General features: G+C 46.2%; 3 protein-coding genes across 6 annotated transcripts in view; 2 read left to right on the plus strand and 1 right to left on the minus strand.

The window, feature by feature from the left end:
• The window catches only part of srpra (SRP receptor subunit alpha), a 23603-nt gene extending 23518 nt beyond the window's left edge, over positions 1-85 (minus strand). Inside the window, exon 1 of one of the 2 annotated variants that reach the window (XM_033049963.1) lies at positions 1-85. This exon is cut by the window's left edge and continues 199 nt beyond it. The gene's annotated coding sequence lies outside the window, so the exon portion shown is untranslated. The other variant, XM_033049962.1, reaches the window with a different exon arrangement.
• Positions 86-6429: 6344 nt separating this feature from the next.
• Positions 6430-30850, plus strand: foxred1 (FAD dependent oxidoreductase domain containing 1). The gene is made up of 11 exons (XM_033049965.1): positions 6430-6632; positions 9478-9698; positions 11901-12011; positions 13743-13861; positions 16365-16459; positions 17583-17684; positions 22420-22496; positions 25632-25792; positions 26912-27041; positions 29057-29161; positions 30493-30850. Exons 1-11 carry the CDS (start codon positions 6494-6496, stop codon positions 30745-30747), a joined length of 1515 nt encoding a protein of 504 aa, XP_032905856.1. The 5' UTR covers positions 6430-6493; the 3' UTR covers positions 30748-30850.
• A 10870-nt stretch (positions 30851-41720) lies between these two features.
• LOC116991227 (TIR domain containing adaptor protein) lies at positions 41721-52931 on the plus strand. 3 transcript variants are annotated; one of them, XM_033049670.1, is made up of 4 exons: positions 41721-41747; positions 45161-45305; positions 49913-50503; positions 52481-52931. In XM_033049670.1, exons 2-4 carry the CDS (start codon positions 45299-45301, stop codon positions 52585-52587), a joined length of 705 nt encoding a protein of 234 aa, XP_032905561.1. In that variant the 5' UTR covers positions 41721-41747; positions 45161-45298; the 3' UTR covers positions 52588-52931. The 3 variants fall into 3 exon arrangements, with proteins under 3 accessions (XP_032905561.1, XP_032905560.1, XP_032905563.1); XM_033049669.1 differs by lacking the exon at positions 41721-41747 and adding an exon at positions 42212-42417; XM_033049672.1 differs by lacking the exon at positions 41721-41747 and adding an exon at positions 42542-42560.
• The last annotated feature ends 18701 nt before the right edge of the window (positions 52932-71632 follow it).

A 71632-nucleotide genomic window follows, 5' to 3' on the forward strand; every position in this document is an offset into this window, starting at 1 on the left:
CTTCCGGGCCCGGCCCGCCGCGCCCCGCCCCGCTCGCTGCCACTTCCGGGACGCTCCAGCCCCGCCCACCGACACTTCCGGGAACAGCCCAGCCCAGCCCCGCCCCGCCCAGCTGATCTTTGGTCAACAGTCAAGTGTAAGATGGAACTGCAGGTGCTGGTTTAAGCACACATTGGTGTGCTAGGAAATGAAAAAGTGGATAAATTAGCAAAAGAGGCCGTTAAAAAAGAGAACATAGAGGTAAACCTACAATTATCCAAATCTGAAGGAAAACACATTGTGTGGAAGAAAATAAATCAGGAATGGCAACAATACTGGGAACAGGAGACAAAGGGGAGACACCTCTATTCGCTACAAAATAGAGTGGGCATTACAGCAAGAAGAGGGGGGAACAGGAGAGAACAGGTAGTATTAGCAAGATTGAGGATAGGACACACTCACCTGAACAGCACATTAAAAATGTTGGGAAAACACCCTACTGGGCTGTGTGAGGAATGCCATCAGCCGGAAACAGTTCAGCATGCTCTAGTTGCATGTAGAAGATATGAAACAGAAAGAAGAGTTTTGATCAGTGAAATGAAGAAAATTGGAATGACATATATCATAAAAGAACATTCTAGAGTATGGAGGGGAAGGAAAAGGAGTAAAGGTGTTGTTTAATTTCTTGAGGGCCTCTGGACTTATAAAAATGATATAATGTAAAGACATGAGGACTGTGGAGTGAAGCCAGAAGGTGGCAGCAATGCAACATTGTGGATGCCGGCTGCCGTAAAACTCCAAAGAAGAAGAAGAAGAAGAAGGTGCTGGTTTAAACCGCAGACAGACACACAATGCTGGAGTAAGCACAGCCATTCAGACAGTAGACCAGACATTTTGATTGAAATACAACAAACACTATTCAGAATTCAAATGATGGGGCTTGCAGTCATATTTTTATGGGTACCAGCACACATTGGCATTAGAGGAAACAAAATGGCAGATAAGGTAGCAAAAGAGGTAACAAAAAGAAGTAAGATTGATTTAAGTATTAACATAGGTAAAACTGAAATCAAAGACATTATTAAGCAAAGACTGAAGGAAAGATGGCAAAAGCAATGGGAGGAAGAGCGGAAAGGACGGTGGTTCTACAGAGTCCAGAGGAAAGTGGGAGAAATGAGATGTGCAGGAAAAAACAGAAAAGAGGAGACAGTAATTTCAAGAATTAGATTTGGACACACTGGTCTGAACAGTACACTTTTTATAATAGGCAAGCATTATACAGGTAGATGTGAATACTGTGGGCAAGAAGAGACAATAGAGCATGTCATTATACATTGTGAGAGGTATGAGGAAGAAAGAAGACAAATGAGTGAACGATTCAGAAAAGAAAAAGTACAATTTGATTTAATAGATATTTTACAAAAGAATTCATATAAGTGCTATCAAATCCTATTGCTTTTTCTCAGGGTAACCAATTTGTTCGGAAAGATATAGGTTATTAGTATATAAGTTATAATGTTATTTGATCCACATTCCATACCAGTTGGTGGCGGTAATGCACTAAAAAGTTGTTTGCCAACCGCCAAAAAAAAACTACATAGAAGAAGAAGAAATGCTGGAGTAACTCAGTGGGACAGGCAGCATCTTTGGAGAGAAGGAATGGGTGACGTTTCGGGTCGAGGCTCTTCTTCAGACTAGTAAGGGATAAGGGAAACGAGAGATATAGATGGTGAATGGTGATATATAGATATGGTGAATATAGATATGGTGAAATAAAGAACAATGTGTGAAAGATATGCAAACAGTAAACAATGATAAACAGGCTATTTGCAGGGTGAAAACGAGAAGCTAGTGCGACTATTATTATTAGTGCACTACTATTTGTTTTTTGAGTATATATATTTGTGTACTTGTGAGTATGTGTGTGTGTATATATATATACACACTGAACTTTTATTCTTTCGTTCAACATATTGTTTACCTTGTACTATGTTTGCATATTCTGTTGTGCTGCAGCAAGTAAGAATTACATTATTCTATCTGGGACATCTATCTATATTATACTAAAACTCTTAACTTGTTTATGTGTATGTATATGATGTGTGTGTCATCTGGGCACAATCTAATTAATTCCTATTATCTACCAAATGCTATGCAACAGCCTTCCCATGTTCACACATTCTACTCACATTTTTCCAGTCAAGGCAATAAATATATTTCCGTCGCATTCCCACCTATATTTCCGAACTTTTTAATTGTTTAAAGTTTTTAAAACAGCCCGCAAACTCATTTTGGAAAGAAACCCTGAGTGACGTCACAATGGACTCGCAAGGCAAGACAGGACACTCCGGGAGGGAGGGCCACTCCAGCCACCTAACACCTGGTGGCGAGGGTGGTCCCGCGGGCCCTGGCTGGAGTGGGAGCCGAGCCCAGGGCTTGGGATGGGGCCGTGACCGGGACCGAGATAGATGCCGCCGCATTATTAAGGTGAGTAAATGCTTTTGTTAGGCTTACAGGGCAGTAAGACCGCCACAGTAAATATTATTCCCCAAGTCCGTGAAACTGTGTTTGAATACACGCACTCTCTCTCCATCTCTCCCCCACCCAAGTTGCACCAGGTTCCCGTTCTCACCCATAATTCAGTGGGTCAGGCAACATCTCTGGAGAGAAGGACTAGGTCTGAAGAAGAGTCTGGACCTGAAACGCAACCTATTCCTTTTCTCCAGTGAAGCTGTCTGACCTGCTGAGTTACTCCAGCTTTTTGTGTCTATATAGCACTGTTAAATATATTATGTTTAAGAAAGAACTGCAGATGCTGGAAAAATCGAAGGTAGACAAAATTGCTGGAGAAACTCAGCGGGTGAGGCAGCATCTATGGAGCGAAGGAATAGGTGACGTTTCGGGTCGAGACCCTTCTTCAGACTGATGTAGGGGTGGGAAGAAGAAAGGAAGAGGCGAAGACAGAAGGCTGTGGGAGAGTTGGGAAGGGGAGGGGAAAAGAGGGAAAGAGAAGGCAAGGATTACTGAAATTGGAGAAGTCAATGTTCATACCCAAAGCAAAATATGAGGAGCTGCTCCACCAATTTGCGTTGGGACTCACTCTGGCCATGGAGGAGGCCCAGGTCAGAAAAGTCAGATTCGGAATGTGAGGGGGAGTTGAAGTGCTGAGCCACCGGGAGATCAGGTTGGTTAATGCGAACTGAGCGGAAGTGTTGGGCAAGCCTACGCTTGGTCTCACCGATGTAGAGCGGTTGACACCTAGAGCAGCAGATGCAATAGATGATGTTGGAGGAGGTGCAGGTGAACCTCTGCCTCACCTGGAAAGACTGCATGGGTCTTTGGATGGAGTCGAGGGGGGAGGTAAAGAGACAAGTGTAGCATTTTCTGCGGTTGCAAGGGAAAGTACCAGGAGAGGGGGTGGTTTGGGTGGGAAGGGACGAACTGACCAAGGAGAGGGAGTGGTCTCTGCGGAAACCCGAAAGGGGAGGGGATGGGAAGCTGTGGCCAGGGATGCTGTTGGAGGTGGCGAAAATGTCAGAAGAAGGGTTTCGGCCCGAAAAGTTGCCTATTTCCTTCGCTCCATAGATGCTGCTGCACCTGCTGAGTTTCACCAGCTTTTTTGTGTACCTTCAGAGGATTATCTGTTGTATATGACGGCTGGTAGCGTGGAAGGTGAGGGCAAGGGGGACTCTGTCCTTGTTACGGGAGGATGGGGAGTGAGAGCGGAGCTACGGGATATAGAGGAGACCCTATAGTCGAAGAGGGGAACCCCCGAATCCTAAAGAATGAGAACATCTCCGATACCCTGGTTTGGAACACCTCATCCTGGGTGCAGATGCGGCGTAGACAGAGGAATTGGGAGTAGGTGATAGTCCTTACAAGGGAAGCAGGGTGGGAAGAAGTGTAGTCCCGGAGCAAAGAGTTGTATAGGGCCCTAGTGAGACCACACCTGGGGAGTCAGTGGGTTTATAGTAAATGTTACCTGCGATGGAGATAGTGAGCTCTCATATCTTTTGGTTGAAGCAAAGATCATAGGTCTGAAGAAGGGTCTCGACCCGAAACGTTACCTATTCCTTCCCACTGAGTTTCTCCAGCATTTTTGTCTACGTTAAATATATGATGGTCAATTTTTGAAAATGTTGACTTTGACGTAATTTTCGATCACGCCATGATTCATTTCGAAGCACAGTTCTGTCGCAGAGCAGACAGTGTACATGAGACCCTATAGGGTGATTTCACGAAAGGTCACTGGAGCGTAGATCCGCACCCACGTGACCGAAAATTTTAACTGGGGGACAAGCGTCACTTCCGGTACATGTTAGTGAATGGGAAAACACGCACTTTCACACCCGTTAAAAACATCGAAACCGGCCCGTTTTTGAGCTGCAATTTACTGTACCAGTCGGGGTGACCGTGAGGAACAGCTACCTAAATTTACAGTCCAAAAAAAAGATAGAAACTAAGGTAAATTCAAGAGGGAGCTGAAGGTGTAAATACAGCGGAAGTGCTAGTGGACATTTGCCGTGGAGATTTAAAGATCCAAAATATCGGGAATTATCGCGTTTGCTCGCTGCATTTCATCAAAAGTAAGGCATTATTGACTTTTTATCTTTATTCATTTGTTAGATGAAAAGTATTATGTTAAAAATCCGTCAGTAAAATTGCAAAATCGCCCATGGTTCTCAGGTGGGTTTTAACATGCAAAATGAAAACGCTTCTGAAGCTCCATTTACCATTTAAATAATCGTAAACTATCAATGCGTTTTGAAATAAATTTTACTGAGATGCAAGCTGTCAGCTGTTAGTTGGACAAAAGCAGGACATTTTATTATTTGCCAAAATATATTTCTCAATGTTTCTTGTTTAAAGCCTGCACAATCACCCAAACTACTTATTTATTTATTTATCATCTAATAACAGACAAGCCTGCAGCATGGAATGATGTCAACAATCCTGATTGGGCACCCACTGTGAGCAGGATAGACAATGTGCACAAGAACGCCATCAACTTGCAGAGCTATAGGGTGATTTCACGAAAGGTCACTGGAGCGTAAATCCCCACTCACGTGACCGAAATTTTTAACTGGGGGACAAGCGTCACTTCCGGTACATGTTAGTGGATGGGAAAACACGCACTTTCACACCCGTTAAAAACATCGAAAACGGCCAGGTTTTGAGCTGTAATTTACGGAGCCAGTCGGGGTGACCGTGAGGCACAGCTACCTAAATTTACAGTCCAAAAAAAAGATAGAAACTAAGGTAAATACAAGAGGGAGCTGAAGGTGTAAACAAGGCGGAAGTGCTAGCGGACTTTTTTCTTGGAGATTTAAAGATCCAAAATATCGGGAATTATCGCGTTTGCTCGCTGCATTTCATCAAAAGTGGCATTATTGGCTTTGTTATCTTTATTCATTTGTTAGATGAAAAGTATTAAAAGTTAGAAACCCGTCAGTAAAATTGCAAAATCGCCCATGGTTCTCGGGTGGGTTTAACATGCAAAATGAAAACGCTTCTGAAGCTCCATTTACCATTTAAATAATCGTAAACTCTCAATGCGTTTGGAAATCAATTTTACTGAGATGCAAGCTTACGATTATTTAAATGGTAAATGGAGCTTCAGAAGCGTGTTCATTTTGCATGTTAAAACCCACCTGAGATCCATGGGCGATTTTGCAATTTTACTGACGGGTTTCTAACTTTTAATACTTTTCATATAACAAATGAATAAAGATAATAAGTCAATAATGCCACTGTTGATGAAATGCAGCGAGCAAACGCGACAATTCCCGATATTTTGGATCTTTAAATCTCCACGGCAAATGTCCACTAGCACTTCCGCTGTATTTACACCTTCAGCTCCCTCTTGAATTTACCTTAGTTTCTATCTTTTTTTTGGACTGTAAATTTAGGTAGCTGTGCCTCACGGTCACCCCGACTGGTACAGTAAATTGCAGCTCAAAAACGGCCCGGTTTCGATGTTTTTAACGGGTGTGAAAGTGCGTGTTTTCCCATTCACTAACATGTACCGGAAGTGACGCTTGTCCCCCAGTTAAAAATGTCGGTCACGTGGGTGCGGATCTACGCTCCAGTGACCTTTCGTGAAATCACCCTATAGTTACTCCAGCACTTTTTGTCTATCAAAGATCCAGTGTCTATCTTCTGTGTCAAACCGGCGTGCGCCTGACCTAATGTTGCAGCCCCGCCCCCGGGTGTGCGTCTGACGTCATGCGGCAGCTCCGCGCCCGTGGTGTGCGCGTGACGTCATGCGGCAGCTCCGCCCCGGGTGCGCGTCTGACGTCATGCCGCAGCTCCGCCCCATGTGCGCATCTGATGTCATACCGCAGCTCCGCCCCCGGGTGTGCGATGACGTCATGCCGCAGCTCCGCCCCCGGGTGTGCGATGACGTCATGCCGCAGCTCCACCCCCCCCGGGGGGTGCGCCAGACGTCAGCTGGATGCCCCGCCCCCTCCCCCCGGGTTAAGGCGCGCTGTGCCGCGGCGGGCCGCCCATTGCCATGTTGTCGTGGAGCCGCTGCCGGTTCGCTCTCTCCCGCCGGGGGGCCCGCGCTCTCCCCCGCCCCCTGCAGGCCCGATGCCTACCCGCCCACATACACTGCAGCGTCCCGGCGCGCAAGCACGACGACTTCTTCCGAGGTGAGTGGATGTGTGCATGCGGTCGGGCAGCGTCTGTGGGGACAGTTGCGGCTCATGGCAGCGGCACCTGTCAGCGGCACCTGTCAGCTCCCCGGCCCAGCCCGGCGGCCGCGCTGCCGCTCCTCGCTCACGTCTTCTCCTGCTTCTTCTTGCGAATGAAACATAACGGCTGCTTTCATTCATTGACACACCTCTAATTAGCTGACATATTCAAACAAGAAATTTAAACCCACTTTGTCCTCTATTTCACTCCCATCGATCTCACTTTGTCCTCTATTTCACTCCCCCCTCGATCTCACTTTGTCCTCTATTTCACGCTCCTCTGGGAGGTGCAGTGTGAGTCCTATCACTGTGATGAGAGGTGCATTGGGAACTAACATAGAAGTCTGTGAAGCCTTTTCCAAAGTGTGTATTTGTGGTTTCTCTCATCCGGATTTTCTTGATGTGAATTGTGATAATGTGTGTGGGTTGTGTGTTACTGGTTCCCCGGATCACTCACTGAAGCAGTTTGTGGTGATGGGGATAGACACAACACGACGGAGTAACTCAGCAGGCCAGGCAGCATCTCTGGAGAAAATCAATAGGTGACGTTTCGTGTGAAGACCTTTTTTCAGACTGAAGAGTCTGAGTCTGTAGAGAAAGACTCAAGAAGGGTCTAGACCCGAAAAAGTCACCTATTCCTTTTCTCCAAAGATGCTGCCCGACCCACTGACTTACTCCAGGTTTTTATGTCTATCTTCGGTTTAAACCAGCATCTCAGTTCCTTCCTACACACTTCTGGTGACTAGGGATCAGTGTTCTCCAGTGTCAGGAGCTTGTAGGCAATAGGTACAGGAGTAAGCAATTCGGCCCTTCGAGCCATTAATAAGCCATTCACTGTGATCATGGCTGATCACAGTACTCTGTTCCTGCCTCCTCCCCATATCCCTTGACTGCTATCTTTAAGAGCCCTATCAAGTTCTCTCTTGAAAGTATCCAGAGAACTGGCCGTCATCGCCCTCTGAGGCAGAGAATTCCACAGACTGACCACTCTGTGAGAAAAAGTGTTTCCTCGTCTCCGTTTTAAATGGCTTACTCCTTATTCTTGAACTGTGGCCCCTGGTTCTGGACTCTCCCAACATCAAAAATCTCTTCCCTGCACGGGAGACCCGACCTTTTCCCGGTCGGGTCTCCGTTGTCGTTGGGGCCTAGCACCGTGGAGCGACCTCCAGCTGGAACGACCTGGGGGCTCCAGTCGCGGAGCTGTGGGGCTGGCCGGCTTCGGAACGTGGGGAGCAGTGGTGGCTCGCTGCTGCGGCCCGACCACGTAGCTCGGAGGCTCCAGCTGCAGCCGCAGGTCCGGTGGACTGGGACATCGGGAGCTCGCGGGTCCGGGTGGAGACCGCTTTCTGGAGCTCCTGCAACGCGACTTCTCCAGCCCGTGTCGCGGGGTTGGAACGACCCGGAGCGGGGCCATACATCGCCCGGCGCGGCTTAATGGCCGCGGGACATTCCAGCGCCCGCCGGCGGTTCCAACTTTGTGACATTTAGACCAGGAGCGGGGCCGTACATCGCCCGGCACGGCCTAAAATGGCCGTGGAACTTATCTACGCCCGCCTGGGGCCTCAACATCGGGAGAAAAATGGTGCAGGGGAGAGAAAAGACTTTGCCTTCCATCACAGTGGGTTCACTGTGATGGATGTTTCTGTAAATTGAATTGTTAGCATATCTGTAGGAAATTGTCTTTGTTTGTATGGCTGTGGAACTGAGTTTCGTTTGAGCCTCACTGAGGTTCAAATGACATGTAATAAATATTGATTGATCGGGAACATGTTTCCTGCCTCTATTGTGTCCAAATCCTTAATAATCTTATATGTTGCAATAAGATCCACGCTCATCCTTCGAAATTCCAGAGTATACAAGCCCAGCCGCTCCATTCGCTCAGCATATGAAAGTCCTGCGATCCCAGGAATTAACCTTGAACCTACGCTGCACTCCCTCAATAACAAGAATGTCCTTCCTCAAATTAGGGGACCAAAACTGCACACAATACTCCAGGTGTGGTCTCACTAGGGCCCTATACAACTGCAGAAGGACCTCTTTGCTCCTATACTCAACTCCTCTTGTTATGAAGGCCAACATGCCATTCGCTTTATTCACTGCCTGCTGTACCTGCATGCTTACTTTCATTGACCGATGAACAGATCCTGTTGTAGTTCTCCTTTTCCCAACTTGACACCATTTAGATAATAATCTGCCTTCCTGTTTTTGCTACAAAAGTGGATAATCTCACATTTATCCACATTAAACTGCATCTGCCATGCATCTTCCCACTCACCCATCCTGTCCAAGTCACCCTGCATTCTCATAGCATCCTCCTCACAGTTCACACTGCCACCCAACTTTGTGTCATTGGAAAATGAAGACCAATGCCTCCACGAATTCTAGAGCCACTTCCTCAAGTACCCTGGGATGCAGACCATCAGGCCCTGGGGATTTATCAGCCTTCAGTCCCATCAGTCTACCCAACACCATTTCCTGCCTTCTTCTTAGCCCCCTTCGGTCGTGGCTGACCATGGGTGTCTCCACGGTGCTATTCACTGTTTCCCTGCCACAGTTGCTGCTGGGTCCAGCATGTTCTATTTTTATTTCAGATTTATAGCATCTGCAGTTCATTTTGATTTCATTTTGCAACGGGACCTCTCTATTCTAAGGTTCAGGACCATGAATGTTCTTGGATTTCTGATTGTTTTTCTTGGTATACTATGCATGTACAGCAAATTTGATTTAAAAGCATCTCGTGATGTACCAATATTTGCTCGTTTGTGGCATGTAAAACATCTTTAAAATCTTGATTATTTTCCAGATCTGGAAAATGAGTTTGCCAAATTCAAGCAGAAAGCAAAGGAAGCACTCCCTGGCAGTGACTGGAACCCCGTGCACCAGACTCCTGGCCTGCCCCCCGAGTGGGCTGATATTGTCATAATTGGCGGAGGAATAGTGGGCTGGTCCACTGCTTACTGGCTGAAGAAAAAAGAGGCAATTCGGGAAGGGGTCCGTGTGGTGGTTGTAGAGAGAGACCCAACTGTGAGTGGACAACCATCAGAAAAGCTATTCCTTTCCTGGATCAAACACTTAATGCACACATCATGATAATGAAACAGACCTTGATGTTGGTGAAACAATCTTGACATGTGTATCGGTTGAGTATCTTTAACATTGCTGGCAACTTAACATCAATCAAAGTCTGATATTGAGTCAAATTGGGAGACTAGGATGGAAGCAAAATGGTGGAGCAACACAGCAGGTCAAGCAGTATCTCTGCAATAAGTGCAGAGACTTGTCATGTCAGGACCCTTCAAATACCATAAGTCACCTATCCATTTTTTCCAGAGATACTGCCTGACCTGCTCAGTTACTCCAACATTTTGTGTCTATCTGGTATAAACCAGCATCTTCAGTTCCTTTTTATTATATTGAGAGTAGGATATATGACTAATGGAATTGCCAAGGACTTGTTTTAACGTGAGCTTTAGATGATGAGAGATAAGGAAACTTGTTTTAAGGAGGGAACCCCAGAGTTCAAGGCCTTGTGTGCTGAAGGTTTGGAGTATTTCAATCTGAAGATAATTAAGAGAGCACAATTACAGGCTGATGATAGACACAAAGCTGGAGTAACTCAGCGGGACAGGCAGCATCTCTGGAGAGAAGGAATGGGTGATGTTTCGGGTCGAGACCCTTCTTCAGACGTCTTGACCCAAAATGGCACCCATTCCTTCTCTCCAGAGATGCTGCCTGTTTCGCTGAGTTACTCCAGCTTTTTGTGTCCATCTTCGGTTTAAACCAGCATCTGCAGTTCCTTCCTACACCATTACAGGCTGTCCATGTTTTGAGCATGGAGAAACTGGAGGAAAAATTGAAACACTACTTAACTGGTAATGAACATTAGTCAACAATTAAGTGAATGTTATTCATTGGAATTTAGGATGTGGGTATCCAAAGTTTAGATTACTTTAAATTTTGATTAATCAGTCTGAAGAAAGGTTTCGGCCCGAAACGTTGCCTATTTCCTTTGCTCCATAGATGCTGCTGCACCCGCTGAGTTTCTCCAGCACTTTTATCTACTTTAGATTACTTTAATGGAGGGAGTTCAGCCATGAATAGGAGTTATCAAAACCAATAGTAACAAAGACAATAATGTGTTTTTTTAGCAACAGTCAGGAGTGGCATTGCCACTGAGGCAGAAATGGGCTGGTTTAGGCAAATATTTGGTTTGCAGATAATATATTACAGTTGGACTATGAAACCTGAGATGATTCAATTTCACACACTTCCCAATGTCGAGGTCAGATTTGGTGGCCAGGGAACAGAGGTTGGAGTAAGGGCCAAAGGCAGGATCATCTGTCTTCCCAACTGTAGGGAAACTTTCTGCTTAGCCATTGCTGAATACTGGACATAGCATCTGACAATAGGGATATCGGGGTCACGGAGGGGCGCTGATGAAGCAGAATGTGATGCCTTTTATTGGAATGTGTCCCTGAGACTTTGTTAAATAATTGTTCTCTTCCATTTTATCTTTAATTTTGCGCTATGTCTAATCTGTTGTAACCAATTTAATGCTTTTCTGACTTTGCTTGGATCATGACTTCTGAAATTCTCTCCTTAATCTCCTTTATCCCTCCGCATATCTTTGGTCTTTAAAGATGTTCCTTGGATAATGCTTTTTCTCTAAAACTGTCTGGAGCCCTGATTTGAATGAACAGTAGAAGTGCTAAAATAATGCAAATTTTTGGTGTTGCAGAACTATGCAGTGTTAGAGGCTACACAAAAATGCTGGAGAAGCTCAGCGGGTGCAGCAGCATCTATGGAGCGAAGGAAATAGGCAACGTTTCGGGCCGAAACGTTACCTATTTCCTTCGCTCCATAGATGCTGCTGCACCCACTGAGTTTCTCCAGCATTTTTGTGTACCTTCGCTTTTCCAGCATCTGCAGTTCCTTCTTAAACAAAGTGTTAGAGGCTGTCCAGCTTACAATGACACCTTGAGGTTTTTTCATTGAGTTACCCTCACCTGCTTTTTATCCATAGTCTTTCTATTGTTTTCCTTTTAAGTAAATATCCAATTCTTTTTTGTGTAAGTTACTACTGAATCTGCTTCCACTGTCCTTTCCTGTAATTTGGCGCAGGTCAGAGACTGAAGCTAAGATGTTGCCATTCTGAATGTCACAGTACATTTTATAAAGATTGTGTCTCGTGGAGTTTTATTGAATATCTCTTCTGTCTCCATGTAGTATTCCAGAGCCTCCACAGTCTTGTCAGTGGGAGGAATTCGCCACCAATTCTCTCTGCCAGAGAATATCCACCTATCAATGGAATCTGCTCACTTTCTTCGCAATATCCAGGTACTGACAGAATGAACCACTCTTATCCCATTAAGTCCAGTATTTTGTGATTTTCTGAAATGGATTTTAGCAGAACCTGTGTAGGTTTTTGAAGGAAGATTCAAATCTAGCTTCAGCAACCTATCAGTAGTTCATCCAAAACATAATTCTTCATAAGAGCAGAAGCAAGTGTTGGGAAAGCACAGATGGGTCTTGTGTGATCCATCCCAGGAGCAGGAGCCCTGATGGGTTTTGGCCTTTCTCCTCCCCTGCACACATCTCCCCACTTCTATATCTGGATAGAGGTTGTGTTGTACTGCCAACAGTGAGATCAGATAATTCTGGACCGTTTCAAGAACAAAGACAAAATATTCCTAATCTAAAATAAATATAAAATAGTCACCACAAGGGCGTTACTGACAAATCAGAGTATTTAAATTCATCTCTGTTGTAATATAGGAAACATAACAAACAAAATGGTCTGCTAACTCCCACAAACGTCAGTGAGGTGATGACATTGATGTTGATTGTGGGCTATCTACATCATTATTTACTGTGCATTGTCCTTGAGTTCTGAAAGTGCACATGTGCAAGGATCAGCCGGGTACAGCAGCTCAATGATTTGAGCTTGGAGTCGAGGACATTCTGGAGTAGAGGAGATGTAGGTCGCATTTGTCCTGTAGATTAATTCCACTACATCAGGAGGTTTGGTGGAGATTAGGTACAATATTATTGTACTAAGGAGTGAAATAAGTGTTGTTCAATCATATATTTGAGTATGATGAAATGTGGGATATTTCATAATTTACCCCCCCCTCCCTCCGCCAAAAGTATTCTGGAATCTTTGAGAAGTCTGTAAAATCCTCGCACAGTGGTTGATGCTGGTTCCTGCATTTCTTGTGGTTGTGCCTTGACAAGCTGCCAATGTCTTCTTTACCAGATCACCAGCAACTATTCTCACACTGACTTGTATTGGCAAAAATGCAATGAAGGCTCTCCTATTGGTTCCAGGGTGAGCAGGTTTATCATGCTAAGAGAAATAAGGCAATTGGGGCTTTTACTCAGAGCTGGGCACTCTCTCCATACAATGATTCTGATGCTTTATTTTATCTGATCTCCTTCAAACTCCCCCTTGCATCTCAAGAGAACTTTGGGCTACCTGAATACAACAGATGCATGCCATACCTCTGCATGTGATTCTCAATGGCAGCCATTGCAGGTGTTAAGCAGGCTGTGATGTATTGTCTGCAGCTATCCACATCCACTGCAAGCATGTATGAGCTGTACTATTTCAGTTGATCAGTGGAAATGTCTTCAGAATCGTTGTGGTCAGCTGAATTTGTGCAGCTTTTTCTTCCTTTGAAATACATAGAAAAAGAACAAGCCAAGTGCAGCAAGAGTACAAAGGTGGACTCTACTTTTAATCCTTTTATTTAGGCCCCCATTCACGGGTGTTCGTAGCGTTTAGTCTTGTGAAAGACATGTCTAAATGTAAATCATGCTTTTTTTTCTCTCCTTTTAATGTTGTTGCAAACAGTATTAAAGTCTATACTTTAAAACCTTAATTGGCTGACAAAAAATTACCAGTAATTGTACATAGTAACGTATTTATCTAACCTTTAAAGTTGCAGTCTCTGAACACTCAGTGGGACATTATTATGGGAAAACTATGTGGTAATTGAGTAATATTCTTGGCAGAGTTATCGAAAGCAACAAATTAATTGAGGCAAGCATTTTATGTCTGTCCAACAGGAACATCTAAATGTGGTGAATGAGGACCCTGTGGATGTTCAGTTCAATCCATCGGGATATCTACTCTTAGCTGGGAAGGAGCAGAGTGATATTATGGCAGAAAATTATCGTATTCAGAGGTGAGATATTTGAAAGCTAAATCCTGCCAGACCAGGATTTCACTAATGTTGAGATGAGCAGTAACTGTTACCTTGAAGGATTTTGCCTCTGGTTAATGTTTCGGGTTGATGGCCTTGCATTAGAACTGCGTTTTGCAGTCTTCTAATAGAAGGGAATTGACTCAAAACATGAATTTAGTTTTTTTTCCTCTCTCTACTGTCTGATTTTCTTCTCTCTATGCTGTCTGATTTGCTGAGCATCTCCCACACCTTTAACTTTAAGCCTAATTTGTATCCACACAAGGTAACACTCAAGTTGACTCTGTCCAGTTGGTTGGAAGGTGACCAGAATCTCCATCTTCTGGGAGACATGGATAGGTGACGTTTCGGGTTAGGACCCGAAATTCACATTGGGCAGGAAATGGTGTTGGGTAGACTGATGGGACTGAAGGCTAATAAATCCCCAGGACCTGATGGTCTGCATCCCAGGGTACTTAAGGAGGTGGCTCTAGAAATCGTGGACGCATTGGTGGCCAGTTTCCAATGGTTTATAGATTCAGGATCAGTTCCTGTGGATTCCTGTGGTAGCTAATGTTATCCCACTTTTTAAGAAAGGAGGGAATTATAGACCAGTTAGCCTGACATCGGTGGTGGGGATGATGCTGGAGTCAATTATAAAAGATGAAGTATTGGCACATTTGGATAGCAGTAACAGGATCGGTCCGAGTCAGCATGGATTTATGAAGGGGAAATCATGCTTGACTAATCTTCTGGAATTTCTTGAGGATGTAACCATTGATAAGGTCCCACATAGGGGATTAGTGGGCAAAATTAGAACACATGGTATAGGGGGTAGGGTACCGACATGGATATAAAATTGGTTGACAGACAGGAAACAAAGAGTAGGTATTAACAGGTCCCTTTCAGAATGGCGTGCAGTGACTAGTGGGGTACCGCAAGGCTCTGTGCTGGGACCACAGCTATTTGCAATATACATTAATGATTTAGATGAAGGGATTCAAAGTAACATTAGCAAATTTGCAGATGAAACAAAGCTGGGTGGCAGTGTGAACTGTGAGGAGCGTGCTACGAGGATGCAGGATGACTTGGACAGGTTGGGTGAGTGGGAAGATGCATGGCAGATGCAGTTTAATGTGGATAAATGTGAGGTTATCCACTTTGGTGGCAAGAACAGGAAGGATGATTATCTGAATGGTGTCTAGTTAGGAAAAGGGGAACTACAACGAGATCTGCATGTCCTTGTACATCAGTCAATGAAAGTAAGCAGGTACACAAAAATGCTGGAGAAACTCAGCGGGTGCAGCAGCATCTATGGAGCGAAGGAAATAGGTGACGTTTCGGGCCGAAACCCTTCTTCAGATGAAAGTAAGCATGCAGGTACAGCAGGCAGTGAAGAAAGCTAATGGCATGTTGACCTTCATAACAAGAGGAGTTCAATATGGGAGCAAAGAGGTCCTTCTGCAGTTGTACTGGGCCCTGGTAAGACCACACCTGGAGTATTGTGTGCAGTTTTGGTCTCCAGATTTGAGGAAGGACATTCTTGCTATTGAGGGAATGCTGCGTAGGTTCACAAGGTTAATTCCCGGGATGGCTGGACTGTCATATGTTGAAAGAATGGAGCGGCTGGGCTTCTATACACTGGAATTTAAAAGGATGAGAGGGGATCTTATTGAAACATAAGATTATTAAGGGGTTGGACATGCTAGAGGCAGGAAACATGTTCTTGATGTTGGGGAATGCAGAACCAGGGGCCACGGTTTAAGAATAAAGAGTAGCCATTTAGAACAGAGGTGAGGAAAAACATTTTCATCCAGAGAGTTGTGAATCTGTGAATCCCTGCCTCAGAAGGCAGTGGTGGCCGATTCTCTGGATGCTTTCAAGAGAGAGTTAGAGCTCTTAAAGATAGTGGAGTCAAGGGATATGTGGAGAAGGCAGGAATGGGGTACTGATTGTGGATGATCAGCCATGATCACAGTGAATGGTGGTGCTGGCTCGAAGGGCCGAATGGCCTACTCCTGCACCTATTGCCTATTGACCCTTCTTCAGACTACCACAGTTAATAATATTTATATGACCTCATTACGGTGAGTTTAGTTTAGAGATACAGCATGGTAACACGCCCTTGTGTTACCTGCCAAATCCACACCTATCATTGATTACCTGTTCACATTAGTTTTGTTCCATTTTCTCATCCACTCCCTACGCACTTGGGGCAATTTACAGAGGCCAATCAACCTACAAACCCGCAAGTCTGGGATGTGGGAGGAAATCGGGGCACCCAGAGGAAACCCACGTGGTCACAGAGAGAACGTGCAAACCTTACACAGAAACGAGGTCTCTGGCACCGTGAGGCAGCAACTTTACCAGTTGTGCCACTGTCGCCCAATGTAGATGTCGGCATTGCCTTCAAAGTTATGGGGGAATCTCCAATTTCAAAGTGAAAATGAATCAGCTGATGAGGTAAATATGAAGATAGGGCTGATGTAACGTTTACTACTTTCAGGGATGAGGGAGCAGCAGTCACCCTCTTAACACCACAGCAGTTACAGAGGAAATTCCCGTGGATCAACACAGAAGGTGTAGCTTTAGCTTCATATGGTGAGTCCACCATGGAGAGTAACCAATTTAATGACAATTATATTTATTTTTAAGAAATTACTTTTTACAATGGCGCAGGGTAGAGTTGCTGCCTTGAGCTCCAGAGACCTGGGTTCAATTCTGACTATGGGTACTGTCTGTATGGAGTTTGCATGTTCTCCCTATGACCACATGGTTTTCTGTGGGTACTCTGGTTTCCTTCCATACTCCAAAGACGTACAGATTTGTAGGTCAATTGGCTTTGGTGAAACATTTGGGTCTGCTGAAAAACAAAGCCAGTGTCTGGCAGATAGGAGTGGGAGAATCAATGTCGAAACGTAACAGACACCAAAGATGTCACAATAAATAGTTTATTTTAATGGTTTAATGTTGGCGAACAGCCTGAGGATCTTCACAGGGGTATTAACAAATTTGACACAAAAGCGTGTAAACGTACATTATGGGACCTGGTCAAACCTTACCATTTGACTGTAAGACATGCCTAATGAAAGAGGCAGATAAGTAAATGACAAAAATGTCAGAGCTGAAGGCAAGACTCCCAAGGGTGATTTCGATTTGGGAATGATGAGGAGATAGATAGCACAGAATTGTAGAAAATGAAATTAGAGAAAAATGGAGGAAGACTGGAGAATTTTAAAGTAAGGTTGATTTTTTTTTAAATTCAAGGCATTGAATTTAAAAATACAATTATACAATTTGCAGTCATGCATGTCATCAACCTTGAATAAATCTTAAATCCATTACTACCGGTTTGTTATATTGGTAAACTATTGGGCATGTGGATTTTAAGGTTGGAAATTATCCCAGAAGCAGCGGGGAGGTTCTTCACATTCCTCATCAGTGATAGAGGAAAGAAATAATACATACTTGCCTCCCAATTCCCAATGCTGATTTTGTTCAATCACAGTTTGAAGTGCATCTGATGTGCATTTGGAATAGTTAGTTTTGGATCTGTACTTTATAATTGCATCTGGGCTAGGGCAGAAATCCTGCTCTTGTGATGCTGGAGTCTAGGTTGTTATCCAGTGCAATACAGATGGACATGGCGCTGCGGTGAAATGAATGTGCAAACTAATCTGAGCTTGGCTGCATGTTGCTCATCTTCTTGTGATCTTTGGTGTAGGTTTGGAGAACGAAGGCTGGTTCGATCCGTGGCTCCTTCTGAATGCATTTCGTAGGAAGGCCATCTCAATGGGCGTGTATCCGTGTCATGGAGAGGTGGTGGGTAAGAACATATAAGTAAGAGCATAAGTTGCAGCAGGAGTCGGCCATTTGGCCCTTCAAACCTGTTTTGTCATTCTTCATGTCTGAATTTCTACTTCAGTGCCACTTTCCAGCAATGTATGAGCCCCCACAGAATTCCAAGGGTTCATCACCTTCTGCATGAAGACATTTCATCTAGTAGTCCTAAATGGAACAGGTAGAAGTACAGCACAGGAACAGGCCCTTTGTCCCACAATGTCTATGCCTAACATGATGCACAGTTCAACTAATCTCTGTCTGCTCGTGATGTATATCCCTCCATTCCCTCCATATCCATGTGCCTTTCTAAAAGCCTCTTCAACACCACTCTCATATCTGTCCTCATCACCACCGCTGGCAGCCACAACCTTCTGTGTTTTTTATAAAAACACATCCTGCCATCTCCTTTAAACTCCTTAAATAGCCTTCTCCTTATTCTGAAATTTGTCCCTTGCTTCCTCGGTCAGGGGAACCATCCTCCTTCCATCCAGCCTGTAAAGCCTATATGCAGCAGATATCTAACCAGTTTGATTTTGCAGCTCCCTATAGAATTTATGTGGTGTCTTACTCAGCACCCAACTGTTGTGAGGTACAGCCACGGAAATACTACTAACATCTGAGACACAAATATCATGCATCCATACGAGTTGTGGTCGTCGTACCACGTCCTTACCACAAATAGTAAGCCCAGGAACACTTGTGTCCCACCTTTTTTACCGTTTACATCATGCTGCATAAATAGTGTTTGGTATTGGGCGATGTATTGTCAATAAGGTACTTGAGGGATGGCTGCTTTTCACTTGAAACAAGTGAGCAATCCCTGACTGCTTTCAGCCTTTCCATTTGATGATTCCACTAGTGTTGGCAAAGTACTGGAAGCTCAACCTGAGATGAGAAGTTCAGCTCGTGCTCCTTCTCCCTTGCTCATGCAGATCAGTTATTTAAAGTTTGTTTTATCATATTTGGTCCGCTCTCACTCGTGCTGTCCATTCACAAGCATGCTAGCAGTTAGTTAAAGCTAGTTGGTTAAGTTTAAAGTTAATAGGCTTAAAGCAGTTGGCGGCGCGACTCACCCGTTGCAGCGGCCCCTACAGCCTGTCTGTCTTTTTTTTATTTTTTGTCTAGTTAAATGTAGTGTTTGGTGTTTTTTAACTGGTTTTAAATGTGTATATGTGGGGGGCAGGGGGAAACCGTTTAAAATCTCTTCCCTGTCTGGGAGACCCGACCTTTTCCCTGTCGGGTCTCCGTTGTCGTTGGGGCCTAGCACCGTGGAGCGGCCTCCAACCTGAACGACCCGGGGGCTCGGGAGACTGAGGAGCTGCGGACTACTCACCATCGTGGGGCTGGCCGGCCTCGGAGCGTGGGGAGCGGTGGTGACTCGCTGCTGCGACTCGACTCCTGGGGCTCGGAGGCTCCAGCAACGCAGCCGCAGGTCCGGTGGACTGGGACATCGGGAGCTCACGGTTCCGGGGGGAGAGAGAGACCGCTTCCCGGAGCTCCCGCAACACGACTTCTCCAGCCCGTGTCGCGGGGTTGGAACGACCCGGAGCGGGTTCGTACATCGCCCAGCGCGGCTTCATGGCCGTGGGATATTCCAGCGCCCGCCGGGGGCTCCAACTTCGAGACTTCTAGACTGGGAGCGGGGCCGTAAATCGCCCGGCACGGCCTAAAATGGCCGTGGGACTTATCATCGCCCGCCTGGGGCTTCGACATCGGGAGAGACATGGAGAACAGGGGAGAGAAAAGACTTTGCCTTCCATCACAGTGGGTCCACTGTGATGGATGTTTGTGTGAATTAAATTGTGTGTATGTCTAGGAATTGTCTTTGTTTGTATGGCTGTGGAAACAGAATTTCGTTTGAGCCTCACTGAGGCTCAAATGACAATAAATTGTATTGTATTGTAAAGCCTATTGAAGTCAGCAGTCTTTGGGGCTGCACAGTGACGCAGTGCAAGAGTTGCTGTCTTGCGGCGCCAGAGACCCGGGTTTGATCCTGACTGCAGATGCTGTCTGTACGGAGTTTGTACATTCTCCCTATGACCGCATGAGCTTTCGCCAGGTGCCCTGGCTACCTCCCACACTCCAACGATGTACAGATTTGTAGGTTAATTGACACCAGTGTGTACGATAGTGCTAGTGTACGGGGTGATCGCTGAAGGACCTGTTTCCGTGCTGTATCTCTAAAGTTCTAAGCCTAAAGAAAGAGCAGACTGATTTTCTATTCATTATGTTTTTTAAATTATTAACTCTTGTTGGGATAAGGTTTTAATGTACAATGGGCTCAAAGACCCGAGCTATTCAAATGTAAAAAGTTAACCTCGAGTTTTTGGGGATGTTTGATCCAAATATTTATTTTCGTCAGACATTGATGCACATTACTTTTAGTATTTAGAGCCACAATATTAATTCCTCTCTCCCACTCCTGGACATTGAAGTTCATTGTAGCATCACAACTGCTACCCCAGCTGTTGGGCTGTCAGCATATCATTGTTCAAAAATCTTGTGATCATATTAAATCACTTGTTACTGTAACTCGGTTAATCCAGGATGTGCTATTAGCTCTTTGGTTCATTTTCAAAAACAAGCTAGCTACAAAGGTCAGGAAAGTTGGGTAAACTATCAATGTTTTGTTTAATACCTCATTGGGAACTCTGCAGATTATTGGAGTGATTTTTGTCAGCGAAGGTCAGTCGGTGAATTTAATATGTGGCAACATTATACAATCAATGCAGAAAATAGCACATTTAGAAATGGGGCACACAGAGTTAGCAACAAAGCCTCTGCGTAGGAAAAAGGTAAGTTAAACAGAACCCATGAACATGGAGTAAACAAAAGGAAAAGGAACATTTCATTCCGTGGTACATTTGAAGTAAAATTGCCAAGATTTTCCAAGGTCAATTTCAAGCAGCCCCCACATTGGCATTTCATTTGGTACCTAAAGCACTTTAGATTTTGTGTCGCTGCTCCATTTCTCCCCCATAAAAGTGAAACGCACTTGATTGATGATAAACACATAACTTTCCCAGCTAACTCAATATAGTACAGATGAGCTAGTCGTTAAATACAGTGTCCAATCATGCTTTGGCAGATATATAGTGTGCTATTAACCTTTTCTAGCCCTAACCATCCCATAATGTTCTTTCCCTTTACTAATCTCATAATTAATTGTATTGTGCACAATCCTACGGTCTCCAAGCAGTCATGGGCAAGCCCCCCGTGGTGCTGACATAGTGTTGAGCTAGAAGATCAGCCGTGATCTTGACTAATGCTGGAGCAGGCCTGAGTCTGAATGGCCCACTCCATCTCCTATTCCCTGTGGAAATTTGCCACCTATTCATTTTTTCTTTTTGCAAACCATTCTTTTTTTTTTTTTTGCAAAAGGAAATTACCATAAAAGCTGTCAATAACACCTAGTTGCTTCATAATTGTCCTACTATATCTACTGTAGAATACATGCAGCGCAAGACCATGTAATAAACTTTAAATAAACTCGTATCAATATACAATTACTGATTCCTCAGTTACTTCTATCTCCCAGTTATAAGATGCAAGGCAAATTGTAGATATTTTTCTCTGACAGACAAATTCCCCTTGCAGATCATTGTCTTACAACATTTAACTATTAACAAAATACGTGCGGCAGAGAGATATTATATAACCACACGTTGTATTACTTTGTTAAAGCAAGTGAATAGGACCATCCAAGGCATTCAACCAGAATTAAAGGCTTATGAGGAAATAGTAACCTTTATTTTACAGAAGACACTTGGGGACACTTGATCATGTGCACCTGTAAGAATGTAAGTCAAGTACAATTTGGAGGCAGTTGGGGAAAACTAGGGACAAAGCTAGTTTTGAACAAAAGTGCTAATCCTGGGCAATTCTCAGTAAATGTAATGTTTTTGTGGGAGGCATCTATCTTTACAATTTTGTGGAGAGGTCAGGAGCTATGCAGTCGTCTTTGGAGTGTATGAGATCCTCAAAGCTAACATGTCATTGGAAATGCTTTCCTTTGTTAGCCGATAGAATAGAATAGGAGTTATGCTAGAACTTACATGAATTTACAGGATTAACATTTAGTTAAGTGGAAAGATTAGGTCTACTAGGTAAATCTTTTATAGTAGATTAACGAAGCCAAGGGGAGACCAAAGGGCCTGTCCCATTTGGCTGTCTTTGGCGCGCCATTTACGCGACCTGCTAGAGTGTGGGTAGCGCGGGACGGGCGCGTGGTGTGGCATGGAGGAGTGTGGACTTCGTCCTGCACAAAATCTTCACGCGCCACCGTCGAGTAACTGACGGCCAAAGTGGGACAGGCCCAAGATCCTGGTGCGACGCCACATCTCGCATCCAACAGCAGCAGAAGCAGGCAAACGATCGTCGAACTCGGCCTGGGGCTCACGGCTATTGCGGATCCAGAACCACCCCCATTCCTACTCCCAGAGCGGGGCCAAGAAAATTGAAGATAGACACAAAATGCAGGGGTAACTCAGCGGGACCGGCAGCATCTCTGGAGAGAAGGAATGGATGACGTTTCGGGTCAAGACCCTTCTTTCAGACTGAAGACGAGTCTCGACCTGAAACATTTAGGAAACTGCTATTGAAATAGTGGTTTGCTTTTCTTTCCTGCTGTTATGGGAAGACTGTAGAGTCTTGTTTTAATGAGGTGCTGCTCCATAAGCTGACAAATGACATTTTTTATATTTTCCACATGCTGCTAGGTTTTCAACATTCTACAAGAGAGATGGAGACGGAGGACGGCACGACAGTCTCGCTGAAAAGAATTCACCACGCCATTGTACGAAGTATTTCATACTTTGATTTCTCTCAGTTTCCACCTGGTTCCTACTATCATGAAGCACTTTTTATAGAAACTAAAGTAACTTGTACAGCCCTTTGAAGCAGTCCTTTTAACCTTTATGTTAGATCATGACTGATCAGTGTTTTAACACCACTTTACCTCCAAAAAACATTTCAGTAATAAATACATAAATATTTGAAACATTCAGCAGGTCATGGAGTGTCTTTGGAAAGAGAAACAAAATTGACGTCTTGGGTCAATAACCATTCATTGATACCAGTTTCAAGTTTTCTGTTGACTTGATCTTGACATTTGATCAAAGGAAGCATCTACCTGTTTTTTTTCTTTCCTGACTATCTTATTATTCCCACCAAAGGGAATCATGTTCTCTGTCTTCCTCGTCTAACACCAGAGTTAGTTAGCTAGTTAGTTGATTAGTTAAGAGTGAGGCCCAGCGCAAATTGGAGGAACAGCACCTCGTATTTCATTTGGGCAGCTTGGTATGAACACCATTACTGATTTCATCACTTCTGGCTGTCTGCCTTCCTCAGCCCCCAACCTTATTGTTTCCCAGCCCCGCACAGCCTGTTTTTACCGTCTCCCCAAAATCCATAAACACAACTGCCCTGGAAGACCCATTTTTTCTGCCTGCTCCTGTCCCAAGGAAATTATTTCCACGTACCTCGACCATCCTATCCCCTGGTCCAATCTCTCCTGACCTATGTCCAAGATACCTCACATACTCTTCTGTTTAATGACTTCCGCTTTCCGAGTCCCCACTGCCTCATCTTTACTGTGGACGTTCAGTCACTCTACACCTACATCCCCCACCAGCAAGGCCTTAAAGCACTCCGTTTCCTCCTCGACCGCAAACCCATCCAATTTCCCTCTACTAACAATCTACTCCGCCTAGTGGTGCTGGTCCTCGCCCTCAACAACTTTACATTTGACTCCTCCTACTTCCTCCAAGTCCAAGGTGTACCTATGGACACCAGCTATGCCTGCCTCTTTGTAGGGTACGATGAACAATCTCTGTTCCAGGTGTTCACTGGCCCTGTCCCCGACCTCTATCTCCGTTACATTGATGACTGCATCGGTGCTACCTCCTGCACACATGCAGAACTCATGGACTTCATCAACTTCCCCACCAATTTTCATCCTGCACTCAAATTTGCTTGGACCATCTCAGCCACCTCCCTCCCCTTTCTTGATCTCACAGTCTCCATCACAGGAAATAGACTATTGACTATTGACTGTCGGGAGTATAATAACCATATAACAATTACAGCACGGAAACAGGCCATCTCGACCCTTCTAGTCCGTGCCGAACACGTATTCTCCCCTAGTCCCATATACCTGCGCTCAGACCATAACCCTCCATTCCTTTCCCGTCCATATAACTATCCAATTTATTTTTAAATGGTAAAAACGAACCTGCCTCCACCACCTTCCCTGGAAGCTCATTCCACACAGCCACCACTCTCTGAGTAAAGAAGTTCCCCCTCATGTTACCCCTAAACTTATGTCCCTTAATTCTCAAGTCGTGTCCCCTTGTTTGAATCTTCCCTACTCTCAGTGGGAAAAGCTTATCCACGTCAACTCTGTCTATCCCTCTCATAATTTTAAAGACCTCTATCAAGTCCCCCCCCTTAACCTTCTGCGCTCCAAATAATAAAGCCCTAACTTGTTCAACCCTTCTCTGTAACTTAGTTGCTGAAACCCAGGAAACATTCTAGTAAATCTCCTCTGTACTCTCTCTATTTTGTTGACATCCTTCCTATAATTAGGCGACCAAAATTGTACACCATACTCCAGAATTGGCTTCACCAATGCCTTGTACAATTTTAACATTACATCCCAACTTCTATACTCAATGCTCTGATTTATAAAGGCCAGCACACCAAAAGCTTTCTTTACCACCCTATCTACATGAGATTCCACTTTCAGGGAACTGTGCACAGTTATTCCCAGATCCCTCTGTTCACCTGCATTCTTCAATTCCCTACCATTTACCATGTACGTCCTATTTTGATTTGTCCTGCCAAGATGTAGCATCTCACACTTATCAGCATTAAACTCCATCTGCCATCTTTCAGCCCACTCTTCCAACTGGCATAAATCTCTCTGTAGACTTTGAAAATCTACTTCATTATCCACAACCCCACCTATCTTAGTATCATCTGCATACTTACTAATCCAATTTACCACACCATCATCCAGATCATTGATGTACATGACAAACAACAGTGGACCCAACACAGATCCCTGTGGCACCCCACTAGTCACTGGCCTCCAACCTGACAAACAACCATCCACCATTACTCTCTGGTATCTCCCATTCAGCCACTGTTGAAGTCCATCTTGCTACTCCACCATTAACACCCAACCATTGAACCTTCTTAACCAACCTTCCATGATACCTTCTGCCTGAGAGGGTGGTGGCAGTGGAAACATTCATATTTAAGATGTACTTGAACATCAGTCACCTGCTGGGCCATTGGCCTGATGCTGGGGCAATAGGCTAGATGGACTGGACACAATGGACCACCTTACCTCGTCCTGTGTCATAAATTTTCCTCGATCTTAAGCTGTGCTGGGCTGGGTGAACTGACCCACTCTTCCTCATCTCTCAATCTTGTCATAAGTGCTGATTCAGCAAACATTCACGGAGGTGGGCTTTACCTTTCTTTACATCGAATTTGCCCTGAACCATTCCGGAAAGGAGAATGAATTCTCCTTTCTGCTGAGAGTGGAACACCGGTAACTGAGAAAGAAGATCTGCAGATGCTGGAATTCGCTTAGAAGAGATTCTGATCTCGGTACCTGTCTGTGTGGAGTTTGCACGTTCTCCCTGTTTTCTCCAGGTGCTCCAGGTTTCCTCACGCATTCCATGTGCATGCAGGTTTGCAGATTAATTGGCCTCTGTAAATTGTTCCCAGCATGTAGGGCATGGGTGAGAATGTGGGATAACATAGAACTAGTCTGATCGATGGTCGGTGTGGGCAGAATGGCCTATTTCCATGTTGTTTGAAAATGATGAAGGTTTCAGGTTGAAGGCCTTCTATCGGGCTTGACAGTTTAAGTGATGAATTGCATCAATTGTTGGCCTTTGCCTTACCTTCTGGTTGACAGGTACAGATGCCAAACAGCACCGAGTGCCAGCCAGTGAAATGTGCATTGTTGGTCAATGCAGCTGGAGCATGGTCAAGCAAAGTAGCAGAGATGATTGGGATTGGTGATGGACCTGAAGGCACATTGGAGGGAACAAAACTCCCTATCGAACCGAGAAAAAGGTGAGCAACGGTGGCAGCTACGCGACAAAATAGAGAACTGAATCATAAGGCACCTAGAATCTGTAGTGAAGCAAACAGTGGGTAATTTTGCTTGACAAAATGGAATTGCAACATTGGTTATAACTGCAGTTCATTGGTGTAGAAACAAGGAACTGTAGATGCTAGTGTGTACCAAAGATAAGAGTAAAAATGCTGGAGTAACTCAGCAGGTCAGCAGCATCTCTGGAGAAAAAGGATGGGTGACGTATTGTACCTGTGTCCACCTGTGTGTCATTGTAAATGTCTGCACATCAGTGCCCGGTCTCCTGCTCCCTCTTGCCACTGATCAGCACCTCTTTCTGTCAAGTCTGAGTTTGAGTCTGAAGAAGGTTCCTGACACGAAACGTCACCTATCCTTTTTCACCAGAGATGCTGCCTGACCCGCAGAGTTACTCCAGCACTTGGTGAAACCTGGTGGACTACTCCGTTTAAGGTCATGCATGAAGCACATTGAATACCCCAGTTATAATGGTCTGAGCTTTGCTTCAAGGAAACATGGTCTCCCCCTCCCTGTTGATGTAGCCATGTGGCACAGAGAAAAGCTGATTTATGAAGAAATCCTTGGGAAATCAACAAGCCATCATCAGGCTGCAATCGACATTAGTGCAGTCAATGGACTCATGCCGGATGAAGGTTTAGTAATGAAGACTAATCCTGTTTTCACCTTTGTGACCAGCAAGAGTTGTTGGTCACAAAATGCGAGAGTAACGCAGCGTGTCAGGTAGCATCACTGGTGAACATGGATGGCCAGGCTCTCCAGAGATGTTACTCGACTTGCCAAGTTACTCCAGCACTTTGTTTTTTTTTTTAATAAACCAACATCTGCAATTCCTTGTCCCGAAGAGTTGATATTCAACAGCTGACAGCAGGATCTCTGGCATTTCTCCCTTTGACAGCTCAATAATGAAAAGTCAATTGCAACAACTATACTGCTGTTGCCGTTGCGATTACTTAATTTAACTTGGACTCTGGGCAATGCTGTGATCTTCAGTAATATGTTGTCATTGTTGCGGTGATTTGTTGTTTGTGAGATTATTAGGCCGATTTCAAAAAATCTCTAATTCCCTCCCCCTTCTGCAGATATGTTTATGTCTTCCACAGTCCAGATGGTCCAGGATTGGATTGTCCAATGGTGATTGACTACACTGGAATGTACTTCCGTCGAGAAGGCTTGGGTGGAAACTATGTGGGAGGACTGTCGCCAGCTGAGGTAAGCACTTTGGGTTGTGTGTTGAGTGGACTGCAATGGATGTGCTGACTCTGTCAAGTGAATAATACTTTTTTCTCCATCTTGGGTTTCTTTCTTGGTTCCTCCTAAAGGCCCTGTCCCACTTACGTGACCTTGGCACGCAAATTATGCGACCTCGTCGTCGCGTTGAGGCGCACGGGCATCGTGTGGCCGCGCGGGGCCGGTCCCACTGAGAAGCGCGGAGGGGTATGGAGTTGTGCGCTCTGAAATTTTGTAGCGGACGAAATCTTCACACGCCAATGGCCTGTCGCGTAACAGACGGCCAAGGTGGGACAGGCCCAAGACCCTGGCGAGACGCAACATCTCACCTCCAACAGCAGTAGAAGCAGGCAAACGATCGCCGAGCTCGGCCTGGGGCTCACGTCCGTTGCGGTCCGGATCCGCCCCCACTTCTACTCCCAGAGCGGGGCCAAGAAAATTGAAGATAGACACAAAATGCTGGAGTAACTCAGCGGGACCGGCAGCATCTCTGGACAGAAGGAATGGGTAACGTTTCGAGTCAAGACCCTTCTTTCAGACTGAAGAAGAGTCTCGACCCGAAACATCATCCTTTGCTTCTCTCCAGAGACGCTGCCGGTCCCGCTGAGTTACTCCAGCATTTTGTGTCCAACTTCAAATTACGTCACGCGCTCCAGACGGCTGTGCGGTCGAATTAAGTCGCGCGCGACCTTCGCGGGACCGTCGCACCTCAACGCGACCACGAGGTTGCGTAATTAGCGTGCCAAACACAGTGGGACGGGGGCTTTACTCCCAGCTGCCTCTATGTTTCCATGGTGGAGTACAATCATTCCACTTGATGCAACTCAGAATTTCCTCGCCTACCTCCAAGCTCTCCATTCTGCACAGAAGCAAACCATTGTATTCCACAGGCCTGCAGATTCCCCTTGCATGTCACTCCCTCCTGGCCTTTATTTAGTTTTAGTTCTTAGTTTTAGAGATACAGCGCGGAAACAGGCCCTTCGGTCCACCGAGACCACGCCGACCAGAGATCCCCGCACACTAACGCTATCCTATACACACTAGGGACAATTTACAATTATACCAAGCCAATTAAACTACAAACCTGTACGTCTTTGGAGTGTGGGTGGAAACCGGAGATTCCAGAGAAAACCCACACGGGTCACGGGGAGAACGTACAAACTCTGTACAGACAAGCACCCGTAGTCAGGATCGAACCCGGGTCTCTGTTGCCACAAGGCAGCAACTCTACCGTGCCACCACCGTGTATCCTGTGGGGGATCCCAGCAGGTTTTTGCTTAGCAAGCATTTTTGAAGTTGCTAAGCACCAGCTGAACAATCAGCAACCTTCACTTAATTATCTGGTACAGCATGTTATTTGGCAAACCTCAGCTGCTACCAAACAGACCAAGAAAGGATTAACAAAGGGCCATCAGTACCTTGTATCACCCTTTCAAGCATTTTATTAATTTGATTTGCTCTTAGAGATACATCATGGAAACAGGCACATCAACCTACCAAGTCCGCACCGACCAGCGATCACCGCATATTAACATTATCCTACACACACTAGGGACAATTTTTACATTTACCAAGCCAATTAACCTGTACGTCTTTGGAGTGTTGGTGGAAACAGAAGATCTCGGAGAAACCCCACGCAGTCACGGGGAGAACGTACAAACTCCATACAGACTGCACCTGTAAATGTCTTTAACATTTAGGAGCTGTGTTTAAATCTGCATGTTTGAAGCGTTGGCATTTCAGTCCCTCGTCTCTGACTTTTGCAACAAAATCAAATTTGCCGTTTATTGTCAAAAAGGTTACAGGACAAAGGCAGGAGCATGGGGTTAAAATGGAAATATAGATCAGCCATTATCAAATGGCGGAGCGGATTCGATGGGCCGAATGACCAAATTCAGCTCCTATGACATGGTCTTATCACTGTGAATGAAACAGCTTTTGCTGAACAGGTATACATCTCTCTTTCTCTCAGTAACTCCAGTTCCTGGCTCTTATAGGAAGAGGAGCCAGACTCCAGTAATCTGGAAGTAAATTATGAATATTTCCATGAGCAGATATGGCCCAAACTGGCTCAGAGAGTGCCTGCCTTCCAGTCCCTTAAGGTAAGTTATCTTAACATCTTTTAAGAACATTGATGCTGTTTCATCCATCTGTCTCGGAGCATTCTAGGTTTCTGGATGAGTTCTGAAGCTGTCCTCTGTACCTCACACCTCTGACTATTTATTATGAGAAGCCCACTGAACAGCTGATACTTGGCAAATAACTTAATAGAAGGATTATCGCATGTGAAATCGAGTTTATTGTCACGTGCACAAGTATGGTTAGGTACAGGAACAATGAAAATCTTGTTTGGAGCCGCCTCACATCACAGGCACACAAACATAAATTACAGTAACTTTGCAAGGCAGTGAAAAGAGAAAGACTCCAAAATAAAAACAAGACATTTGTGCAAAACACATTCAGAAAACAAGTGTAAGGTAATGCAGGATGTGTTTTGTTGATGAGATAAGATTAGGGTTGTACAGACTGGTTCAAGAACTGATCTGTTCCTGAACTGATGGTGTGGGACGTCAGGCTCTTGCCCGATAGTAGCAGTGAGAAGAGGGCATGGCCCGGATAGAAGGGATTCTTGGTATTAGATGCTGCCTTTTTGCAACAGTGCCTCATGTAGTCGCTCTCGATGGTAGTGCCCATGATTGACTGGGCTGTGGTCATCATGCTGCATCCTCACACATCACTTCTGCCTATGTTCAGGAGGTCAGGGAGTAGTAATCTGGAACACAACTGGGCATTAAAACCAGTTCTGTGGGTTTATGAGATTTTTCATACAGAGGGTAGTGGTCATATGAAACAAATTGCCAGAGGTAGACACAAAATGCTGGAGTAACTCACCAGGACAGGCAGCATCCGAATAGAAGGAATGTGTAACATTTCAGGATGAGACCCGAAACATTACTCATTCCAGTCTGAAGAAGGGTCTCGACCCGAAACATTACCCATTCCTTCTATCCAGAAATGTTGCCTGTCCCGCTGAGTTACTCCAGCATTTTGTGTCCATCTTCGGTGTAAACCAGCATCTGCAGTTCCTTCCTACACATTTCGTCTGCCAGAGGAGGTAATTGAGGCAGGTACTCGTACTCATCCCATAAAAGGATTTACAAGACACTCGGACTGATACATGGATAGTAAAGGTTTCCTGGGATATGGGCCAAATGTAGATGGGGTGCTGAAGTGCTTGTTTGACTACAGTATAACTGGTAACTGGGCATATATTTTCTCCTCTGTCCTCTCTTCCTAAAGAACCGTAAAATGTTTGCTCTTTGGTTAAACATTTGTTCACTTCCAACATTTCTGTGAGGATGTGTACATGTGCAGATGGTCCTTGGTCCAGAGATGGTTTCTGTCATTCTACTCTACTGATTTCTCTTCTCAGTTGAAAAGTGCCTGGGCGGGTTACTATGATTACAACACCTTTGATCAGAATGCGGTCATTGGCATTCACCAACTGGTCACCAACATGTTTTTTGCAACTGGCTTCAGTGGCCACGGCCTACAGCAGTCACCGGCTGTGGGCAGAGCCGTGGCTGAGCTCATTCTGGATGGAAGATTCAAAACCCTTGACCTCAGTGCATTTGACTTCATTCGATTCTACAAAGGCACCAAGCTACTGGAAAAAAATATTGTCTGATTTTGTGAAATTCAGTTTGCTGTGGTGAGACTGTGAAAAATGTGCTTTATACTTTATGATCATGCTGAAAATTCTTCATAAATCGATAAATGTTGCCGATAATATACCTTCGAAATATGGATGGTTGACGCTTTGGAACTGATGTTCTAATGAATTTCACAGGCTTTATTGTTTTATGAGTTGAACACTAGTAAGAAAGTTGGAGGCTTATTCTAATAATTCAAGAAATAAATCCATCCCCATATAGGACGTGAAATATGCAGACACATAATTGCTTTAATAGGGGACGACTATAGGAGAGAGGAACAGAATTAGGCTATATGTCCTGTCGAGTCTACTCCGCCATTCGGTCATGGCTGATCTATTTCCCATCTCAATCCCATTCTCCTGCCTTCTCACTGGATAAAAGGAAGATTAGATTTGATTAGATTAGATCCTTTAATAATCCTTTACAGGAAATTACAGTGCCACGACAGCTTCAAGACAGACATAACACCACACATTTCCTCAGATAGCTTCCATACTTAATAAGTTAAAATACAATGAATGAATACTAAAAAAGTGCAAAGTTATTTTTGTGCATTGTAAAACCTTATAGCAGCTGGTATACAAGACTTCCTATATCTCTCAGTTTTGCACATTGGTGCAATCAGTCTCTGACTGAAGATGCTGCTCATGATCACCTTCAGGACGTGGAGTGGGTGAGTGGGGTTGGTCATTATTGAACCCAGTTTGTTCAGAGTTCTGGCCTCTGCCACCTGCTGGACCGTTAGTTGCTCAGCCCCGACCACTGAGCCGGCCTTCCTGATCAGCTTGTCCAGTCTGTTTTTGTCCGCTATGCGGGCGCCTTCTCCCCAACAGGCCACAGCAAAAAACAGAGCACTGGCCACCACTGAATGGTAGACACTGCACAGTAGGGGTTGGCAGATGTTGAATGACCTTAGCCTCCTTAAGAAATACAGTCGACTTTGTCCCTTCCTGTACACCGCCTCCATATGACTCTTCCAGTCCAGCTCACTGTCAAGCTGCACACCAAGGTACCTGTGGTTGGCGACCACCTCCACCTCAGTGCCCCTGATGGTGATTGGTGTTGGTTGAGTCCTCCTCCCCCTCCTGAAATCCACAACTATCTCCTTGGTTTTTGTGGTGTTGAGATGGAGGTTATTGTGTGCACTCCACTCCACAAAAGTTGTTTATTGTATCTCTATACTCCTCTTCATTGCCCCCTTTGATGAGGCCGACAACAGCTGTGTCATCTGAAAATTTCTGCAAAAAGCAGCTGTTGGTGTTGTATTGGAAATCCGCTGTGTAGATGGTGAACAGGAATGGAGCCAGCACAGTTCCTTGTGGAGCCCCTGTGCTGCTCAGGATGGTGCTTGAGACATTGTTCTGTAGGCGCACGTACTGTGGTCTGAGGAAAAGGTAATCCAAACACCACAGTACCAGTAATGGATCCACCTTCATCTTCTCCATCTTCTTCCCTAGCAGTCGGGGCTGAATTGTGTTAAAGGCGCTTGAGAAGTCAAAGAATGTAATCCTTACAGATGCATCAGGGATGTCCAGATGTGTGTACGCCCTCTGCAGCATGTAAATGAGGGCTTCATCGACACTGATGTTGGGCTGATATGCAAACTGTAAAGGATCCATTTGAGTTGACACACTAGTCCTGATGTAGAAGAGAACAAGTCTCTCAAATGTCTTCATAATATGTGAGGCGAGCGCTACTGGTCTGTAGTCATTGTGGTGAGTGGGATGGGTCTTCTTTGGGACAGGTACCAGGCAAGATGTTTTCCACAGCCTTGGGACCTTCTGTAGACGCAAGCTCAGGTTGAACAGGTGTGTTAGGATACCACACAGCTCTGAAGAGCAAGTCTTCAGTAGCCTTGGGCTGGTGTCATCGGGCCCCACTGCTTTCCCTGGCTTCAGTCTGTCCAGCATCATCTTGACCTGAGCAGTATGAAGAGTCATAGGTGGGGCTGCTGGTGGAGTAGGAGGTGGGAAGAGGGGACTCCGTGCAGGTGACATCTCAGGAGTGTTGGAGAGAGGGAGGGGAGGTGGAGAGGAAGCAGCAATGGTCAGCAGACCAGGTGGGTGACGTTTCGGGTCGAGACCATTCTTCAGCTGAGACACAGAGATAAGGAAGTGCAAGATGTGACAACGAGACATCAAAGGGGATAAAGTTCAAGAAGAATGTAGAATAGATCATTGTTAGCTAAGAGAAGATGACAACGAAGCATACAGAGGTAACATTTAGTCTGGTACAGTCAGGCTGGTTTGAGAAGTAGGAAGGGGGAGGGATGGAGAGAGAGGGAAAGCAAGGGCTACTTGAAGTTAGAGAAGTCAATATTCATACCGCTGTGAGCTACCCAAGTAAAATAAGGTGGTGTCCTGCAATTTGCGCTGGGCCTCAAGCTTGACAGGAGGAGGCCCAGAGAAGAAAGGTCAGTATGGGAATGAGAGGGGGAGTTAAAGTGTTGCGGGCAATGTTTTATGGTAGCTAAAACAAAGCAAGGAAATCAATGGTCGGAATCTAGGTTTAAGTTTATTATTGTCACATGTACCGAGAAAAGCTTTGCTTTGCATGCTATCCAATCGGATCAGATAATATTATACATGAATACAACCAAATCAAACTCGCGTATGATGGGTAGAGCGAAGAGGAAGATGCAGAGTTACGGCTGATCATTGATCAGCACAGACTTGATGGGCCAAAGGGTCTTTTTCCATGCTGTACCTCTAAGGGGCACAGCGGTCTGTACAGCGTTTGTATGTTCTTCCTGTGATCGCATGGGTTTTCTCTGGGTGCTCCGGTTTCCTCCCAGACAAGCATATTTGTAGGTTAATTAGCTTCTGTCAATTGTCCCATAGTGTGTGGGATAGAAATATTGTATGGGTGATCGATGGTCGGCATGGATACGGTGAGGCAAAGTCCCCGTTTCCATGCTGTATTTCTAAAGCTAAAATTAAAAATATATAGTTCTAAGCATAGATAGACACAAAAAGCTTGAGTAACTCAGCGAGTCAGGCAGCATCTTTGGAAGGAAGGAATGGGTGACAATTCTCATTCCCTTTTAAAAAGATGGGCACATGCTCTGTAATCTACTAGGCTACAGACGAGAGCAGCAGTGTTCATCTCAATATCTCTTTTTATTCTCGCTGACACAGATGTATCAGCTTTCTTGCCTTGAAAAGTTCTGAGGGTTTCACAAACGACCAGATCCGATGGGGGACAGTGAACCACGTGACTTTATGGGTCTCGACCCGAAACGTCACCTATTCATTCCTTTTCTCCAGAAATGCTGCCTGACCCGCTGAGTTACTCTAGCCTTTTGTGTGTCTTTCGTTTAAACCAGCATTTACAGTTCCACCCTACACAAACTTTTATCATACACCAGGTGGTTTATGCTTTCTGTAACTGACACTTAACTTTTTGAAATTTGATATTAACTTAATGACTGGGAATCGACCCTCGATGAACAGTCCAGCCAGCTGTCTGCAAATCTACATCACTGCCACAAGTTCAACAAGCAGGCTGAGATCTGTGCTCTGGGCACACTGCTTGGTTATCCCCTCATGGTCTATGTCCTGGAGTTGGGACAGATGTTTATTAATTAGTATGTGCTATATCAACCTTTCTTCAGATTCAAGTCTTCCAGTCTTATTTCCACACACTTCATAGCATTTCACTGGTTGGACCAGCAATGTTTTCTAGTGAAGATAGACTCAAAATGCTGGAGAAACTCAGTGGGACAGGCAACATCTCTGGATTGAAAGAATGGGTGACGTTTTGGGTCGAGACCCTTCTTCCAACTTGCCTTTTCACCCATTCCTTCTATCCAGAGATGCTGCATGTCCCACTGAGTAACTCCAGCATTTTATGTCTACGGTTTAATCCAGCATCTGCGGTTCCTTCCTACAATGTTTTCTAGTGATTGGAAGGGTGAAGTAGTAGAGGTGCATAGATTATCTGAAGAAAATTCAAACCCCCTTGGGGCAAATTCCCCTTAGGACAAATATGCATCTTCTCTGGCAACAAAATCTGAAAAATCTTTTGAAGACGAGAGCAAAAAGGTTGATTAAGGCAGAGCTGTAGATGTTGTGCACGTGGACTTTAGTAAGGCGTTCGACAAGGTGCCGCATGGTAGGCTGCTTTAGAAGGTTAGATCTCATGGGATCCAAGGAGAGATAGCCGAGTGGATAGCAAATTGGCTCCATGGAAGGAAGCAGAGGCTGATGGTGGAAGGTTGCTTCTCAGAATGGAGACCTGTGACTCGTGGTGTGCCACAGGGTTCGGTGCTTTGCCCGTTACTGTTTGTCATCTACATCAATGATTTGGATGAGAACATACAGGGCAAGATTAGCAAGTTTGCTGTTGATACAAATGTTTGTAGTTCTGCAGATCGATTGGCCAGGTGGGCGGAGGATGGTTGATGGAATTTAATACAGAGAAGTGTGAGGTGTTGCATTTTGGGACGTTGAACAAGGGCAGGACCTACATAGTAAATGGTAGGCCTCTGGGTAGTGTAGAGCGGAGGGATCTTGGAGTACAAGTGCATGGTTCCATGAAGGTCTAGTTGCAGGTAGATAAGGTGGCCAAAAAGGCTTTTGGCACTGGCCTTCATCAGTCAGAGTATTGAGTATAGAAGTTGGGAGGTCATGTTGCAGTTTGTCTAAGACGTTGGTGAGACCGCATTTGGAATATTGTGTTCAGTTCTGGGCACCATGTTAAGAAAAAGATATTGTCAAGCTTGAAAGGGTTCAGAAAAGATTTACGAGAATTTTGCCACAACTAGAGGGTGTGAGCTATAAGGAGAGGTTGAGTGGGCAGGGTCTCTATGGAGTGTAGGAGGATGAGGGGAAATCTTATAGAAGTATACAAAATCATGAGAGGAATCGATTGGGTAGATGTACAGTGTAGAGAATCCAGGCCCAGAGGACAGAGGTTCAAGGTGAAAGGGAAAGGATTTAATAGGAATCAGAGGGGTAACTTTTTCACAAAGAGTGTTGTGGGTGTATGGAACAAGCTGCCAGGTAGTTGAGACTGGGACTATCCCATCGTTTAAGAAACAGTTGGACAGGGTCATGGATAGGACAGATTTGGAGGGATATGCACCAAGCGCAGGCAAGTGGGGCTAGGGTAGCTGGGACATTGTTGGCTGGTGTGGGCGAGTTGGGCCGAAGAACCTGTTTCCGCACTGTATCACTCTGACTCTAAGTAAAGTAGATTAAGTGAGAAAAATACCCTGGAGATGGAAAGTGCTGTACAAGACGCCATCTAGTGGCAATGGATAATTTGCTGCTTCATCAATTTAATAATTAAAACCCACGGGAAAAAATTTAGAGAAAATATGATTGTAAATTACTGCTAAGATTTTTTAAATTGTGACAGTTGTTTACAAGGTGACATTGAACACTGCTCCTGTATAATGTGAAACTGCCATTTTTATAAATAGTCTTGGAATGTTACATAATCAGGGTACTTTGTATAAATGTAATAAAATCTTAATTTTGTTTAAAATGTTTGTCTGTGATCCTTTATGTGTGTTGTCTGCAAAAGTTCCCCATTCCATTGCCCTAAGCCAAACCATTATCGGCTGTTTTATCAGCGAGCATGTATTGATGAAACTGAAATACACACTTATAACATCATGTCTGGATTCAGACAAAGAAGTTGGCCAATTTGATTGATTGATTTAAAGATACTGCATTTAAAACAGGCCCTTCGACCCACCGAGCCCATACCGACTATCGATCACCTGTTCTATGATAACACTAGTCCAGGGCTGCCGGTCAACCCGGAGGGACAGGCAGAGTCAAGCTGGAGCCAGCGAGCGGGTGCAGCGCCGGCTGCAAGTTCGGGGCTGCCCCGGACACCTCTGGACAGGGACGGGACACCCGGTAGGGGACGGGGACGGCCCAGCAGCAACTCAACAGCGCCGGAGAGCCGACCCCGACCGCGGACGAAACGCAAGCCTGCACACAATGCAGTACCACTGTTGCCGAGAATGTTTATAGCAAGTGACCTATGACCTGGGCATGCGCAGTCAGAATACCAAACTCGCTTATTAAAAATAAAACATAATTTAAACATGTGAAAATAAAGTACCAGAGAAAAAAGAGGCTACAGACCTTTGGCTGTTAAGTAGAGCTACTGCTCGTGGAAAGAAACTGTTTTTATGTCTGGCTGTGGCGACTAAGATTTAATAGGAATCTGAGGGCCAACTTTTTTTACACATAGGGTGGCAGGTAGATGAACCGAGCTGCCAGAGAAGGTAGTTGAGGCAAGTACTATAACAGTGCTTAAGAAACATTTAGACAGGTACAGGGATAGGATAGGTTTAGAGGGATAAATGCAAGCAGGTGGGACTAGTGTAGATGGGGCATGTTGGTCGGCGGGGATAGGTTGGGTTGGAAGGCCTGTTTCCACTGGTCTATGACTGAGAAGAAGGAATCGGGGTTGAGGAAGGGAAAGAAAATGAAAGGTGGAGATTTTTGGTTGTCAGTAGTGAACAGACCCCAATATATTTAAATGCATTTACCATCTAATTTTCCTGATCTGGGCCCTTCAGACAAGCCAAATGCCAAATAACCTCAGGGCAGTATTTGTCCCAGAGTCACTCAACAGCACCATGACTAGGGCTCTACAAACACTGGCGGGCGATCACAAACCTCAGAAATAAATAAACATGCTTCGAGCAACAACCTCTGAAATTTTCCTGTCAACATGAGCCTTACACACCCTGTCCGTGAGCCATTATCCATTTGCCTGCAGCAATATCACAGGCACATAGACTCTGACAACGTGCAAAAGTAAATTAAACATAAATTACACTAATTCTACAAGGCAGTGCAAAGAAACAGTGCAAATAAAACAAGACATTAATGCACAACACAATTAGAGAACACGTCTATGGTTGTGCAAGAAGTGGTCTGTAGTGTCCCATTATTGAGATAGGATTGGGGTTGTGCAGGTCGGGTCAAGAACTGATTATTGTAGGAAAGTGGCTGTTCTTGAACCTTGCCGTGTGGGACTTCAGGCCTCCGTACCTCTTGCCCGATGGTGGCAACGAGAAGTGGGTATGGATGGTGGGGATCCTCAATGATAGATGCTGCCATCTTGAGGTGGCGCTTCATGTAGATGCTTTAGATGGAGGGGCGGGCTGTGCCAATGATGTGGGTGTGGGTGGGTGGCGCGACTCGCGTCGCAGCGGCCTCTGCAGTCTGTCTTTTTTTACTTTTTGTCTCATTTGAATGTAGTTTATAGTGTTTTTTTTAACTGGGTATGTGTGGGTGGGGGGGGGGGGGAAACTTTTAAAACCTTTTCCCTGTACTGAGAACCCGACCTTTTCTCTGTCGGGTCTCTGTTGTCGTTGGGGCCTAGCACCGTGGGCGGCCTCCATCCGGAACGACCTGGGGCGCCAGTCGCGGAGCCTGCGGACTACTCACCATCGCGGAGCTGGCCGAGTTCGGAGCGTGGAGAGCTGTGGTGGCGCGCTGCTGCGACCCGACCCAGGAGATTCGGAGGCTCCAGCTGCAGATCTGGTGGACAGTAACACCGGGAGCCCGCGGGTCCCTGGTGGGAGACCACTTTTCGGGGCTTCCCCAACGGCGACTTCTCCCGCCCGAGTTGCGGGGTTGAAAATTACCTGGAGCAGGGTCTTGCATCGCCCGGCGCGGTTTTAAATGGCCGCGGGACTTGCTAGCGCCCGCCGGGGGCTCCAACACCAAGACCCGGAGTGCGGCCTTGCATTGCCCAGCGCGGCTTTAATGGCCACGGGACCTATTTACCATCGCCCGCTGGGGGCTTTGTCTCTGACATCGGGAGGAGAATGAGGAGTGCAGGGGAGAGATAAGACTTTGCCTTTCACCACAGTGAGGAGGAGATTCACTGTGATGGATGTTTGTGTAAATTGTGTTGTGTCTTAGTTCTTTTTTCTTGTTTGTATGACTGCAGAAACCAAATTTTGTTTGAACCTCAATGAGGTGCAAATGACAACAAATAAATTGTATCATTGTATTGTACAATGAGTCAACCACTCTCTGCAGCATGAATTGCAGACACTGCCAAACCCATGACGTGTAACGCCCTTCGACCCACTGAGTCCAAACCGACCTTCGATCACCATGTGATCTTCCGTTCCCCCCCACACCCCAAAGACATACAGGTTTGCAGGTTGATTTGCCTGCTGCAAATATATAATTGTCCCTAGTGTGTATAGGGTGGTGTTAATGTGCTGGATCGCTGGTCAGCGTGGACTTGGTGGGCCGAAGGATCTATTTTCGCACTGTATCTCCAACTTTAAGAGGGAGTTAGATGTGGCCCTTTTGGTTAAAGGGATCAGGGGGTATGGAGAGAAGGCAGGTACAGGATACTAAGTTGGATGATCTGCCATGATCATATTGAATGGTGGTGCAGGCTCGAAGAGCCGAATGGCCTACTCCTGCACCTATTTTCTATGTTTCTATGTTTCTAAACTAAACCCATTCATACCAGCTCTATGTTATCCCACTTTCTCAATCACTTCCTACACACTAGGAGCAATTTATCGAAGCCAATTAACCTACAAACTCGCATGTCTTTGGGATCATAATCACTTCATTAGCCAAGTATGTTATGCAACATACGAGGAATTTGATTTGCCATACAGTCATACCAATAAAAAGCATCAAAACACACAAAATACATTTCAACATAAACATCCACCACAGTGACTCCTCCACATTCCTCACTGTGATGGAAGGCGAAAAAAGTTATTTGTTCTCCCGCGGTCGGGGGTGTCGAGCCTTCCGTTGACGGGACGATCTTGGCTCCCATAGCCGGCGGCCGGGCTCTGCGTTGGGGCGATCTAGCTCCCGCATCAGGGGGGATCTCAGCTCCCTCGCGCCGGCCGATCGGACCCCGGGTCGGGGCTAGTTGATTCTCCCTCGACTTTGGAGCTTCCCGACATCAGTCTCTACCCGAAACTGCGAGCTCCTCAATGGTGAAATCCGCGTCGTTGGAACATCGATCCCAGGCAAGGGATCACAGGCTCCGATGGTAAGTCCACGGCCCCGCGGTGGGGCTCAAAGTCAGTCTCGAGCAAGGCCACCAGCTCCACGATGTTAGGCCTGAGAGCGACCGGCAATACGATCCGGATGTGGGAGGAAACCCATTTGGTCACAGAGATAAAGTGCAAACTCCATATAAACAGCGCTCAAGGTCGGGATCCAAACCTGGTCTCTGGTGCTGTGAGGCAGCAGCTCTACCAGCTGCACCGCATTGCGGCCCATACTGCCAAGAAGAACAAGAGAACAGCACCACATGCAGGTACTCCTCCATATCCTACATCACCCATTCTGAAGAAGGATCCCTCCCCTAAACATCGCCTATCCATTCCCTCCTTAGAAACTGTCAGGCCTGCTGAGTTACTCCAGCACTTTGTGTTTTTTGCTTAAGATTCCAGGATCTGCAGTTCGTTGTGCCTCATACATTACCCTATTGGAGATAGATTGGTGGTCATTTATCATCACTGTGCATCTGGACCTTGCCCCCTTCCCCCACCCCTCCTACACATATAGATCACATTTGCAACTGCATTGAGTCAGGCTGTTCTTGTAATCTAATGTTGCAGCTCAGTGAAAACTAGCAAGAGGACACAAAAAGTGCTGGAGCACTTTTCGCCTCCTTCACTAAGTGCTGGAGTAACTCAGTGGGCCTGGCAGTATCTTCAATTCACTTAATTCATGTGAATCGGTACCACCAATGGCCAGCAACGCAATCATCTAATTACATTGTTAAAGCAAGACTAAGTTGACGTTTTCACGTTCTTTCAAATAAATCAGTTTCAGCACTTTCACCAAGTGCTGGAGTAATTCAGCGGGCAGGCAGCATCTCTGGAGAACATGGATAGGTGACGTTTCACCAAGAGCTGGAGTAATTCAGCTGGTCAGGCAGCATCTCTGGAGAAATGCAGTGGGAGAAACAGTTACTCCACAACTCTATGTCTATCTTTGGTATAAACCGCAATTGCAGTTTCTACATGGATAGGTTCGGATCAGGACCCTTCTTCAGACTGTTCTCCAGACATGTTGCCTGGCCCACCAAGTTACTCCAGCACTTTGTATATTTTTGCAAACCAACATCTGCAGTTCCATGTGGCTACATCTTAGCTTTTTCATTTTAAATAAATATGGTCCCCACACGAAATTTCACCTACCTATGTTCTCCAGAGATGCTGCCTGACCTGCTGAGTTGCTCCAGTACTTTGTGTCTTTTTTGTAAACCAGCATCTGCAGTTCTTTGTTGCTATATCTTAGCTCTTTCCTCGCTGTTGCTAAGTTTTAAATATAAAAACGTCACCTAGCCATGTTCTCCAGAGATGCTGCCAGACCCGCTGAGTTACTCCAGCACACTTGTTGAAGGAGGCGAAAGGTGTTCCAGCGTTTTCGTGTCATCTTGCTACGTTTTAACTGAGCTGCGACGTTAGATTACAAGAACAGCCTAACTCAATGTATTCAGCGGCTGCTGGGCGTGAGAGGAGCTCGTATTGGTGCTAGGGGAGCTTAATTTCTCCCACTTCAGGTAGCCCCGGCATTCCCTCTCTATCCCTATCCCACCCGTCGCACCAGCTTCTCGTTTTCACCCAACAAATAGCTAACAATGGTGTGTTTCCTTCATCATGGCTACTTTTTTGCCTATTTTTCATTCATTGTTCTTTATCTCTGCGCATCACCATCTATATCTCTTGTTTCCCTTATACCTAACCAGTCTGAAGAAGGGTCTTGACGCGAAACATCACAAATTCCTTCTCTCCAGAGATGCTGCCTGTCCCGCTGAGTTACTCCAACTTTTGTGTCTATTTTTGGATGGTGTGGATGTGAAGAGAATGTTTCCCCTAGTGGTAGAGTCTAGAACCATAGCCTCAGAATAAAAGGACGTTCCTTCAGGAAGGAGATAAGCAGGAATTTGTTTGGACACAAAACTTTGCAGGACAGGCAGCATCTCCGGCGAGAAGGAATGGGTGAGGTTTGGGGTTGAGAGCCTCCTTTAATCAGAGGGTGGTGAATCTGTGGAATTCTTTGCCACAGAAGGCTGTGGAGGCGTCAATGGATATTTTTTAAGGCAGAGATAGATTGGTGATTAAAGATAGGATTATTTAATGGACTGTCAAGGGTAATGGGGGAGGAGGCAGGAGAATGGAGTTGGGAGAGATCGAATAGCCATGATTGAATGTTTAAGAAGGAACTGCAGATGCTGGAAAATCGAAGGTAGACAAAAGTGCTGGAGAAACTCAGCAGGTGCAGCAGCCGCTGAGTTTCTCCAGCACTTTTGTCTAGCCATGATTGAATGGCGGAGTAGACCCGATGGGCCGAATGGCCTAGTTCTGCTCCTATCGCCTGTGACCTTATTTGAACTGCATTTCCTTCGTTTTCAGCCGCAAGGGCAGGCTGCTTCAGCCTCGTCTCGGTTTGGCTGCGTTTACAGTAATTTCCGCCCCTGCGGTGAGTGGGTGCAGGAGAGGGTAGTGTGGGCTGGGCTCGGCTGCCTGGAGACGAAGACTGGGACCCGCACCTCCCTCCCTCGCCACCACACTACACTACACCCCACCACTCCGACTGGGAATGGTGAGTACTTTCACTTTGTTCCACACAGACGGCCGCCGCAATTACCTCGTTACCACTTCCTGATAGGTATTTTTGTCTGTACCTAAACTGCCGTCTGTCCGCATGTGCTGTTATATAAGAGTTATGTTAACTGCGGGGAGTAACTTGTTTTCTCGTTTATTATATTGTTACAGAGTACTAAGTTTACATATTCTGTCGTGCCGCTGCAAGTAAGTTTCCCTCTGCTCCCTCATGGACTTCTGACAATACAACACTCTTTGCTGATCCCTTTTCCCCTCCTCGATACTGAATCCAAACAGGCCCTTCGGCCCACGGACTCTGCAACGCCCTCCTCCCCCCCCCCTCCCCCCCCCCCGTTCAGACGGGGGAACCTTTCCCCCGTCTGAACTGAAATGATCCCCAAATAACATAGACAGTATGTGATAGATAGCTTTACCATTCTGTTGCACACTAATTACTCCAAACGTTTTATTTGTATGTTGGGCTGCTTCATTTGCTGAGTACTGGCACCAGAATAGACCATAGTGCAAACATCCTCACTTCAGGCATTGGTGGGGCAGCAGGAGATGGCTGGGTGGGGGACATTGTACTGAGGACTGACCACTGTGGTGTTCAGAGGCTGGACTGATTGGAACTACGATGGAGACTAGAGGGCAAAGCTTTATTGTGAGATGAGCAAGATTTAACTGGGAATGGATGAATGAATGAATAAGTTTATGAATTATTAAGTTTATTGGCCAAGTATATTCACATACAAGGAATTTGCCTTGTGGCTCCGCCCACAAGTGACAACATGACATGCAGTGACAATTAGGAATGACACATAAAACATTTCTTTAGTCAGAGTGTGGTGAATCTGTGGAATTCATTTACACAGATGGCTGTGGAGGCAATGTCAATGGATATTTTTAAGGTGGCGATTGATAGATTCTTGATTAGTATGTGTGCCAGGGGTTATGGGGAAATATCGGGAGACTGGGGTTGAGAGGGAAAAATTGATCAAGTCAAGAGAGCGTATTGTCATGTGTCCCAGATAGGACAATGAAATTCTTGCTTGCTGCAGCACAACAGAGTATTGTAAGCATAAATACAGAACAGTTCAGTGTGTCTATATAGCATAGACCATATATACACATAAATAAACAAATCAAGTGCAATAGGCTGTTATAGTTCAGAGTCTGTTTGTTGGCAAGTGTAATAGCCTGATGGCTGTGGGGAAGAAGTTGTTCCTGAACCTGGATGTACCAGATTTCAGGCTCCTGTACCTTCTACCCGATGGTAGCGGAAAGATGAGTGCGTGGCCAGGATATGTGGGTCCTTCCTTCGATGGTGGGGAGGTCAGAGCCGATGATGGACTGGGCAGTGGTCACAACTTTTTGCAGTCTTTTCCGCTCCTGGGTGCAACCAAGCCACGGTGCAACCAGTCAGCATGCTCTCTACTGTGCACCTGTAGAAGTTCGAGAGAGTCCTCCTTGACACACCGACTCTCCTCAATCTTCTCAGGAAGTAGAGGCGCTGATGTGCTTTCTTTATAATTGCATCAGTGTGCTGGGACCAGGAAAGATCTTCGGAAATGTGCACGCCCAGGAATTTGAAGTTCTTGACCCTTTCCACCATCGTCCCGTTGATATAAACGGGATTGTGGGTCCCTATCCTACCCCTTCCAAAGTCCACAATCAGTTCTTTGGTTTTGCTGGTTATTGTGAGAGCCAGGTTATTGTGCTGGCACCATTTGGTCAATCGGTCGATCTCACTTCTGTAGTCTGACTCGTCCCCATCAGTGATTCGTCCCATAACAGTGGTGTCGTCGGCGAACTTGATGATGGAGTTCGCACTGTGTCCGGCTATGCAGCCATGAGTATAAGTCAATAAAGCAGGGGGCTGCCACACAGAAGGCCTATCCAAAGGTTTTTTAAGCGTCACTATTGTATCTGTCAACCATCACCCCCAGCAGTGTATTCCAGGCACTCGCTGTATTTATTTAAAAAAACATGTCACCATAATACTCTGCTCTCGTATTTGATAGTTCCATTTGGTAAAAAGGTTCTGACTGAATATCTTCTCCATGCCTCTCATATTGCCTATACTTCTATCAGGTCTCCGTGCACCACTGGCGTTTCAGAAGAAACAATCCAAGTCTGTCCAACCTCTTCCTGTAGCTGATATCCCCTAATCCAGCCATCATTCTGGTGAACCTCCTCAGCACCCTTTCTAAAGCCCCTCATCCTCCCTGTAATGGGGTGAGCAGAACTGCACACAATACTCCAAATGCGGCCTAACCAAAGTCTTATAAAGCTTCACCTGACTCCTATACTCAATGCCCCGACCTATGAAAGCCAGCATATCATATGCCTTCTTTACCACTCTATCTACTTGTGTTACCACATTCAAGGTGTTGTGGACTTGCCTTCACAAGGTAGCACTTCCTGTAGATCTCTTCATTGGTGGAGAGGTCAATACTATTGATGGACCAGGCAATGTCCACCAGTTTCTGCAGTTTCATTTGTTGTTCAGCATTCAAATCTCCAAAACGAGAATTTGTTACTTGTTAGTAATTTTAGTGCTTAAACTGACCGACCAAGTTGACAATGTATTGGTTAGATGTGGTATAAGGATCTCTCGATGTTCTCCCTCAATTGCATCCTCGTGCTGTTGTTCCATCTCCGTGCAAGCCCTTCAGGGTCCTCTTTGTGATTGAACGCGTTTGCTGTGTGGACCTCTCTCTATTGGGAATTAACCTGGTTACAGGAGTGGTGATGTAGATTATCAACTGGCAGAATTTGGCTAACTGTTTCTTTCTGCTTCACAGGTGAAACCACCATGTAGTTGTGTTCGGAGAGAAGGTTCTTCTGCTGCTAACCAGACGGCAAGCTGAAGAGGGAATTGGCTCCATTGGATACTGTCTTGGTGGTGTGTAGTGCATAGGTGCGGCTCCTCACGGCAGCACATGGCTCGTAAGTGAATATTGTTGGAGTGTGTAGATCCAGTGAAGCCTTAAAGGGCCTGTCCCACTTTCACAAGATAATTCACAAATTCTCCCGAGTATTCCCCTTGATTCAAACTCGCAGAATGTTCGTAAAGAGTCCGTAGGAGGTCATAGGAGTTCGTAGATATATCGTAGCGGCTCGTTATGCTAGCCATAGGTACTCGTGGCATCGGGTAAGTCGGGACGTTTTTTCCGCGCACCAGCCCGGTAAAAAATGTCCACGAGTAAAAAAATGGTCGGAATGAAAGAAATTGCAACTTTTTACTCGTAAGGAGGGCTTCGAAATAGTCGTGGGAATTCATAGACATACTCGTAGGAGTTCGTGAACATGGTCGTGGAAGGTCGTAGGAGTTCGTAGATTACCACCATCTTGAATTTTTTTTTTGGTCCTTTAAACTCAGCAGAGGTTTTGAATTAAGTCGTGAAAGTGGGACAGGCCCTTTATATGCTCGAGATGGCACTAGTGCTGAGATGGTCTCGATCGCTGAGGTGGCCTCGCGTTGCGTAACGTAGAACTAGTGTGGACAGATGATCAATGGGCAGCGTGGATGGTGGGGCGAAGGGCTTATTTCCGTGCTCCATCTCTAACTCTTAAGAACGATAATTAAGCATCTGGAGTATTGATACCATAATCTATTTGAAACCAAATTACCTGTAATAACATGGAGGATGAGTAAAAACAAAAAATATTTCTACAAATTAGGGAAAGGAAACAGTCAATTTGAGATTGAATGTTATGATGTGCAAGAGATTTAATGATGATCTGGAAGTTTAGGGGCTCTTGAGGAACAGTGATGATATTGTGATAGAATTTAACATTCAACGTTCCATGTAGTAATGGCGTTAAGGGTAATGGGGAGCAGGCAGGAGAATGGGGTTGAGAGAGAGCGATAGATCAGCTATGATTGAATGGCAAAGTAGACTTGATGGGCCGAATGGCCGAACTCTGCTCCTTGAACTTATGACCCTACTTCAGACTGATTGTGGTTTTGGGGGGGGGGCTGGGAACAGGAAAAGACCAGGCCAAAACAGGACCGGCAGTAGGTGACCTCAGTCAGGGAGATTCCCTGATAGACCAATTGTTGACTGGGGACGGTGTGATCCAAAGAGGGACACATCATTGTGAACGGTGGAACTGATTAACTGACATAGTGGAGGACAGGGGGAGAGGAGGTAGGGAAGTGTTTGTAGATGTTACTTAAAATGAGAGAATTCAGTCTTCATACTGTTCAGTTGTAAGCTACCCATGCGGAATATGAGGTGTTGCTCCAGTTTGCGTGTGGCCTCGCTATGGCAATGGAGGAGACCCAGGACAGAAAGGTCAGTGTGGGAAGGGGAGATCAAATGGTTAGCAACCGGGAAATTCGGTAGGCCTTGGCGGACCGAGCGTAAGTGTTCAACGAAACTGTCAGCGAGTTTACTCTTGCCCATAAATTTAAGCCCAATTCCCCCATGACAGTCCTTTCCAGCAGCACATTTCCGTTCTCTGACCATGTTGACTGTGTAAAATTGCACTTGCTTCAGCCTGTAATCCAAATGCCATTACCTTACCTATTTTACAGTTTAATTTGGATACTAGCTACTTACTAAAGGGCCTGTCTCACTTTCCCAAGTTACTCACGAATTCTCCCGAGTTTTCCCCTTGCTTCAAACTCGGAGAATGTCCGTAGGAGGCCGTAGATATTTCGTAGCGGCACGTAATGCCAGCCGCAGGTACTCGGGGCATCAGGTAAGTCGGGGCGTTTTTTTCAGTATGTTGAAAAATGTCCACGAGTAAAAAGAAAAATAGCCCCGAGTACCTACGACTGGCTATTACCGTAATTCTCCGAGTGTGAATTAAGGGGGAAAACTCGGGAGAATTCGTGAGTAACTCGGGAATGTGGAACAGTGGCTTAAAGCTTCTCCAGCTACTGAAACTTACAGATGTGTTTGCAGGGAAGCGCAGTCACCTCCACATGTTAGAACCAGCACCCGCCACCCACTTTTCAGTAGATTGAAAAAGACAGCAGGGAAAACCGGCCCTTCACCCCACCGAGTCCATGTCATCCAGCATTCACCCGTTCACACTAGTTCTATCTTATCCCACTTTTGCATCCACTCCCTACACACAAGGGGCAATTTCCAGAAGAGAGACCTCGTGCGCATCCTTGTGCCCCTCATGTTATCGCCTCTTTCCCCAGCCAACAACGGACATTATGGGCTCCACACTTCCTGATTTGTTCTTGCCTTTTCTCTCTCCGGTTTATTTCTACCCCACCCCCACCCAACCCCTCCCCCCACCTGTCTAAAGAAAGGTTCCGACCCAAAACGCGGCCTATTCTTTTTCTCCAGAGATGCTGCCTGACCCACTGAGTTACTCCAGCATTTTGTGTCTGTCTTCTGGTGTAAACTAGCATCTGGCAGTTTCCTCTGATGTGGCCAGTCAACCCACAAACCCGCATGTCTTTGGGATGTGGGTGGAAACTGGAGCGCCCGGATGCAGCCCATGCGATCACAGGGAGAACGTGCAAACTCCACTCAGACAGCACACGATCAGGATAATCCCAGGCCTTTGGCACAGCAAAGCAGTGGCTCTACCAGTTGCTCCACTGTGCCACTTTTCATTTGTTTCTGGTTTGTAATTTTAATAACCTAGTTTAAAGATGGTAATTTGAATTACACGTGCTGTACTGGCTTACAATTTACAGAAAAATAGAATAAAATAGAATACCTTTAAAATAGAATAAATATTGCATCCTCAGCGGCCAACAATTTCCTGCCTTCCTGTAAGTCATGTTGATCATTTTCCTGTTTCCCCTGGTTTAGTTGCTATGACCACAACAGTTACTTCTCAACAAGTAACTCTTTCCCTGAACTCGGCTAACCCCCCGCCCCTCCCCCTTCCCCTCCCCCGCCCCCGCCCCCGCCCGGACTTTGGAAAACACTGGACTTTTGGGGATCTCATTGAAACGTACAGAATAGTGAAAGGCTTGGATAGAGTGGATGAGGAGAGAATGTGTCCACTCGTGGGAGAGTCCAGGACTAGAGTTCGTAGCCTCAGAATTAAAGGAAGTTCTTTTAGAAAGGAGAGGCGGAGGAATTTCTTTAGTCAGACGGTGGTGAATCTGTGGAATTCTTTACCACAGAATGCTGTGGAGGCCAAGTCTATTTAAGGCAGAGATAGATAGATTCTTGATTAGTACGGGTTTCAGGGGTTATGGGGAGAAGGCAGGAGAATGGGGTTAGGAGGGAGAGATAGATCAGCCATGATTGAATGGTGGAGTAAACTTGATGGGGTGAGTGACCTAATTCTACTCCTATCACTAATGATCTTATGAACACAACACCACAGCAGAGAGTACGTACATAGTTCTTTGAAGGTGGCAACACAGGTAGATAGGGTCGGCAAGAAGGCATTTGGCACTTCGGCCTTCATCAGTATTGAGTATAGAGGTTGGGATGTCATGCTGCAGTCATATAAAACGTTGGTGAAGCCGCATTTAGAGTATTGTGTTCAGTTCTGGGCACCATGTTATAGGAAAGATGTTGTCAAGTTGGAAAGGGTGCAGAGAAGATTTGCGAGGATGTTGCCAGGTCTCGATGGTCTCAGCTATAGGGAGAGGTTAAGCAGGTTGGGACTATTCCATGGCGTGCAGAAGGATGAGGGGTGATCGTATATTGTACAAAATCGTGAGAGGAATAGATCGGGTAGATGCACAGAGTCTCTTTCCCAGAGTAGGGGGAATCAAGAACTAGAAGGCATAGGTTTGAGGTGAAGGGGGAATGATTTTATAGGAATCTGATGGGTAACTTATTTTACACGAAGGGTGGTGTAAATCTCTTGCCTTGATGGGGATGCGATTTTTTTTTCCTGTATCATATCGCCGTCCCTGCAGACCGATGGGCGATCCAAGCCACGGGGCCTGTGGGTTTTAACATCGAGGAACTTGCGATCCTTTTGCTGGGGATCGAAGCTCCAACCGCGGGGCCTGTGGGCTTTAACATCGTGAAGCCCGCGGTCTCTGGTAAGAAGAGTCCGACTCGGGAGCTCCATGCCGCTGAGAGAGTTTCAACGTCCCCGATGCGGGAGTTTTGATCACCCCGACTGGGGATTCGATCGTCGGCAGCGGGGGCCTTGATCACCCCGACTGCGGATGGTTTGACTGCCCCGACCGCGGGAAAACAAAGAGGAAGAAGATTAAACTTTATTGCCTTCCATCACAGTGAGGAATGTGGAATCCACTGTGGTGGATGTTTATGTTAACTTTTATGTGGTTGTGCGTCTTGTTGCTTTTCACTTAATATGGCTGTATGGTACTCAAATTCTACACTACCTTATTGGTACACGTGACAATAAACTGACCTTGAAACCTTGATGTATGGAACGAAATACCGGAGGAGGTCGTTGAGGAAGGGACTATCGCAATGTTTAAGAAGCAATTAGACAAGTACATGGATAGGATAGGTTTAGAGGGATATATGGGCCAAACACAGGCGAGTGGGACTAGTGTAGATGGGGAATGTTGGTCGATGTAGGCAAGTTGGTGAAGGGCCTGTTTACACACTGTATCACTCTAACGTTTGCTCTCTTTGAAGGATTATTCAGATGGTTCGGAGATTTCAGGAGGAACAGGAACCGGGGCCAAAATGGCAGCTCCAGCCCGCAGCCGAGCAGCAGAGCGACGGGTCCGTGTAAGAGCCAGAGTACCACCAGCCCCTCCCCACAGACCACCGTGGCCGCTGCTGCCTCCTCGTCCCGCAGGTTCGACTGCAAGTCCCGATGGAGCAAGCAGTACGATGTGTGCATTTGCCACGCTGAGGATGACGTGATCTACGTGCAGGACCTGGTGGCTTACCTGGAGCTCAGGCCACACAGTCTCCGCTGCTTCCTGCAGATCCGGGACCTGGTGCCAGGGGGCGCCATCTGCACCGAGCTGTGCCAGGCCGTCCGACAGAGCCACTGTTGGGTCCTGGTCATCTCGCCAGCCTTCATTAAGGACCCTTGGTGCGGGTACCAGATGCAGCAGGCTTTGTCCGAATCCCCCAAAGCTAACGGGAGGGTCATTCCCGTCCGCATGCAGCTGGAGCGCAAGGACTACCCGCTGGAGCTCCGCTTCGTGTTCGGAATCGACGTTGGAATGGAAAAGGAGAATGGCTTCCAGAGGATCAAGCGAGCTATACTGCACTGTGAGTACCGAGTTTGTGGGTTAAGTGTCTTTGGTAAAGATTGCAAATTGTCCCTGGTGCGCAGTATATTGTTAGTGTACAGGGATCACTGGTCGTCACGGAGTTAGTGGTGATACTGTTCTTTGAGTTCCCCAGCTACATTGTACTGTGAGTGGGCGGCACGGTGGCGCAGTGACAGAGTTGCTGCCTTACAGCGCTGGAGACCCAGGTTTAATCCTGATTACTGTGTTGTCTGTACGGAGTTTGTACGTTCTCTCACTGACCTCGTGGGTTTCCCCAGGTGCTCCGGTTTCCTCCCACACCCCAAAGGCATACAGGTTTGTCGGTTAATTGGCTTCGGTAAAGATTGTAAATTTTCCCTCGTGTGTGTAGGGTAGTGTTAATGTGCGGGGATCTTTGGTCGGTGCGGACTCGGTGGGCCGAAGGGTCTGTTTCCAGAGATGCTGTCTGACCCGCTGAGTTACTCTAGCACTGTGTCTTTTTTTTAACTTCATATGGATGTTGTATTGTCTTTACCATGTTTCGTGGAGTCATACAGCATAGAAAGAGGCCATTCAGCCCACCACACCCATTCTGACCTGTAGGCATCCTTCCACTCTGAACCAATAACCCAGCACTTCAATGTCCAGGCAATTCAAGTGGTCATGTAGACCCTTTGTAAACCTGGTTCCCCTCCTCTCTCTGACAGTATACTCCAGCTACTCTCCACTCTGTGACTGAACAAGTTCCCCTTCAAATATCATCCCCTAAATCAACATCCTCTGGCCTTATTCACCACTGACACGTGAGACACTTTCCTACAGCCTGTACCTTCATAATAGTGTACTCCTCAATCATATCCACTCACCTCCGGACAGTACCGTCCTGGCCCTCACTGGGTTGACAAACTCTGGCACCAAGTTATAGATGGACAGTGAAAAGCTTAATTAAAGCTGGGACTATGGCAGCGTTTAGCAGGCACCATGGCAACGTTTAAGAAACATTTGGACAGGTCTCTGAATAGGATGGGTTTAGAGGGCCAAAAAAAGCTGGGAGGTGGGACGAGTGTAGATGGGACATGTTGGTCAGCAGTGGGCGAGATGGGCCACGCTGGATGGCTCTGAAGAGGAAGTAGTGAAAGTTAGGGAGGAGTGTCAGGGCTTGATGTTGAGGTGTGTGTGTGTGTGTGTGTGCATGCACAGCCGGTGGCATTGGGACTACGGACTGGTGGAGTGGGCTGGAGACCAGTTGGGGAGATGCACGTTCCTCGGGTGATTGCAAACCTGGAGGAGAATAAAGCGGTGGGTAAGGGATATGGGGAGAAAGCAGGAATGGAGTACTGATTTTGGATGACCAGCTATGATCAGATTGAATGGCGGTGCTGGCTCGAAGGGCCATATGGCCTACTCCTGCACTGATTTTCTATGTTTCTATGAGATGTTAATAGTCAGAGACCCAACTTAGTAAGTGCACTAGTAATTCTAGAGTCGATGCGAGTTAACATGCCCGACCCAAATTTAAAGATCAGCAAAACGCCTCATCCATTGCATCCGCTGCTCTAGATGTCAGCTGCTCTATATCGGTGAGACCAAGCGTAGGCTTGGCGATCGCTTCGCCCAACACCTCCGGTCGGTCCGCAATAACCAACCTGATCTCCCGTTGGTTCAGCACTTCAACTCACCCTCCCATTCCGAATCCGACCTTACTGTCCTCGGCCTTTACAGAGTACTATGTTTGCATGTCTGTTGGATTGGTGCAAGTAAGAATTTAATTGTTCAGTTTTGGGACATATGACGATAAAATGCCAGGTTAGTACGGGCGTCAGTGGTTCTGGGGAGAAGGCAGGAGAATGGGGTTCGGAGAGATAGTTAGATCAGCATGATTGAACGGCAGACTTCCTATCACATATGAACATAAAACACTCTTGACTCTTGAAGCTTATGTCGCTCTGGAATGTAGCGTGGAGTTTGAGGTGTGTGTGTGTGTGTTTGGCTGCAGATCTTGAGGAGCTCTGCAGGAAGGATGGAGAAGAGCAACAACACACAGACACTGAGAGCCGCACAGCGACTGCCGGCAACACCGCAGACTCGAGTGGACCTTGCTGAGAACATGACGGACAAGGCACACGATGTCACCGTCGACGAGTTGGGAACAGACAGTGGAGGAGTCAGACCCAGCCATTAAACTGGAAAGATTGTTGGTCCATTTCTGTAGTGTTGTATGTAACTTAGTATCTGTCTGAATCCCTGTGTGTGCTGGATACCTCTCTGTTACTTTATCTGCTCTTTGTAAGTGTGTTTATATCTGTTCTGTATAATTTGTACGTGCAGCGCAGTGTGTGTGTATGTATGTTATAGTCATATAGCATGGGAACAGGCCCTTCGGCCCTACATCCCCATGCCGACCACCTGCTCACATTTGGCCCATGTCCTTCTAACCTTTCCTATCCATCTACCTGTTCAAATGTCTTTTAAATGTTGTTATAGTACCTGCCACAACTACCTCCTCTGGCAGCTCCTCCCATACACGCTCTCGGTGAAAAAGATGCCTCTCAGGTTCCTATTAAACCTTTCCACTCTCACCTTAAACCTATGTCCCCTGGTTCTTAGATATAACTCTTAGAGCTAACGGAACCAAGTGATAGGGGGAGAAAGCAGGAACAGGGTGGTGATTCTGGATGATCGGCCATGATCATATTGAATGGCGGTGCTGGCTCGAAGGGCCAAATGGCCTACTCTTGTGTGATGATACAGTCCTTTGACCAGCCTGTTCCCCTCGTGTGTCAGTCCATCTGCTTCCCCAGAGAGCGGGTGTGTGGGTGCTGGTGAGGGCTCTGCCAGGCTTATAGATAACCAGTGAACATTAACATGGGACAATCTTTGACCTGAGCCCTGGATCTGGTGCCCGTGTTGAACGCAGATACAAACACGTGGTCGGACCTTTGGAGATACGTTTTTAAATGGACTTTTTCCTCATTCTTCCCGGGATCTGGGAAGGCAACTGGACAACCGTGTTGTGTTTAAGCAGAGATGTTGATTTTCTATGTTCTTGGAGTTGTTGGTGCTACAAAGGGAATGACTGGCAAATTCCCCAGTCAGTCACGCCTGGGTGACGGTGAGGGTTGATTGTATTGGTGATAATTTGTGATACAACCTTCTTCTGTTTATGGAGAAATAATGCTGCTGTCGTTCTCTCTCATTTTAGCCACAAGTTCTCTTGACAATTAAATATAAAACAAAATTGACAATGACTTTGTGTAATAACTATATTTTACTAACTGTGATTCTCCCTGTTGGATTGCAACCTTGTCGTGGTCGGGGAGCTTGTGAGTCTCAGTGACCCCTGGCTGATCGTCCCCAATCAATAACCTGTGCCTGCCTTCTCCCCATATCCCTTGACTCCACTAGCCTCTATAGCTCTATCCAACTCTCTCTTAAATCCATCCAGTGACTTGGCCTCCACTGCCCTCTGTGGCAGGGTATTCCATAAATTCACAACTCTCAGTCTTAAATGGCCTCCCCTTTATTCTAAGACTGGCCCCTGCTTCTGGACTCGCCCAACATTGGGAACATCTTTCCTGCATCGAGCTTGTCCAGTCCTTTTATAATTTTATATGTTTCTATAAGATATCCCCTCATCCTTCTAAACTCCAGTGATTACAAGCCTAGTCTTTTCAATCTTTCCCCATATGACAGTCCCGCCATCCCAGGGATCAATCTCGTGAGATGCAACACCTGCACCTATACCTTCTCGCTCACCTCCATCCAGAGACGCAGCCGTCCTTCCTGGTGAAACGCAGGTTCACGTGTACTAACCTCACTCGGTGTTCCCTGTACTTCGGTGAGACGAAGTGTAGACTCGGCAACCGTTTCGCCGAACATCCACGCACAACCTGCCAAGGCCTGCTGGATCGCCCGATTGCTAACCACTTCAACTCCACTTACCATTCCTATGCTGACCTTCCTGTCCTGGGCCTCCTCCACTGCCAGAGGTCCAGGACATATACCGCTTGGGTAGCTTACAACCCAACAGTATGAACATTGAATTCTCCAATTTTAGGTAATTAGCCGCTCTCCTCCTTCTACCCACATTCCTTCTAGCTTTACAATTCGCAACTCTTCCACTCTTTTTACTCACAACTTCCATCTTTTCCTCTCTATCTGTGTCCAACACACACCAGGGGCAATGTATATCAAGCCAATTAACCTACAAACTTGTACGTCTTTGGAACGTGGGAGGAAACCAAAGATCTCGGAGAAAACTCACGTAGGTCACGGGGAGAACATACGAACTCCGTACAGACAGCACCCGTAGTCATCATCGAACCCGTGTCTCTGGCGCTGTAAGCTCAGTAAGGCAGCAACTCCACTGCTGCGCCACCGTGCCACCAGTGTAGTGACAAAATGCTTGAATAACTCAGCGGGTCAGGCAGCATCTCTGAAGATGGGTGACATTCGGGTTGAGACCTGGTCATTAGTTGCGACCCGAAACTTCACCTATCCATTTTCTCCAAAATGCTGACTGACCTGCTGAGTTATTCCAGCGTTTTGTATCTATCGTTGGTATAAACCAGCATCTGCCAGGCTTTTGTCTTGCCTCAGTTCTCTTCCAACTATCTCCCCCCCCCCCCGCCACAACACAGTCTGAAGAAGAGTCCTGACCCAAAACGTCATCTATCCATGTTCTCCACGGATGCTGCCTGACCCACTGTCTTACTCCAGCACCTTGTCTATTTTTGTAAACCAGCATCTGAAGTTCCTTGTTTCCACTTTAGACATTTCTTAAAAAGTGCTGGAGTAGCCCAGCTGACCAGGAGGAATTTGTGGGGAGCGTGAATAGGCAATTTTTTGGTGTGGAGAGAATTCTTCAGGCTGATTGTATACTTGCAGCCAATTAGCCAACTAGAAGTCCAGTACTTGTTTACTGAAATGCATGTGTTTCTTTAACCCCATCACATTACTGCTTCTGTTGTTACACAATTTCCTCAACCATCTCTTTCTTAACTTTCAGAAAATCGGTTTGTGCAATGAAATTTAACAAACTGTCCTTTTCATAAGCTGCCAGATCTCACAATGTCTTATCCACTTGTTCTCTGGGATGGAGGGATAGTTCACAGGGCATGTAGAAACGAAGAACTGCAGATGCGGGTTTATAAGGAAAGATAGAAACAAAGTGCTGGAGTAACTCGGCAGGTAGACAAAAATGCTGGAGTAACTCAGCGGATGAGGCAGCATCTGTGGACCGAAGGAAATAGGCAATGTTTCGGGTCGAGACCCTTCTTCAGACTGCTGTGAAGGTGGGGGGGGAGGGGTGGGAAGAAGAAAGGAAGAGGCAGAGACAGTGAGCTGAGGGAGAGCTGGGAAGGGGAGGAGAAAGCAGGGACTACCTGACATTAGAGAAGTCAATGTTCATACCGCTGGGGTGTAAACTGCCCAAGCGAAATGTGAGGTGCTGCTCCTCCAATTTACGGTGGTCCTCACTCTGGTCATGGAGGAGGCCCAGGACAGAAAGGTCGGATTCGGAATGAGAGGGGGAGTTGAAGTGCTGATCCGGTTGGTTATTGCTGTAAGGGTCCCTGTCACGGTTTATTACGAACAGCTCCATCACAGAGGACTCTGTGATTTACAGACTGTTCCCAGGGATGCATTCAGAGACATACATCGAGTGCTGCTGGAAGGTCATCAACTCAGTGAAAGACGCTCTTTGGTCTGCCCGAGCGTTGTTCACCACCCAGTGGAGTGAGATGTCCATCGGGGAATGTTGCCGACTGGCCCGCCTGAGACTGCAGGAGTACGTACTGAGGGACGTACTGAAGCTCAGTGCAGCCAACGCCAAGGCTCAGTGGGGGAGGACAACAGTCTAGGTTCCTTCCGCTGTTGGACATGGGGGGCAGGATGTGGTGGATCAAAATGAGGGAAGGGATTCCATGCCAGTGGGCCACATGAGTGGCAAGGGAGGGGGATAAATTTGTGAAATTTGAGCAATGTATATAGACTGTATTGAATGATTTGTATAGCCTCCGAAAATTATTACCTGAATAAAGTCTATTTTGAAATAAAAAATTTTTTAATTGCGAACCGAGCGGAGGTATTGGGCGAAGCGATTGCCAAGCCTACGCTTGGTCTCACCGATGTAACTCGGCAGGTCAGGCAACATCTCCAGAGCACATGCATGGGTGACGTTTCGTGGTCGGGACCCTTCTTCAGACTGGAAGAACTGGAAGGGCCCCAACCTGAAACGTCACCTATTCTTTTCATCCAAAGATGCTGCCTAACCTGCTGAGTTGCTCCAGCATTTTGTGTCCTTCTTTAGTTCACAGAGTTCTCACATTAATAATGACCATCTGCGGATATTCCCTCTCCCCTGACATCAGTCTGAAGAAGGGTCTCGACCTGAAACATCACCCATTCCTTCTCTCCAGAGATGCTGCCTATCCCGCTGAGTTACTCCAGCATTTTATGTCTATCTTCAGTTTAAACCAGATTCTGCAGTTCCTTCCTACACCTCCTTCCCAGTGTCTCTTCATTCTATGGTCCCCCATGTCTACATCTGTCACATCTGTAGGGCAGAATATCTTCCCAGAGTCAGGCTACTCGACATCTCTCATTGCTACAGTTCCCATGAACCTGGAGACGCTCGTCACCGCCCTCTGCTGTCTGTAGGTCAGGTTTACAGGCCACTTGTCGGCAGGTCTGCAGCTGCAAGCTGCCTCTGTCCAGAACAGCACATCATATTTCGCTTGGGCAGCTCACAACCCAGCGGTATGAATATTGACTACTCTAACAGCAAGTAAGCCTTGCATCCCCTCTCTCTCCGTCCCTCCCCCACCCTAGTTGTCGTACTAGTTTCACTGTCATCATGCTGAGTTTCACTGACTATAACTCGTTATCACCTTGCCCACAGCCAACAATGGACCATTGTGGGCTCCACCTTTCCTTGATCATCATTGCTTTTTGCACATCTTTCATTCATTTGTTCTATATCTCTCTCTGTCCCCATCTATATGTCGTCTCCCTCTCCCCTGACTCTCACTCTGAAGAAGGGTTCCAACCCGAAACGTCACCTATTCCTTCTCTCCAGAGATGCTGCCTGACCCGTTGCGTTACTCCAGCATTTTATGTCTACAGTCGGTGTCAGCAAACTGGCGCAGTAGTAGAGTTGCTGCCTTTCAGTGCCAGAGACCCAGGTTCAATCCCGACTACGGGTGCTGTCTGTATGGAGTTTGTTCGTTCTCCCTGTGACTGCGTGGGGTTTTTCCGAGATCTTCCATTTCCTCCCACTCTCCAAAGACGTACTGGTTTGTAGGTTAATTGGCTTGGTATGAATGTAAATTGTCCCTAATGAGCAGAGATCGCTGGTCTGTGCAGACTCGGTGGGCCGAAGGGCCTGTTTCCACACTGTATCTCTAAACTAAACTAAAACTAAGAAGGTTCTCGACCCGAAACGTCACCCATTCTATCTCTCCAGAGATGCTGCCTGTCCTGCTGAGTTACTCCAGCTTTTTCTGTCTATCTTCGGGCTAAAACTAAACTAGACCAGCATCTGCAGTTCCTTCCTACACATTCCGCCTGTAGGTGGCAGTAAGGAGCTCCTCTCATGGCCCTCTCCCCAGGTGAAGATGTCATTATCATCTTGGCACTCAGGCCATCAATGATGGAAATCAAACATTCCTGGGTATTCTACATTTATAAATTCTAAGTAACTAGTTAAAGGTGGTGGAATAGTGCTATTAATAAGGAAGGAAATCAGTGCAGTGATAAGAAATTGTTTAAGAAGGAACTGCAGATGCTGGAAAATCGAAGGTACACAAAATTGCTGGAGAAACTCAGCGGGTGCAGCAGCATCTATGGAGCGAAGGAATAGGTGACGTTTTGGGTCGAGAAGAAGGGTCTCCTATTCCTTTTCTCCTGATAAGAAATGATGTTGGCTTGACAAATCTTGACTTGGTATTAAAATCACTTCAACTGGAACTTAGTCAAAGCAAAAGATTGACTACATCATTCGGAGTTATAAATACAGTGAAAAGCTTTTGTTGTCTTTCCGCTGACAATGTCAATGTCAGTAAGACCAAGGAACTGAGTGTGGATTTTGGAAGAGGCAGGACGAGGATCCACAAACCTGTCTTCATTGGTGGGACAAGGGTGGAGATAGTCAAAAGCTTTAAATTCCTGGGTGCATATAACTCTCAAGACCTGGCCTGGACTCAGCACGTTGATGCAATCACAAAGAAAGCCCATCGTTGTCTCTACTTCCTGCGGAGATTCGGTAGGTCAATGAATGCTCTCTTGGCTGGTTAGAACGCAGCCTGGTTAGGTAACCGGAACGTCCAGGCAAGAAGAAGACTGCAGAAAGTGGCAAACACTGCCCAGTCCATCATGGGTACTGACCTCCCCACCGGCAAAAGGATTTACTGGAGTCGCTGCCTCAAAGAGGCAGCCAGCATCATCAGAGACCCACACCACCCTGGCCACGTACTCATCTCACCCTTGCCATCAGGAAGAAGGTACAAGAAAATTGTCCAGGTTCAGGTAAAAGCTTCTTCCCTACAGCCATCAGGCTATTAAACATAACAACCTCTAAATAGGCGCCGAACTACATAGACTTGGGGGCATTATTTTTGTCTTTGCACTATTATTGTTGGTTTATTTGTTTGTTTACACACACACACACACACACACATATACACATACACACACGCATACACACACACGCACACACACGCACGACACACACGCAAACATACACACACATACATACACACACACACACACATACATACGCACACATAAATATATTGTTTATATATGCATGCATGGTAGGGGTAATGAGGTGGGTGGGGAATGCGGGTGGTGATGGATTGGGGTTGGGAACGTGGGGGTAATGGGTGGGGTAATGTGGGTGGTATTGGGATGGAGATGGGGCTTTGGGAAGGATCTCCTCAATATGAATGCAAGATGTAAAGACAGTACCCTCGACTGAGCGATGGGCACCCTTAGCTCCGAGGATAGGCTGTCCGGTTTCTGTCCGCTCCCACCGTCTGTGGGACCTGCCACTGGTGACCACAACAATCGACTGGAGACATCAGCAAACTCAGTGCTGCATCCAACCGACCCGAGTAGAGCAGCAAAATATCAATGTCTGCAGTGACTTCAAGGCCCTGCAGATGGCGCACCGTGGCAACACACCTGGGACCTGGTTACGAGAGGGGCAGGACTGGCAGCTCAATGTTCCAGGTGCTTCAGGAGGGACAGGGGCGAGGGTAAAGAGGAGGGGGTGTTGTGTTATTTGTTACAGAGGGTATAGAAACATAGTAAAATTGGTGTAGGAGTAGGCTATTCGGCCCTTCGAACCAGCACCGCCATTCAATATGATCATGGCTGATCATCTAAAATCAGTACCCCGTTCCTGCTTTTTCCCCATATCCCTTGATTCCTTTAGCCCTAAGAGCTAAATCTAACTCTTGAAAACATCCAGTGAATTGGCCTCCACTGCCTTCTGCAGCAGTGAATTCCACAGATTCACAACTCTCTAGATGAAGAGGTTTTTCCTCATCTCAGTCCTAAATGGTCTACCTCTTATTCTTAAACTGTGACCCCTGGTTCTGGACTCCCCCAACATCGAGAACATTTTTCCTGCATTTAGCCTGTCCAATCCTTTAAGAATTTTATATGTTTCTATAAGATTCTTCTAAATTCCTGTGAATACAAGCCCAGTCGACCCATTCTTTCATCATATGTCAGTTCCGCAATCCCGGGAGTTAACCTGGTGAACCTACGCTGCACTCCCTCAATAGCAAGAATCTCCTTCCTCAAATTAGGAGTTCAAAACTGCACACAATACTCCAGGTGGGGTTTCACCTGGGCCCTGTACAACTGCAGTAGGACCTCCTTGCTCCTAAACTCAAATCCTCTTGCAATAAAGGCCAGCTTTCTTCACTGCCTGCTGCACCTGCATGCTTGCTTTCAGTGACTGATCTACAAGCACAGGTCTCATTGCACCTCTCCTTTTCCTAATCTGACAGCATTCAGATAATAATTTGCTACCAAAGAGGATAACCTCCCATTTATCCACATTATACTGCATCTGTCATGTATCTGCCCACTCACCCAACCTATCCAAATCACCCCGCAGCCTCATAGTATCCTTATCGCAGCTCAGATTGCCACCCAGCTTTGTGTCATCCGCAAACTTGAAGATGTCACAATTAATTCCTTTGTCTAAATCGTTAATATATAATGTAAATAACTGGGGTCCCAGCACTGAGCCTTGCGGCACCCCACTAGTCACTGCCTGCCATTCTGAAAAGGACCCGTTAATTCCAACTCTTTTCTTCCTGTCTGCCAATACCATTTTGCACACTAGTCTCTTGTGTGGGACATTGTCAAAGGCTTTTTCAAAGTCCAGATAAAACAGTGGTCAGAGGTCATAAGTGATAGGAACAGAATTAGGCCATTCGGCCCATCGTCTACTCCGCTATTCAATCATGGCTGATCTATCTCTCCCTCCTAACCCCATTCTCCTGCCTTCTCCCCATAACCCCTGACACCCGTACTAATCAAGAATCTATCTCTGCCTTAAAAATATCCATTAACTTGGCCTCCACAGCTTTCTGTGGCAAAGAATTCCACAGATTCACCACCCTTTGACTAAAGAAATTGCTTCTCATCTCCTTCGTAAAGGAACGTCCTTTAATTCTGATGCTACGACCTCTGGTCCTAGACTCTCCCACTAGTGGAAATGTTCTCTCCACATCCACTCTATCCAAGCCTTTCACAATTCAGTATGTTTCAATGAGGTCCACTTCATTCTTCTAAACTCCAGCGTGTGCAGGCCCAGTGCTGTCAAACGCTCATCATAAGTTAACCCACTCATTCCTGGGATCATTCTTGTAAACCTCCTCTGGACCCTCTCCAGGGCCAGCACATCCTTCCTCAGATATGGTGCCCAGAATTGCTCAAAATACTCCAAATGCAGCCTGATGTAATATAGCGTCTCAGCATTACATCCCTATTTTTGTATTCTAGCCCTCTTGAAAGAAATGCTAGCATTGAGTTTGTTTTCTTTACTACTAATTCGATTTGCAGGTTAACGTTTTGGGAATCCTGCACCAGCAGTCCCAAGGCCTCTCGCACCTCCAAATTTCAGGATTCTCATCTTCCTTGACAGCCTCCCATGTGGCACCTTATCAAAGGGTTTCTGAAAGTCTAGGTAACAACATCTACTGGCTCTCCTTTGTCTGTCCTGCTATTTACTTCTTCAAAGAATTCCAGCAAATTTATCAGGTAAGACCTCCCCTTCACAAAGCCATGCTGACTTTGGCCGATTTTATCGTAAACTGCTAAGTACTCCTTAACCTCATCCTTTATATTGGTAATTTTCCAATCATCTGGGACCACTCATGATTAGTGATTCTTGAAATATCACTATCAATGCCTCCACAATCTCTAAAGCCACCTCTTTCAGCACCCTAGGGTGCAGTCCATCTGGCCCAGGTGACTTATCCACCTTCAGCCCTTTCAGCTTCCTTTTCTCCAGAGATGCTGCCTGTCCTGCTGAGTTACTCCAGCTTTTTGTGTCTATCTTCAGTTTAAACCAGCATCTGCAGTTCCTCCCTACATGGGTGTCTACTTCATATTGAAATCAGTGTGCAAGTCGCTAGTTAACTGAGAGTTATGTGCATATATTTTATTGATATCTTTATATGCAGTTCACAGTGTGCGCATGTCTCTTTGATATCTATTGCACTTCAAAGGGAACAGAACTATTAAAAAGCAACTAGTCTCAGTAGTGAGCATGAAACTACGGGATTGTCATAAATTTCATCTGACTTCACACAGCTCTCCGCGTGAGGGACATCTTTCTCTGACCTTGTCTGGTCTTTTAAGTGATTGCTTTAATTTATTTCTGCTTTTCGTGTGACTGCTCTCAATTTATTTCCTCCGGCTCCTCGGACATTACCTCCCGACCCGACCTGTCCTTACCACAAATAGTGTGGCAACAACAGCAGTTCAGAGGCTGGGGGGGGGTCTGTGGTGAAAGGGTTCTCGTTGTGACACCGCAAGGCTTTTGCCCCATCCACATGACACAAGGCCAAAGTGGGATGGAAAATTCTCCATTTGCCTGGATGAATGCAGTTCCAATAGTTTAGTTTAGTTTCGAACAAGAAGGTAGATTATTATCTGATTGGTGTCAGATTAGGAAAAAGGGGAGGTGCAATGAGACCTAGGTATCCTTGTACATCAGTCACTGAAAGTAGCATGCAGGTACAACAGGCAGTGAAGAAAGTTAATGCATGTTGGCCTTCTTAGTGAGAGGATTTGATTATCAGAGTAAGGAGGCTCTACTACAGTTGTACAGGGACCTGGTGAGGCTGCAGCTGGAGTATTGTGTGCAGTGTTGGTCTCCTAATTTGAGGCAGGACATTCTTGCTATTGAGGGAGTGCAGCGTTGGTTCACCAGGTTATTTCCCGGGATGGCACGTCTGACATATGATGAAAGAATGGATCGATTGGGCTCATATTCACTGGAATTTAGAAGGATGAGAGGAGATCTTATAGAAATATATAACATTCTTAAGGGATTGGACAGGCTATTTGCAGGAAAAATGTTCCCCATGTTGGGGGGGTCCAGAACCAGGGATCACAGTTTAAGAATAAGGGGTAGGCCATTTAGGACTGAGATGAGGAAAAACTTTTTCAGCCAGTTAGTTGTGAATCTGTGGAATTCTCTGCCACAAACGGCAATGGAGGCCAATTCGCTGGATGTATTCAAGAGAGAGTTAGATTTAGCTCTTATGGCTAATGGAATCAAGGGATATGGGGGGGGAAGCAGGATCTCTGATGTCTAAAGTTTAAAGCTGGACAGTGTTGTGTTTGTGTGAATGGAATTGGGGTTTGTCAAGAATAGTAACCAAGTGAATGAACAGAGGTGGATGGTCACAGAGTGAGATGGTGAACGTGTGTCTGTGAAAGACTGGGGCTTATGAGTGGCACTCCACAGTGGATGGAGGAGCTGCCTGCTCTGGGCTTCCCTTGGTGGGGGACATATGAGACCTGGTCAGTATTCAGTGATGTCGGGGCGAAACGTTGCCCTGGCAACTACCCCTCCAGTTCCAGCCACTGTGAAATCTGTGGAGTTCTCTGCCATAGAAGGCAGTGGAGGCCAATTCACTGGATGTATTCAAGAGAGTTAGATTTAGCTCTTAGGGCTAATGTAATGACGGGATATTGGGAGAAAGCAGGATGATTTTGGATGATCAATCCTGATCATATTGAATGATGGTGCTGGCTCAAAGGGCCGAATGGCCTACTCCTGCACCAATTTTCCATGTTTCTATGTTAACATTGGTCATCACTGTTTGTAAATGGAGGATTGTGAGGAGTACAATGTATTGAAATGTAGAACTTGCCCTGTGGCTGAGAGAAAGTTTATTTGCAGCTATTCAAACCACTCACTTTAGTTTAGTTTAGTTTAGTTTAGTTTAGTTTGGAGATGCAGCATGGAGACTGGTCTTTTGGCCCCACTGAACACACGCTGACCATCATCGATCACCCATTCATCCAATTCCATGTTATCCAATTTTCTCATCCACTGTCTACACTCGAGGGGTAATTTACAGAGGGGCAACTAACTTACAAACTCCTTCACCTTTGGAATGTGGGAGGAAACTGAAGCACCCGGAGGAAACCCACAGGGTCACAGGGAGAACGTGCAAACTCCACATAGACAGCACCCGAAGTCAGGATTGAACCGGGGTCTCTGGCGCTGTGAGGCAGCAGCTCTACACACCATGTGTGTGTGCTCCCCCCTCACCTGCTCACACAAACAGCAGCGACCTTAACTGGACCTTTGATGCATCACGTTACCTTTTGGAAGTTGTTTAATGCACTGGAACGCCCTTGGGCCAAGTTAAAGGCCCAAGTTAACACAAATACATTCACACCCTTCAAAATGCAAATGCCATCAATGTGCGACTGATGTGCGGCTCAGGCTGTTTCAGGCTCTCAGCTCCACACGTTCTCATTGCAAATAGGGCAATTGAATTAAATTAAGTCCTGTTATGCTTCACCCCTGGGGGGGACTAACAGCCATTCCTGGCATGAGTCAGGAGCAAATCTATGGGCAAACTACATTTTATTAACAGGTACTGTATTAAATGTGCAACAATGGCTTGATAAGGAGACACTTGCTCGTTAAAAAAGATTAATAAGATGCTAATGTACAAATTCTTGCTTTTCATTCAATGGCATTACCCTCAAAAGCCAAGGTGCATGCAAATTCGGAAGCAACCAATTGAGACGAAACCCAGTTATATGTAAGGGGTTGAAGACTTGTGACTAATTCTGGGTGTTTCTAGCAAGCCAGGACTGAGGCATTTGAGCGGAGAGTTGGAGGTGAAGGTGTGTGTTTATTCCTGGCACAGGGACCACGTCGCTTCCATTTCCAAGGTAGGACATATTTCACAACCTGCTAAGAGTTAAAATAAGTTCAAATGTTTCATTGAATTTTATTTGGGAAGGAATGGATTCAAGCAAATAAAGTGAAAAATGGAAGATAGACTCAAAATGCTGGAGTAACTCAGCGGGACAGAAGATCATCAGAAGAAAGGTCTTGATCCGAAACGTCACCCATTTTTTCTCTCCAGAGATGCCATTTGTCTCGCAGCATTTTGTGTTTATCTTCGGTTTCAGTTTCTGCTTTAGCCTCTACAATAGAGTTACCATTAAATTATCATTAATAGAGTATAATTCACTCAATTACAGGGCTGCCAACATTGGGTGAGTTGGGAGTGAGAAATTGCAAGAGACCAAGCCCGAGGGAGCATAGCGACGGGGGGGGGGGGGGGGGGGGGCGGGGTGTCCCCCTCCCATTGGTACGGAACAGCTTGAAATTGTGCAATATGGTGCATACTGTAGCGAGTCTTATAACTTACACTTGAATGCAATATATATGCTTTAAATTGGATTGGAGCGTTTTTGAAAGGGGGGAGGCTGGGCGATCACTGATCACTGGCCTTGGGGGTACCCGGTGAGGGAGTGGAGCAACCGAGTGGGGAGAGGGTGTGGAAGAAGGGTGTCCCACCTCCCAGGGTAGGAACGTTTTGAAATTTGATGTATTAAAATCATGTTTTAATGCACTGCAGAAGTATTATTTCAATGTTTTTTGTATGAAGTATTTTTAAGAGGTAACTTTTTAAGGGGTAACTTTATCCACACAAAGGGTGATGGGTGTATGGAACAAGCTGCCAGAGGAGGTAGTTGAGGAGGGACCATCCCAACATTTAAGAAAAAGTTAGACTGATACATGGATAGGACAGGTTTGGAGGTATGGACCAAAAGCAGGTGGCGTAGCTGGGACATGTTGGCGGGTGTGGGCAAGTTGCACCGAAGGGCCTGTTTTCACACTGTATCACTATGGCTACATTATACCTCCACCATGCATGAATTATTCAAAATTAAGTGATCGAGTTTTATTGCCATATACTCAAGCATAGAAACATAGAAAATAGGTGCAGGAATAGGCCATCAGCCCTTCGAGCCAGCACTGCCATTCAATATGATCATGGCTATTCATCTAAAATCAGTACCTTTTTCCTGTTTTTCCCCCATATCCCTTGATGTCGTTAGCCCCAAGAACTAAATGCAACTCTCTCTTGAAAACATCCAGTGAATTGGCCTGCACTGCCTTCTGTGGCAGAGAATTCCACAGATTCACAACTCTCTACGTGAAGAAAGTGTGTCCTCATCTCATTCCTAACTGCCCCCCCCTTTATTCTTAAACTGTGACCCATGGTTCTGAACGCCCCCAACATCGGGAACATTTTTCCTGCAGTTACAGTAAGTGAAAATCTAGCAGGCAAGCAGGATGCTTTCTCCAACCACCCCCATTTGAAGTCCACTACCTTCCACCGTTTCTACCCAGTGCTTGGTACTTACTTCCAGCAGCCACTGGTTGTCCTCCAGGATGCACTGAGCTGCAGCCTGATCCATGCTGGTCACCTGGGCGAATTCGGCACAGAGACTCTCTCTCTCTCCCCCCTCTCTTCCGCTCTCTCTCCTCTCAACCCCCCTCTCCCCTATCTCTCCCCTCCCCCTCTCTTTCCCCTCGCTCTCTCCTCTCTCCCTCCCTGTCTCTCCTCTCCCCCTCGCTCTCCCCTGTCTCCCCCTCTCACTCTCTCCCCTTCCCTCTCTCTTCTCTCTCCTCATCTCTCTCTCCCCCTCTCTCTCCTCTCTTCCCCTCCCTCTCTCTCTCCCTCCCACCTCACTCCCCCCCTCTCCCTCGTCCCCTCTCGTCTCCCCTCTCTCTCACCCCCTCTCTCCCCTCTCTTCCCCTAACTCCAACATCTCTCTTCCCTCTCTTTCGCCTAACTCCTCTCTCACCCTCTCTTCCCCTCTCTCTCTCCCCCTCTCTCTCTCCCCCTCTCTCTCTCCCCCTCTCTTTCTTCTCTCTCCCCCTCTTCTCTCTCTTCCCCCTCTCTCTCTCTCATCTCTCTCTCCTCCTCTCTCCTCCTCTCTCTCCCTCTCTCTCCCCCATTTCTCCCTCTCACCTCACTCTCCCCCGGCTCTCTCCCCTCTCTTTCTCCTCTCTCTATCTCCTCTTTATCTTTGCCTCCCCCCCATCTCTCTCTCTTTCCCCCTTTCTCTCTTTCCCCCTCTCTCCCTCTTCCCCCCTCTATTTTACCACCCCTCTCTCTCTGCCCCTCTCCTCTCCATTCTCTCCTACTCTCTCCTCCCTCTCCACCCCCACTCTCTCTTCCCTCTTTCTTCCCTCTCCCCTCTCTCTCTCTTCCCCCCTCACTCTCCCCCCTCTCTCTCCCCTACCTCTCTCTCCCCTACCTCTCCCCCCTCCCCTATCTCTCTCTCCCCCCCTCCCTCTTCTCTCTCTCCATTCACGCCCCCTCTGTCTCTCCTCTCACCCCCTCTCTCTCTCCCCACTGTCTCTCTGTCTCCTTCCCCTCTCTCTCTCTCCACCTCCCTTTGAGAGTCTGTCCCTTCGGCACAGAGACTCTCGCGCAGCGGCAGCGGCACAACGCCTCCGATGCCCCCGATGGCCCGGGACTTGCACTTGCACGGTCTCCATGGCCAGAGCTGCAGTGAGCGACTCGCTAGCCCGCAAACACTCGACTGCTCGGCAAACGCTCGCCAGTCCCGGCTCCCCGCATCTGTTCGCGTCGCTGGTTCTGCTCCCATCCCTCCCTCAGCCCCGGCTCTCCAACACCCGCGGACCATGCAGTTTATCTGAGTTTTGAAAATGTCGTTGATCACAGAATTTCACACCACAGAGCGTGAGAAACTTCTGATCAGCGTGAGGGTGTGAGAGTTTGCTTGAGGGCGTGATTCTCACGCTCAAAGCGTGAGAGTTGGCAGCCCTGCAATTAATGGCCTTTCTGGCCAGCCGCAGCTTAGACTTTGAAAAAGGCGGCAAAACACTTGTATATGGTCTCAGTTTGCTATTTCTATAAACGTTGTACTTAATCTGGGCTTCTGCTTATGTACCGTAATAATTTACTGAAGAGTTTCACTGTACCTTGATACATGTGATAATAAAGATCCATTGAAGGAACTGCAGATGCTGGTTTATACTAAAGATAGGCACAAAGTGCTGGAGTAACTCAGCAGATCAGACAGCATCTCTGGAGAAAAGGCCTCAACCCAAAACGTCACCTATTCCTTTTCTCCAGAGATGCTGTCTGATCTGCTGAGTGACTCCAGCTTTTTGGGTCGACTGTTGAACCATTGACCATTAATAAACAATGAGTCATGACCTTTGCCAAGTATGACAGTTGCTTCGTCAACACAACGCAGATACACTTGGTGTCTGCATTAGTCCAGGGATTTGTAAGCATTGCTGCCCTTGCCACTGCAGCTTGATGTACCATGCATCTCATGCAGGTACACTGAATGACCAGATGCAGCGGAGAGCATTGGCGCAAAAAATAAACTGCTGGAGGAACTCAGAGGATCGAGAAGCATTTGTGGAGGCAAATTGATGATCAAGGTTCCTGGTCAATACTCTGGATCGGTGCTGAGAGGGACGAGGGAGGGTGGCCTGTATACAGCGAGGGAGGAGTGTGGCAGAGGAGAGAGGTGCCATTAACTGAGGAAAGCACAAACTGTATCAATAAAGGTGTCAGATTTATTTCAAGAGGACTAGAATACAAAAACATGGATGTAACGCTGAGGCTATAAAGCACTGGTCAGGCCGCATTTGGTGTATTGTCAGCAATTTTGGGCCTCATATCTGAGGAAGGATGTGCTGGCTCTGGAGACGGTCCAGAGGAGGTTTACAAGAATGATCCCAGGAACGAGTGGGTTAACATATTATGAGCATTTGATGGCGCTGGGCCTGTACTCAGAAGGATGAGAGGACACCTCATTGAAACTTACCGTAGAGTGGAAAGCTTGGATTGAGTGGATGTGGAGAGGATGTAGAGAAGGCAGGTACAGGATACTGAGTTGGATGATCAGCCATGATCATATTGAATGGCGGTGCAGGCTCGAAGGGCCGAATGGCCTACTCCTGCACCTATTTTCTATGTTTCTATGTTTCCACCAGCGGGGGAATCTAGGACCAGAGGTCATGGCCTCAGAATTAAAGAACATTCCTTTGGGAAGGTGATGAGGAGGAATTTCTTTAGTCAGAGGGTGGTGAATCTGTGGAACTCTTTGCCACAGAAGGCTGTGGAAGCTGTCAATTGATATTCTTAAGGCAGAGATAGGGTGTCAGGGGTTATGGGGAAAAAGCAGGAGATTGAGGTTAGGAGCAAGAGAAAGATCACCCATGATTGAGTGGTGGAATAAACTTGATGGGCCGAATGGCCTAATTCTGCTCCTAACACTTGACTTTAATTGGGGTGAGGGAGGGAGTAGTATCAATGGACTTTTAGGGACTACACAAGTGAGCAATGCCTGTGTATCCAGTGTTCACAGCCAAGTGATGTTAAAACAATTCATCAGCTGGTTTTAACACAGATGCCAAGGTATGCTCCCAGCTATCTGCTCGGTGCCCAGCAGCTTTGCCCTCCTTACAGCTGGCATACAGGCTATTAAAGATTTGGAGTAAAGATATATATTTTTTTTAATCAAAAATCAGTGTACAAAAAAAGCAAAACAGATACTGCGCAAAAATTTATTCCGACATTATCGGAGGCAATACATACATTCAATGTGTCGTTGTGTAGTGATTTGACAATTTTACCCCTTACCTTTGCCACTCATGTGGCCCCCTGTGGTGATATCTCTTTCCCTTTGGTGATATCCCTTCCCTTGTTTGAGGGGCCTCTCCACCATTCCCTGCATATGAATTGAATGGAATATTTTATTGTCACGGGTGACAAGTCACGGTGAAATTCTCTGCTTGCATACCCAAGGTATGCAAATAGTCGCCCATAAAGGGCGCTTGCAAAGGGCGCATACATTCAACCTGCACAGATTAGCCAGTGTTGGGTGCGCATAGTAGTGTTGGTACATAGGGCACAACAAACTCCACACTCCCCATGCTCCATTTTACATAATAAGACCATATGACATCAGAGCAGAATTAGCCCATTCAGCCTTTCAATTTTACTCCACCAATCCACCATGGCTGATCTATTTTTCTCTCTCAACACCATTCTCCTGCCTTCTCCACGTAACCTTTGATGCCCCTACTGTCAATCTCTATATTCAATACATTTAAATACATAGATTTTTGGAGGCTTTTAAGTTCCTGGGAATCATCATCTCCAAGGACCTTAAATGGAGGACTACCATCGACTCCACAGTGAAAAAGGCCCAACAGAGGATGTACTTCCTGTGGCAGCTGACAAAAGCACAATCTGTCACAGGCAATGATAGTCCATTTCTACACGGCCATCGTAGAGTCTGTTCTCACCTTCTCCATCATGGTCTGGTTTGGCTCAGCCACCAAGCACGACACCCGGAGGCTGCAGCGAATCGTCTGATCAGCTGAGAAGGTTCTTGGCTGCAACCTTCCCTCCATTGACGAACTGTACACTGCAAGGGCCAGGAAGTGAGCGATCATCTCTGACCCCTCTCACCCTGGCCACAAACTCTTTGAATCACTTCCCTTTTTAAGGCGACTCCGGACTGTCAAAGCTGCCACAGCCAGAAATAAAAACAGCTTTTTTTCGACGAGTAGTAGCTCTACCCAATAACCAAAAATCTGTAGCCTCCTTATGCTCTGGTGTTTTATTTAATTCACATGTTTAATCAATAATGTTTTATTATTAATGTTTAATGTTTTATGTGTCATTCATAACTGTCACTGTATGTCATGTTATCACTTGCGGGCGGAGCACCACGGCAAATTCCTTGTATGTGAATACTTGGCCAATAAACTTATTCATTCGTTCATTCATTCATAGATTTAAATGTATTTAAATAGATTTAAATAAATCTTTAAATTTAAATACATTTAAAGTCCTTAAAGCCAATGTCTTTAAATGTATATTAAATGACATTGGCTTTAAAAACACCCGATATCTTGGCCTCCACAGCCATCTGTGGCGATGAATTCCACAGTAACACCTCCCTCTGGCTAAAGAAATCCCTCTTCATCTCCATCTAATTAATTTATTTACATACTATTTTTCTCCAGTCTAGCACTCCATTGCAAGTCTTATTTTACTTCTGTGCTCTTTTTGTCCACCCCTACTTCCTCTAATCCCGTTATTGCTTAATGCAGCTGAGCAGTTTGCAGGATATCCATTACATGTATATAAATGTTTAAGAAGGAACTGCAGATGCTGGAAAATCGAAGGTAGACAAAAATGCTGGAGAAACTCAGCGGGTGCAGCAGCATCTATGGAGCGAAGGAAATAGGCAACGTTTCGGGCCGAAACGTTGCCTATTTCCTTCGCTCCATAGATGCTGCCTCACCCGCTGAGTTTCTCCAACATTTTTGTCTACATGTATATAAGTCTTTGCTTTTACCTTGAGATCCACTCCTTATCTTATTTAACTGCTCAAACAAGTCATTTTCCTTTGGGTTTCCACTGTGATAGACATACTGCAGCTCCGTGAACATGGACCTACATAATTTTCATAACTAGCCAGTGAAAATAGTTGACGGACACAAAATGCTGGAGTAACCCAGCGGGATAGGCAGCATCTCTGGAGAGAAAGAATGGGTGACGTTTCAGGACAAGAC

This window comes from Amblyraja radiata, chromosome 33 (assembly GCF_010909765.2).
Source record: "Amblyraja radiata isolate CabotCenter1 chromosome 33, sAmbRad1.1.pri, whole genome shotgun sequence".
Classification (NCBI taxonomy): domain Eukaryota; kingdom Metazoa; phylum Chordata; class Chondrichthyes; order Rajiformes; family Rajidae; genus Amblyraja; species Amblyraja radiata.

Coding starts and splice junctions, on each gene's coding strand:
- foxred1 (XM_033049965.1), top strand. CDS start 6,494: ATGTTGTCGTGGAGCCGCTGCCGGTTCGCTCTCTCCCGCCGGGGGGCC. Junction 16,460..17,582: donor TGTAGCTTTAGCTTCATATG/GTGAGTCCACCA, acceptor TCTTTGGTGTAG/GTTTGGAGAACGAAGGCTGG. Junction 25,793..26,911: donor CCTATCGAACCGAGAAAAAG/GTGAGCAACGGT, acceptor CCCCTTCTGCAG/ATATGTTTATGTCTTCCACA.
- LOC116991227 (XM_033049670.1), top strand. Junction 50,504..52,480: donor CAAGCGAGCTATACTGCACT/GTGAGTACCGAG, acceptor GTTTGGCTGCAG/ATCTTGAGGAGCTCTGCAGG.